At 39.8% G+C, this 72,089-nt stretch overlaps 3 protein-coding genes across 4 annotated transcripts in view; 1 reads left to right on the top strand and 2 right to left on the bottom strand.

The window, feature by feature from the left end:
* The window catches only part of LOC146484664 (endothelin-converting enzyme 1-like), a 37,298-nt gene extending 35,610 nt beyond the window's left edge, over positions 1-1,688 (top strand). Inside the window, exons 20-21 of the mRNA XM_085104752.1 lie at positions 382-559; positions 866-1,688. Of these exons, the coding sequence (XP_084960878.1) occupies positions 382-481 (100 nt within the window). The 3' untranslated portion in view covers positions 482-559; positions 866-1,688. The remainder of the gene's footprint in view (positions 1-381; positions 560-865) is intronic.
* Positions 1,689-3,419: 1,731 nt separating this feature from the next.
* On the bottom strand, positions 3,420-10,469 carry LOC146484663 (methyltransferase-like protein 27). Its single transcript, XM_085104763.1, has 4 exons — positions 10,212-10,469; positions 8,453-8,688; positions 4,684-4,826; positions 3,420-3,922 (listed from the first exon to the last, which is right to left on the bottom strand). Exons 1-4 carry the CDS (start codon positions 10,335-10,337, stop codon positions 3,720-3,722), a joined length of 708 nt encoding a protein of 235 aa, XP_084960889.1. The 5' UTR covers positions 10,338-10,469; the 3' UTR covers positions 3,420-3,719.
* A 3,442-nt stretch (positions 10,470-13,911) lies between these two features.
* Positions 13,912-63,707, bottom strand: LOC146484662 (endothelin-converting enzyme 1-like). 2 transcript variants are annotated; one of them, XM_085104758.1, is made up of 20 exons: positions 63,388-63,707; positions 55,154-55,198; positions 47,194-47,381; positions 45,241-45,492; positions 44,005-44,070; positions 42,998-43,111; positions 37,699-37,824; positions 35,718-35,860; positions 32,587-32,815; positions 31,474-31,572; positions 29,883-29,960; positions 28,442-28,542; positions 25,881-25,939; positions 24,428-24,479; positions 23,899-23,966; positions 22,177-22,301; positions 19,057-19,122; positions 16,932-17,027; positions 16,073-16,149; positions 13,912-14,821 (listed from the first exon to the last, which is right to left on the bottom strand). In XM_085104758.1, exons 1-20 carry the CDS (start codon positions 63,575-63,577, stop codon positions 14,722-14,724), a joined length of 2,274 nt encoding a protein of 757 aa, XP_084960884.1. In that variant the 5' UTR covers positions 63,578-63,707; the 3' UTR covers positions 13,912-14,721. The 2 variants fall into 2 exon arrangements, with proteins under 2 accessions (XP_084960884.1, XP_084960883.1); XM_085104757.1 differs by lacking the exon at positions 63,388-63,707 and adding an exon at positions 59,118-59,444.
* Between the last annotated feature and the right edge of the window lie 8,382 nt (positions 63,708-72,089).

Raw genomic sequence — 72,089 nt, 5'->3', positions numbered from 1 at the left:
CTACTTCCAATTTTGTTTTTGGATTTCGATAGCCGTTGCTAAGATCTACCTTCCCCACATAGCCGTAAAGCGCGCCATAAAATACTGCATTAGTAAGTTAGAAACTGCGAGTCTCCCGGACCGTCCCGAGATGCGCAAACCGTATGCGCAGTAGCAAAAAGAGGCACTGACCTTGAATAACTTTAACGGCCCACTACAGCACAAGAAACTAGAAATGTCGCTACGTCGTCGTTTGTGTGAGGATTTTGTTCTGTAATGACACTGTTTTAATCAACACTGAACTTAATTATTGAAACCGATGAGAAGTGAAGTCTTTAAGGTTACTATTTATCTTTTCCAATTCTTATTTAACCAACCAACCTTTTTTGACTTTATTCACAGGGTTATTGGTCCGCTGTCCAACTTTGACAAGTTTTCACAGGCCTTCAAGTGCCCGTCTGGCAGTAAAATGAACCCCTACTGGAAGTGCAGTGTGTGGTGATCACGTGATAGTTTAGTCCTGATTTTAAAATATGTCGCATTTCCTACGCGCCGAGTGCAACTCATCTAATCATAGTTAGTATAAATCTACTAGCGTTCTATCACGAATGCCGTTCTCTGATTGGCTACGCTACTCGCTATCTATTCTGTGATAGATAGTGAGTAGCGGTTTTCAACAAAATGGCGGCCGCTTCGTCGCGTTTTCGAAGTGTCTGCGATGAGGAAATAGATAATTTTCTTGTTTAGTTTTGAACGACTAGTAGATTTATACTAAAACAATTAGATTATTCGCTCTCGATTTCTATGCGTGATAGTTGATTCGGGCTTCGCCCTCATCAACTATCACGCGATAGAAATCTCGAGCTCATAATCTAATTGTTAATTATCATGGCTAATAACTTTGATTTAATCGGCCATTTTCGAGTTGATTTGAGCCTCATTATGAAAGTGAAGTTTCGTGCAAGGCTTTTCATGTGAAAATTAGTTTTATCATGTTGCATATGAATGAATACTGAGTTTCAAAATAACGACTATGCACGAAGCCTCCCTTTCATAACGAGGTTCTAATCATAAGCAACTCGGAAATGGCCTATTGAATCTACATGTTGTTCAAATGTCAGACGTTTTACCCTACAAAGTAAAGCTTATTACTTGTTTTTTTGTGAGGTAAAAACGACTCATACAGATTTTTCAAGTATGTTTAGGGCTTGAGTAAGTTTCGACGCGTTGAAAATACTGCATAATCACCAGGCTAGCTCGTTCCAAGTTTTGTCTCATGTTAGGTAAAGCACGCTCCAGTTGATTTTCTTAAAGTCGTTAGCTTTAGGTTCGCAAATGTAACCAAAGTAATTTTGTTGTAAATTAAAAAGAATAGGTAGCAATCGTTGAGTAGGTAAAAACTTTCCGTTGTCAGGAAAATGCTTCGATATTAAGGGTCAGTTATTAAAAGACAGTTTAGACGGTGTTTGACAAAACCACGTTCTAAGCCATTTTCAATTCTGCCAACAGTCATATCTAAGCATTGTCTACTGCTTGTGGTAATAAGAAGGCTTGCATCCCAGACTAGAAAACTATTTTATCTACTTAAAATAGACCACTTATAGATAGATTTAGAGGCCCGCTGATTGCCTTAAGCCGCGGCCTAAGTTAGACTCTGTTTAAATAACTGGCCCTTAAAGTCTAACGTTTAGCATAACAAGTCAAGTATTTAAAGGCCCATGTTCACCCAAGAGACATTGCGCGCCGAGCTGAATTTCGCACAGTCGAAAATTCAGAAAATTACCAGCGAGCACTAAAGAGCGAAAGTAATCCACATTCATCGAGTTCATTTCCTGGAATACCACTATTTTTCGTGTCAGTAAGCTTTGTATAATATCCTCTCGCTTTATTTATGTGGATATTTTCAAGAACAGTCTTCGTGTGGAAAGGAAAATCGGAAAATCGTCGGTCGCTTCTAAGTAACATCTCGCCGTTGACAATGTAGTTGTACAGTTGTTATGCCGAAGGAATATATTCGTCTCAGAGACTCTTCGCATAGCTTTTATTCTGCAACAAAGGAGCGGAAGGATTTTTGTCTCCATGCATGCATCTGTTGTAGCGATGTTCCTGATTTCTACGGATGTCTGACCTTAACACGTAAGTTTTTTTTAACTCCATTCGATTTATTCTCCCGATTCATGTAAACAGCGTTGCGACGAGATGTAATAAACTGTATGGTTTTCTTGGTGGCGTTCCTTCGTTTTTTCCTATTGGCACAGGCAAATAAATTAAAATACTCATTTGCTTAGTAAGCTGCAGATTCATTCGTAGCAATATCATTGCTTTATCATCAAAGGTAGAAATAATTTCATGATAGTGCGATAGACCGGTCGGCGCATCGCGCTTTTATTTTGAAAGCGATATTAACTGAGCTAACATTGAATCCAGCGCTGTTAATTTCTTTTTATGTCAGCTTCAATAATAATCGAAAGGACTCTTTAAGATTACTGTCTAACTTTACAACAATAGAATGAAAATCTTCAATCAAAATTATTTTTAAAATGTTTAGGGCTGCCGGTTGTAACTGTCCGACTGTTTCGCCGCGTCGCTCAAAGGAACGAATGCAGAAAAACGAACCAAACCCTCGACTTTCGTTCGCCAAGAATTTTACACAAAGGAGTACAGAGAACTCGAGCGCTTTGGATCGTAAATATTTCTTATAGGTGCAGAGATTAAAATAAATCGGAGCGACCGGAACGAAATCAAACAGTCCGATTTGCCTGGTCTGAATTATTTTGAATGCGCCAGGACTTTCATCCCAGCGGGAATATTCTGGTAGACCAATCAGATCGCAAGACTAAACAATAGAAGCGCTTGTCAACAATAATAAAAGGCCGCAAAGCCGAATGGGTGAAACTGGGCCTTTAATAGAGGTTTTATTTGTGTTGTTGTTCTTGTTTTCATTTTATTTTATTTATAATTATTTACTTACTTTTTTCATAAAAGTATATTTGGCTAGGCAAATTGGTAGCAGAATTTGTCTTTATTTCTTTTTGGTATGGTAACTTCCTACTATTTGTCACATGTTATTTTAACAAGTCAAGTTTAATTCAACAAGTTGCATTGTTCTTTTTAAAATAAAAGATAATTTGACTGGGAAAATTGTTAACAGTATTTGTCTTGTTTCTTTTTCGTATCGCGACTGGCTTTCGAAATCCTCTCATCTTCACGCGTTTTCCGCCCGATTCGTTTAGGTTTGGGTAGGGATCAAATCCTGTGAATAAGAGTGTTTTTAATCGAAGTAATTTGTTCGAATTTTGTTAATCCAAAATGGGTTTCATTTGGCTCCAACTGATAATTGTTCAAACATGCCCCCCTTCCCTTCCACCCCGAAAAGAAGAGAAAACCTACCTGTAGTTAAAGGCAAAGAAAAGTCAACGTAAAAAACTGAGGGACAAAAATCTTTTTGAAAAATCATTATTCAGTGTAATTAAACTCGAACCAAATTGTTGTTAATCCAGGATAAGCTTGATAGGGCTTTGAACAACTGGGCCCTGAAGTTTTGGACCTCAAGTAAACCTTTCGTATCACACACGACATGTCATCTATCAGTTCTATTCTCATACCATTGATGCTTGCAGAGTTATGGAGAGGGGGAGGGGGTGGGGCTGGGAACTGAACGATCGCTCTAAACAGGTTTAAAAATGAAAAAGGAAAGCCATGAAATTTTATGCAGGAGAGATTACTCGAAAGAAACTGGACTAAAAGGGCAAAACCCTGTACACCAACATGCGCGTTTTCGAATGTGAAAACTCATCAGCTTTTGGATGACGGTAATAATCGGTTTCTGTGTTGGAAACCAGAACCCATCTGTTGTCTTCCTCCAATTCCTTGAATTTTGCTTGATAGCCATATTCAACGGATACGAACGCATCATGCCGGCAAGTAAAGCAAACAATGCCACCTGTGAGAGAGAGAATGAGAAAAAAAGCCATAATCAGGTGTTAATCATTGCAAACAGCATCCAAAAAAAAGTATTTTCGATACCTTTGCTGCTTAAACGTATAAGTTTTAGTTCGATGAACAACTGACCACTAGACCTGGGCAATTTCGGTACAGAGAATCTCGTACACATGGCGAAAGGTCACGCAAGGCCTTCAGACATGGTTTGTTACACCTCCCGTCAACTCAAACGCCCGTACCAACCGCTTTTGACCGCTGATTCAACAAGCTCGAATGTTCGCAATTAAATACTCTGATTTGAAGACATGTTTGGGTTAACTTTTAACCGACCGTGGAAAATTTTCACAATTCTGTTTACTACTCAACGAAGAAAACCCAAATAAACCTACACGACCACACATTCAAATAACAGGTTAGCTAGGTATCCAAGAAAATCTTGGAAAGAACGACAGTTCAAAGATAACACACTATAAAGGACTGGAATTTTCACGGCCGGGTCCAAGCCAAGGTCAGCAAGAATTGTCAAGTATGCGAGAGAGCTATCGTTAAAAGACCAAACTAATCAATCAACTAGACGACAACACTTACAAACAATTAAGCATTTGTGTAGGATAACCTAGACATCAACATGACGGTCACAACCAAAATAACTCAACTCTCCAAATCACTAAATAATGAAATTCCACTTCATAACCATACTATCGAAAAGAGAAGAAAAAAATCGCTCAATTTGCACGGTAAATCGGGCCGCAGATGCCTTACCTGGCTTCATCCATCGCAAAATTTCATCAAAGGCCTCTGGTCTAATTTGCCCAGGAGTTACTGCTGCTGCGCACACCAAAGCGTCAAATTCACCATCCTGTATCTCATTCACTTTTTTATTCGTCACGTATGAACAGATAAACCTGGTTCAAATGATTGTTGTGAAGATATAAGGGAACTGGTCATAACAAGTGCGTTATCGAAGACCCGGGGTGGGGGGGGGGGGGGGTACTCCATATAATGGCCTATACGGGGAGGCTCCGCCCGAAAGGGATACCTTTTTCACGCTTCAAGTATATGAAAGTGTAGGGATTTCACGAGTCTAAGTATATGAAAGGGTAGGGAAAACTGTCATTTAGGTATTTAAAAGGGACCTTCATTATTTTTCAATAGAAGGTATACGAAAGGGGTACCTTTTCCGTCAAAAATGGTATATTTAAGCAATAGACCGCACTTTCCAGAAGTTTACCAGCGTAATAAAACCACGCGGGATGTTGGGAGAACACGAGAAAGCTTGTAAATCACGAGCCGCAGGCGAGTGATTTACAAGCTTTTCGAGTGTACTCCCAACATCCCAAGTGGTTTTATTACGCTGGTAAACTTCTGGAAAGTGCGGTCTATTGCTTTTATGAAATAACTACTTAGACAAAAACACTTAGAAATCGGCCCTTTATATTTTGTAACTTGATCAAGTTGTTTATTCTCTTCAAATTCATCAGTAAGGCGGGAGAACCAATCACAAATCGGGATCTATTTTGAGCATAAACCTGTTGAATCGCCGACGGACGCATCGCAGTTTGAGCGAATGAATGAAAATGTTTTTTAAGTTAAATTACTGTCTAACTCTCACAAAAATGTGGCTAAAAAAGGTTAATGCCTTGGCGAAAGAATGCTTTTTATCAGCAGATAGCAGTTACTGATGAAAAGCGGACAGCGGCTTGGTGAGTGAAAAAACTTCACTTGTTTTGAGCTTGGCCAGGTCTTCTTTTTCTATTGCTGGTTTGTCCATGGTGTTTTGCATGCCTTCTTGCTTAAGCTATTTAATTTTGGCGTCAAGCATTTGCTTTGAGAGGACAAAACGTGGGTCGTGAGTGAACCTTATTCCTAAACTGTGTGGTGGTGTGTTTAGATATCTCTCAATGCCATTTCTTATTGACAGAAGAGTCGCACGGCTGTAATTTTCGCCTTCTTTATTTCTTGCTTCGGCGTAGAATTGCCTCAGATTCCTGTCCAGCTCTTCGACCGCCATTTCCGCCAGACTTACGCCAATAACCTTTTGTTTACTCCACTCTAGGTGAACAGAGAAAGAGGAATTGTGATTTGAGCAGTTAATATCAAATACCTTGTACTCGGGTTGAAGTCGGTTTTATATTGTTTTTAAACGCTTCAAGTTATTTGTAAACAACTTGACTTTGGCATAACCTTCAATGAATTACAAATTTTGTACTGTTTATCAATACTGTTTGAGCCGTTTATTTTATAAAATAACAGTTTCAGTGAAAAGGCAGGCTAAAAGATTATTCATGTAATTAAAACCAACCTGTGAATACGGAAACTGCCCACTGTGTTGCCTGCTTGGTTTTTTTGGCTTGTGCATTTTCGACGATCGAGTCAAGTTCTTCGTTTTCCACATCGGCAAATCTTCTCTTTTTGCTCGACCTTTCTTCTTCTGCCTCAGTATTTAAGCTCTCCTTTTTAGAATTTGGCTCCGAATTTTTATTGTGCGGCAAAAGCACATCAAAGCCTGACAATATGTCGAAGTTCGGAAAGTTTTCGTCGCGCTCGTCGCATTATCGAGAAATCTCCAGCGGGAGAGCAGCGGGAGTTTACCGGTACAATAGTACATAGGTTTGGCAACTCTATTGACCAATCAGAACGCGCGTAGTATGTTAGTTATTTTATAAAAAAGGTTAAGGGGTCGGACCTCGGGGCGGAGCCTCCTCGTATTAATTTTTTTAGTAACCCTCCCCCCCCCCCCCCCCTCCCCCCCGCCCCAACCAGGATCAAAGACACCACTTATCTCATGAACATTGGCCGTTTTTATACTAGAGGATGCATTATCCGTCTGGACGAGCTATCCTCCGTTGTGCGTCGTTGAAGACGGACAACGGAAGATGATTCGTTTTAGACGGTTAATGCGTCTTGCGCCCGAATAACCATGCCCAAGTTCGTCCAGACGGATAATGCGTCCTCTAGTATAAAAACGGCCAATGCCAACAAAATTTTATTGGGCAGGCTTTAAAATTAAATTTGAGTTGAAACAATAAGTATTGCTAGATAAACAAGAAAAGTGAGGTTTGAATCTCATTGTCGATTTTTACTGCTGTATGGAGGGGTGGCTATGCAATAAAGAGACCATCTTTTGAGGTCGAGGAAGGGGGGCGCAGGTGGAGACAACCATACAGACAACTCTCTCCTTGAGGACACCTCGCTATTACTTGATTGCTGTGCAGGAATAATACCAGAGTAACTATGAACTATAACTATAGTAGTTCTATAGAGCCTTATCCATGAAATGTTCTAATGCACTTTACTGTGTAAAATCAGTCGAAGGCTTTCCTAAATAAAACAAATTCTCAACTTTAACTTTAAAGGAAGAGAGACTTGTAGATTATCAGTTTTCCTCCTGTTCCCATTAATCTACATCCTAGGAGACCCAGGGGCAGTTAGTCCGGTAGAAGGGATTTTCGTGGGCGAAAGTTTATTGTAAGAACAGGAGAGCCCCTGGGCAATTACTCTTACCGAACCAGTTCCAGAAGCATTTGAATGCATTTGAATTCCTCGCTTTTGATTGACCATAAAAAAGTTCACGAAATCCCTTCTACCCGACTAACTACCAGAATGATTAATCTGAAACTCCTTAACCTTCCCAAGGGAACCCAAATTCTCTTAATGTGAATAGACTGTATTCCGTTCTGTAAATTCTTCTCATGAACGGTTTACTATTCTGTTCATTCCGAAAACCGAATAGGTCCCAAAAGAACATGACTAACCGTCCATTCCTCGTATTCCTTTTCCGGAATACAGTTAGCCCCTTTATTGCGGACCGCGAATTAGTATCCTTAATAGCGAGAGTCCGTAATAGTAGGAATTTATATCAGTCAAATGTCTGTAATTTATTTTTGCCGGGATTGCGTTGCTCATGTTGGGCTTCTAACTTCTCGGCTTTTGGCCTTGTGGGCCTCTTGAAATTTTACTTAGGCAACAGTCTTGATCTGGATTAACTAATGGATCGGATATTTATTAAAAGTGGATTGGCTAAAAGAAAACTTTCTCCCATTCAAAATGTTATCCCTATCATGACTGTATTTTATATACAAAGAAATCGAGTCTATGGGGTTTGCCGGCGTGTGTGGGTGTACCGAAATTCCTTCCTTGCAACCTACCATATTCCTTAGTACCAACTGTAGGTCTATAACTGTAAAATTGAAGAGAAGACTGGTAAGAATCTTGAAGATGAATGATTGTTCCCAGTGCCACCAAAGCACTCATTATTGCGTTTCTCCCCTCTTCTGCTTATGGTCAATAGAACGTTGAATTTCGAGGCTTGTTGCTTTCGGCCGCAGCTCTAACACATTCAACATCCTAGGGACCGCAAAATAGTGTCCTTAATAGCGAGAGTCCGTAATAGCGGGAATTTATATCAGTCTGTAATTTATTTTTACCGGGGATTTAGTTGCTGTCCACATAATCCGGGGTGTCCGTAATAGCGAGGTGTCCGCAAGGCGTGAGTTTACAGAAATCAAGTAATACATATTTAATTATGAACCTGTTAAAGATGCCCTTCTCCTTGGCTTGCTTCAGCATATGTTCTGATACGTCTAATGTCACCAGATTGTTATATCCAAATTTCTCGTGAAGGATCTGTGCCACGAGTCCCGTGCCACAACCCAAATCCAATATTTTAAGGTTTTTCTTGGGCTCCTCGGCGTGGAATTCAGATGCAAATTTGTCGAAGACTTCGGCGCAAAAGGTGTGGGCAACGTAACCAGAGGGGCTTACATGCTGCAAACAAACACATGCAGAATGAAACCAAAACCAAAGTAATTACTCTGGACAATAACAGGAGACAAAACAGTGTGCTGAACCAAATAGAATTCGAAGTAAATACATGTAACCGACCAGCGCCAAGCGCGGGAAAACGAGTACGAACAAGTTACGTTTTGCTTCTCATTGGCTGAGAAAGTGGCGCCAATTTTGCTAACCAATCACAGCAGGTAGAAAGACAGTACCAAAGCAAACGCGAAATTACTTCTGATAGTCAACTGAAAAATTGCTGAAATGGTTAGGTTTAAATATATGTGGTGTGCTGAGTTGGCGCTCTTTTGGTGTCAGTTACAAAACAATCTAAATACGGTCTCCGTGTATGTCACTTGTTTCAGCGAGTTCCAAATACAAGCTAGGTTATACTAGGAGACCGAGCATTTCAGTCTTCCTCCCCAAAGCTGTGGAATGGGCTCCCTGTTAGAAAAAGCACTAGTATTGACACAATTGAAACAGTTACGAGAGAGCTCAAAACACACTTCTTTATTCTAGCTTTTCGTTAAGCTATAGAATTTTGAAAATTAGCTTTATGTTAACTGTAGATGAGGTATTATGTATCAATCTAGAAAAGGGTACGGTCTCAAACCGTACCCCTTTCTATAACACGTACTCCAGCCTAAAAGAGGTACTCTTCTCGAAAGCCGGAGTTTTACTGCTTTCTGTGAATCGTATTTTTGTGAATCATATTTTGTAGACTGTTACAGCTCCACGCGCACGGTGCAAAACTTCCCCTTTCATTCACAACGTCGACAAAATTTCGCGACCCAAGCGATCTATTTTTAAAGAGCCGCTCTGCAGAATCCAAGGGTACTTTCGTTACTCCCACAACTTGATTTGCGTGACAGTTACGTCGCATATTTTTGTCACGGGCGAAATATTTTATTCGCACTAAAAATGCCTTCTGGCGTGAACACTATTCGCAAGATTTGAAAATGACAGTTTTAAGTCTTCTCTTTCTTCACTTTTGGATTATTTCTTTTAAATCCCGAAGGTTGCACTTGTAATACATTTTCGGCACACGACAAAGGGGTGCTCGCTAGATTAGAAATGTCGCGGTTTATGTAAATCAGTGGCATGCCGTTACGGATCACCAATCTCTGAAATTTAATTATTTCCTTGGCTAACAATAATCGATATGCGGCAAAAATATATGAAACATACAGTCTAATTAATAGATTAACTTGAAAGTCCTTAGACAAGCCCAGATAAGAGAAATTAATGGGCAGAGAATCGAAGATTCCAAACCCGCCTGATTGTCCCGGAATGTTAATTGAGGTATAATAAATTCAAAATAAATCTATTGAGCAATAGTTGCTCGCCCAATTATTATGGTGCTGTTCCAGTTCGGTTTCTCAAAATCGCGCAAATTTCTATGGCCACTGATCTTAAGTGACACCACAAAATAGATCCAGTAACGAACTGCAAACAAACGTGGGTAAAGTTTTGCGATTTTCAAGTTTACGATTTTCGACAACTCTACCTACCGAGTCATAGTCAGCTGCCCACCCAATATAAGCTTCCTTGATTTTCTCTTCTGAAGTGTTTGACCAGCCCAGCTCTATAACTTCCTTGGGTTGCGGCAAAGGTTCAGATGCCGATTGGCTTGACATGGCTCAATCAATCTGTAAATGTTGTGATTGCCAAGAGACTGCAGACTCTTTGGTCAGCGGATGATCTCAAAGTGCTGGGTAGCTACTCAAAGTAGGGTCATTAAAGTGTATCATCAAAATTCCCGCTTCATTCTGTTGACTGAGGATCTCAGTCAGGAACCCGAAGATTCCAGGGTAAGCTCGTATTATTATTATTATTATTATTATTATTATTAGTAGTAGTAGTAGTAGTAGTAGTAGTAGTAGTAGTAGTAGTAGTAGTAGTAGTAGTAGTAGTAGTAGTAGTAGTAGTAGTTGTAGTAGTAGTAGTAGTAGTAGTAGTAGTAGTAGTAGTAGTAGTAGTAGTAGTAGTAGCAGCAGTAGTAGTACTAGCAGTAGCAGTAGCAGTAGTAGCAGTAGTAGCAGTAGCAGTAGCAGTAGCAGTAGCAGTAGTAGTAGTAGTAGTAGTAGTAGTAGTAGTAGTAGTAGTAGTAGTAGTAGTAGTAGTAGTAGTAGTAGTAGTAGTAGTAGTAGTAGTAGAAATTTTTTTAATTTTTTTAAACTAAACTTCGTATGTTTTAGTCCTTGACGCAGTAAATCAACTACCAAGGCTAGGATAGAACAAACTGCAAAGCGTCTTCTCTACTTTTAATCTGCTTGGATAACAGTGTGACGCGTCGCGAATTCGGTCAACAATGAAATCTAATAACATAACGACAACCTGCTCTCTAATTTCTAATTTTTAATTGGCTTAAATATAAATCGAGTTTTAATTAAAATTTCAACTTTTCCAATTTGGCTCTGTAACTCGTAATCCCGTGAGGATTTTACATGTAAACAAGGATCAGTTGTGTCGATTGACGTCCAAACCGGCTCGACTTGAAGGAAATAAAATAATCAGTACTAGGCGGATTATGTTGTGACTGTTTTAAAAAATCTGCTAACGATCGCCAACAACGGCTACTGGAACGATAACTGAGTGATCATATGGCAAACGGGCTATACAAAGTGAAGCGTGTACATGAATTGGATCGCTAAAAAAAAGCTCGAGAGCGTTCTCCGTTGTCATATATAGTCGGTGTGTTTCTTATCACTATTCTTTTGTCACGTAGGCAAACTCTGTACAACTTTCGACTCTGTCGTAGAGGAATTCTTTAAGGCCAATTGTGACGTCATACCAGATCCCATAGCAACATCTCAGCTTAAGAAAAAGAAGCTCTAACTTTCATTTTTTGTAAAGTAAATTATCTGAAAATCTGTAGCCTGGGCAGTGTCCCGAAAAGCTGGCTAACACCGGTTTTTAGCACTTTCCAACACTTATACTTTGATGAATCAACACTACCACCCTTTATCCGTTGATACGACACTGATGGTCTCAAACTAATGCCTAAAACTGAATTGGTCAACAAGGTATGGCTGTTTTCTAAAAATAATAGGTTACCATGGCAATGGCAACAGTTTAACCTGTTAAAAACACCCATAATTTTAGCTTAAGGTGGTTATAACTAAAAGACGATCTTGTAAAGGATAAATATTAATGGAAGTGCCACCTTATTTTTTCAAAAATTTAAGGTGGCTTAGAGGAAATGGGTGTTTTTAACATGTTATAATGTTGCTCTGGCAACCTACAATGTCAAGAAAACGACCGTAACTTATTCACCAATGATAAGGCATTTGCTTGATACCATTACAATTAAATCAATTGATAAAGAGTGGTAGTATTGATCCGTCAAGGTATAAGTACTAAGTAATTTTTGACAAAAAATAAATAAAACACGACATCGCCAGCGAGGGAATAGCGCAAAAATCCAGCGATAATAAAATTCCAGATCTCCAGAGTCTCTCCTGGCCGGACCAACCGCTGGCCAAAGAGCCTGAGGACCCTGGGTACGAGATTGGATGGCGACCAAAATCGTACTGAAGGAGCGGTTTGACTATAAGCTTACTTGAAAACAGAAAAAAAACTGAGGTATTTAAGTCTACTTAGCCTGTAGAATCTTATCTAAACTTTTGCGTCATCAAGGGCCCATTTACTTGGCTTTTCTAGGCTAGCTAGAAACCGGTGCCAGCCACCGTAAATTCTCTGGCAATATAAAAAAAGTTACCCAGTAAATCTAATGCTATCCAAAAAGATGCTTTTTCATTTACAGAAAGTCCTACTCGGGACAACTTTCTCCCAAACGTCTGTATTTTAAGTTGCATACTGGACATCGCTTGCATGTAAAAACAAAAAACAAACAAACAAACAAGATAGAATCCCGCGCACAAAGCAAGTGTTTGCTTAGGGTTTTTTCTTCTAGTTCGCGCGATTTTTCAATTCCAGGTCGTGTGTAGCGCGCGCGATTTTTAATAGAAATATGATTATTTCAGCTGACCCATACGTAGATTACGCCTGCCTCGCGATAAAAACTCTTTCAAGCATCGACGAGTCGACGCGCTTGTTAAGATTCTATATGATCCAATCATTTATAAGCTTTGTTAGTGATCATTGGCCATCGTATGGAAACCAACTTACGCCCTGTTTACATGGAGAAAGATTCCAGTACCGTACCAGGAAGATCCTAGTAGGCGACAAAACTTTTCGTTTGGACTACATGCAGAAATTTCGGTCGGGGTGGTTACAAAGTGAAGAAGGAAAGCAAGACGAAAAATTGTCGGGCTTCAGCAGCTGAACGCTTGGACGCCTCCATGTTTTTTTTAAAAGTTTTTTCATTATTATTATTATATTTTTGTCCCTAGTACAAAGACCTTCCGAGTGAAGGTAGATAACATGGTGCTAGGATCCCACAAAGGGTGCTGGGTAAAAGGTGGAATCGGTCCGGCATTTAGTTCTGGTTACGATCGAGTAAAATCTCCCGAACGTGATCTTGACTTACAGTCGCACTGAAATGGGCATTCAAACTTGCTTCTTTCCTAAAAACTATCACTGAAGACAGTAATTGAGCAACTTTTACCTGTCTAGTAGCAGTCGTAGATGCTTCTTGTTGGATGCACAGTGATGCACAAGGCAGTTTCGTTAAAACAACATGACGGCAGGCGCGAGATCGTCACCTTCAATTTGAAATGCCTACACTGACGCGAATAAACGCTTTAGCTTGAAAAGTAACCTAACCAGCACTAAGCCAATTTGTTCCTCTAACTACAAAACGAATTTCAACCGGGAAAAATATCACAGACTTCGTTAACGGCGAAATTTTCAACAGGCCAACCTCTCGATCCACACTGATGTTCGTGGGTGCGACAACTACTGATCAAATAATGCATTCTGATTGGTTGAATTTGGTCTCAGCTAGAAAGATCCTATTGCTAGAACGATCCTGGCGCTAGGGCCAAGTATAATTTTTGCATGTAAAATTAATAGAAAACATATAGCACTAGGATGACCCGCCTTGTAGAATCTTCCTCCCTACAAGTAAACAGCCCCTTAGAAGACGTCACCTCTTCAAAACCATGAAAAACAACTCTTGCACAGTTTGCTTACGAAGATAGAGAATTTGAGGAGGTGGAGAGCCTCATGTACAAACTAGGAAATTCAATAAGGTACAGCAGCCTCTTATTGATTGTCAAAATAAACAAAAAATAAAAAACGCAGTACAACCGTAAACAAAATATTTTTAGTAAGCTAAAGACGAAAGCATATAACCTTATAATAATAATGCCTACTTTTACAAATAGTGCTTACTTTTAGGAAATAATGCTTACTTTTACAAATAACATTACAACAGCAATAGCAGATAATTAACAAAATCCGCCTTATTTTCTTCAATAGAAATAGTAACTGGGACTTGCTGCTACTAGCTTAGAAAAAATAGTACTCTCGTTATTTGCAAACTACCTTACACCATGACTAAACATTATACCAATGCTATTAAAATACTTACAAAACTGTGACAAAAATTATCTCACTCATCAAATCGCACCAAATACTACGAAATTATTTTCCAAAAATTCCTATTCACTAATTATTTTAACAGTAACTATTATTTACTACATGCCATTCCAATTGGTTCTAAAATGTCATAACCCGAAATGTGACTTAAAAAATAACACCATAATCCCTACTGAATAAAATCAACGCGTTTCTAACTAAAACAACAACAATAGCGAGAATTAGAGTTGTGTTTACGGCAAACGGCGGAAATGACCACGTGACCTTGGTGATCCTACATGTTTTCAGTTTCGAGGTAAAATTGAGTAGTTCAAAGTTTGCGTCAGCATCAAAGGCCAGAATTAGTTTGCACTATTCTCATCTACGTACTCATTTTTTTCAAGAAAACATAAACGCGAATCTCGCGTTTGCCGTTTAACGTAAACACGATTCTAAATCTCTCTAATAACAATACTGATTGCGGTCATTGAATCGGATACAACGTAAAGGTTGGAACAGGATGAAATTATCACATGATCACCACACGGCGCACTTCTCGTCAGGGTTCATCGCTTTTCCGCTTGAGCAACTAAAGGCCTTTGAAAACCTCTTAAAGTTGGACAGCGAACCGATAACCCTGTAATAAATAAATAAATAAATAAATAAATAAATAAATAAATAAATAAATAAAACGAAAGATAGTGGCTTGGCTTCAGGTTATTTGCTGACTTTTACTTAAAAACAGAAGACCTTTATTTATAACCTCTTCCTAGAGTAATGTTGTCTAATCTATATTGTCTAATGCTTCCTGAAATGCGTGCTCTCCTGGCACCAGATTCACGAAGCCCTCCAAAGTTAAGATATATCCTAAGTATTGTTTCTGAACAATAGCCTTTTGTTATAAATGACAATAGCCTATTGTTTATCCAATTATATACTAGAATACAGGATACAGACTTATGATACATTTTGCCTCTGGAAACCTTCGTGAATCTGGCCCACCCCGCCATCTCGAGACAAAACATGCTTTACACGAGCATTCCACGGCAAAAAATTCTTCCACGAGAAAACTCGTTAAACAACACGAAAGCCCACCAGGAGCCTATGAGCGCACTTCATAACAAGTGAAACCGTTGACATTTACATACTATAAGTGTGAGAAACTTCTGACAAAAGTTATTGTGTATATGTTTTCTTTGATTGACATTTGTTTGGATTTTCACTAGATTTCACTAGTGCTAAAGCATTTTGTATTAGTAGTACAATATTTCTGCCAATGGTCACACTACAACAACCCCTGAAAAATAAGAACCTATTAAGAACCTAATCAGCCTGAATTGTGAAAAACTACCCTAAAATATAAGAACCTGTTCAGCCTGACCTCGAAAATTCTAGGTTCTTATATGCGGGTTTTTACTGTAGTGCGTAGTGCTGTGAATGTTGTATTGTCTTAAGCTAATAAAAATAAAAATAAAAAAAATACTATAAGTGTCGACATTGGATAATCTACAATCAAGGACAAAAGGGTGGGACAAATTCGATGTCAAATTTACGATGTCTTCGTAAGCACGCGACATAAACACGGTAAGCGAGAACCTAAAATATCTGGTAACCGAACCCCACCCATGTACAATGTTTAGTCTGTGTAAGAAAAATGCCTTGTGGGTCTTCAGCATTGTATGGGGGGAGGGAGTGGGGGAGTAAAATGCGTTGTAAAAAGATAACATGGCTTCTTTAGATACGTCACACTAAAATTTAGAGGTTTATAATAGTATACTTTGCAAGATTTGTCCTAAGACCTTCTGTCCTTGATTGTAGATCAGTTGGTCTCCATAGAAAACCTATGACTGAGAAATGCTTCATGTTTTGGGGTTGGGCGATATTTTACCTGTATTTATTATACGAGTGTACATCATTCTTCAGCTGAAAAAGTGCCGCTTCCTTTTTGTAGACACTGCACCATGGCTACAAAAAATAGAGAAAAAGCATAAAGGTTACAAAAACAAGCTTTTCAGAAACTCATTAATAATTCAAAAACCCATTAACCTCACAAATGGTCAATAAAACATCACGTGCAGTGGTTTTAAGACCCGATAAAACCTCCTCCTTATTAGTATGAGGTGTTCAATGTTTTTCTCGTATGCTAATTTCTAACGTTCATGAACTCTCTTGACACACACTTCCAGGAATGTTTTTGAAACCATTCAAAAATCTCGCAGCACGTGTTTTATCGGGTCTGAAACCACTCGGCTGGGCCTCGTGGTTTTAAATCCCAATAAAACACTGCTGGTCGTGTTTTAAACATTACATAAACGTCGACAACGACGAAGACATGTCGAAGTTTCAAGACCGTGTGTGCAAATACCCCTGATTAATTGTTCAACACATTGCAACACTGCCCAAATATGGTCATGGTCCACTCAATATTCGTCGTCTGTACACAAAAGATATCCTGTGATATGCGTAATTTCGTGTGTCGAGGAGGAAATGGCAAAATAAAGATCGTCTCCAGCTCTTCTACAATATAACTGTGCTTTGTTATCAATGTGTTGAATAATAAAACAATTATTCTGCTCAGACTCTTCTTTATTTATTTTATCTATTATTATTATTATTATTATTATTATTATTTATTTCTGTTTCTTATTTTGGCCTGAAACCCAATACACCTTTGGTATCCTGCCACGAATAAATCTAGTTTTGAATTTACGAGAGGTAACTAGTTTGAGAAATTGTGCACAACACACCATGGCAAATCCTATGAAGAAAAGTTGATCAACGCTCAAACCAAGATCAGGTAACTGGCCTTCCTTTCCATTGTCATCCACCCAAGACTTGTAGGCCTAAATGAGAAAGGAAGATCAAGACTGAGAATTCAAAGCTTCAGGAACAATTCAAAGGAGAAGCAACATTCATTTCAATTCCCCTTTTAAAGTGAAAGTGAAACACGCGGAGTCAATGTCTGCTGCGCATGTCCCGTTAGGTTATACTTACTGCGCATGGCCCTTTGGTAATAAGGCGGTCACAATCGGAAAATTAAGCCTGGTTTTCACTAGCGACGCAAGCACAGGCACAAGCACAAACACTAAGCATTAGAGCTTTGTGTCAAGTGAAAACGAACGCTACTCAAGCACAAGCACAATTAAAGGAAAAATTTTGATCCTTGTGCTTGCGTCGAGGCTGTTTCATAGTAAAATAAGCATTCCTATACTTGCACTTGTGCGTGCGTCGCTAGTGAAAACCAGGCTTTAGTGTCGCAAACAGCCGTAGCTGTGACCTCCAGTAAAAGTCCGCCGCGAGATCCTGCAGGACCCGAATAAACGACGGGGTCGAAAGAAAACGCCTAATCCTTGACTAGATGTACCCTTTTAGATGTTTTGGTGTACAGTATTCGCTGTATAATTGTACGAGTTGTGTTATATTTCACAAACAAGCAACGAGTAAAAATATACAGTGATACTACACAGCAAAAGATCTAAAAAAAATAATTATTATCCAGGGTAAGCTTTCTGATTAGTAGTGTGACGACGGGTTTTTCCTTGCTTGAGCGCACAGGAGAGACAAATTGAACTTCAACGGCGACTTGAAAATATCGGGGGGAATTAGCTTGAGAGCACTCGCTCGCTAGCAAGACAGAGCTCGTCACAACTCTTAGGTACAGGGATCTAGCCAACTGGAACTCGACGAACAGCAGAGAATAGACAATCTTCTTCAGTCCAGCATAGGTTTATTCAGCACTGCGTTTCTAACCTCGATGTAAACAGGACGTTATCTTGAATGTAACCACGATGTGACCGATTTACAATTGTAAGCCTTGCGCTTATATACTTACTGATTACAAAAGGTTAAAGTACTTTCTTTTGTTTACGTCGCCTTGGATGGTGCAATCTCAACGTGATATCACGAGCACAAAGTAGAAACTGTTACTTAAGAACATATAACTTTCACGTGCGCTTAATTGTTGAGAGTTCCTTATAAGGAGAGTACTTTTCCGGACTATATCCGTAACAAAGGAAACTGAACTTTGATTGCAGAAACTAAGCATACATCAAAAGAATTGCTGACTCGTAAGATTACAGCACAAAGGTTAAGGACTCGCGTGATCGAGCAAAGTACATGAGCCACGCACAATGAACTCTTACACGTGCACAAGCCAGCTGTTAACTAGAATAAATTAAAATAAGAACTCTTTGTTTGAAAACCCTATGCTGTTTTGCAATGAAAACGAATGATTATAAGCGAAAATTACATAAGATAAACAGCTAAATATGAAGCAGCAAAAGCGAAAACAAGTAAAATATCGAGCGGTGACACACAAATCACTACGGTCGTTAACACAACCGAGAATGTTCACTTCTTGTGTCCCGATACGAGTTGATTAAATATTCCTTTTAAAATCTCAAAGCTATTGTGACTACCTTATAATGTATTCTATTCCAAATGCAAAGCTATTGAAATGCGCTTGCTAAACGTATTAAAGTGAAACGCGAAATCTCTGGTAGCAGTGGCAAAAAAAAAACTACGAGCCAGGAAAATCTGAAGCAAGATGTGCGTACGCTAGAGGAAAACCGTTATTATTATTATTATCATTATTATTATTATTATTATTATTATTATTATTATTATTACTATTATTTTTATTATTAATTAATTAATTTATTTATTTATTTTCCTGTACGAATAACCAAAGCGGTTCTTTGCAGTACAAATAACTAACAAATAAGATCTATATTTTTTAGCCTGGTCATTTCTAAGCTGCTTTTGCCTGTTGCTTTTGCTTCATCTCTCTCTGGAGAAGCAGTTTCAGTCTAGGTGTGTCGCGTCAAGACACTGCAAACGATAAATGCAGGTATAGAAAAACAATTAGCTCACATCATATGCCAGCTTTATCCCTCCGTTGTCAGCAATGTTTTCGTTCAAGGTCTGTACGCCATTGATCTGCAATTAAGACGAACAACACAATATTGTCATCCACCCAATTATATCGTAGCAGTATGCAGGATGTTTGTCCCATGAACCTAGTTTAAAGGCCTTAGCTCCCACGCGTCTCCTGTAGCTCAGTGGTAGAGCATCCGAACTAGTAATCGGAAGGTCTTAGGTTTGACGCCTGATAGGAGCACTCGGATTTTTTTCCGAGTATGACTGTGTCATTTACTGATTAATACATCATTTTCAACACAATAATAGATATATTTAGCCAAGCCTAAAAGCGGAGCTCCACAATTCCTATTTTTAATAAACATTTATAGAAGTCTGCTTATTGTATGAACGTAATAACATTATCAGTTCCTCGTCCATTCTGCAGTTATATATATTTTTAATGCAAAATTAATGCAACAAACTGCTCATCAACAATAACAATGTAACACAGAGGGCTGAACATATAATGCTGATTTGTTGTAACCGGAGGGCAGTTTTTCGTAATTTTCCTTTCACCGAGGGCAAAATTACTTACTCCTGATTGGTCGAGCGGCGAAAAAACTCACTCCTGATTGGCTCAGCACGACAGTTTTACATTTTGTTGGTTTCTGCATTTTGTGTCCAAAAAAACAAACAAGTTCTTTGAGGTTCTTTGGAAGTTCGAATCCTTAAGCCGGGTTGTTTGTACCACAAATACATGGAAATCAAGTGCTGCAGCTAGGAAGGAAATTCCTAAAGGTTAATTTTCGTGTCTCTTACAAGAAACAGCAAAATATTATTTGTGTCAAAAGCTAAAGACTTGGATCGGATTGATTTTAATTTGTTTGGTTGAGAAACTGAAATCGGTCATGGCGTCCAAGTGCTTTCAACGAACGATAACCGAGCATGAAAGTGTCCTTTTGATGGGAGGAAGGAGCAGGAAGAGATTACTCCGCAGGTTCCTTCTTTGGATCCACCGTTTGCTATTTTTATCGATATATGTTCGTGTGATTCGCAAGCGGTAGGAAGCTTCACAGCGCAGGTGAATAATTAACTGATGCCTAACATTTGGTTTTATCGTTGTTAGTTTGCTCCTGAATTAAACTTGTATTCTCTCTTAATTACATGTGTATAATGGGATGGGAACTGTTCTCGTCGGTTTTGTTTGTTTTGTACGCTAAATACGGAAAAATTAAATAATTTGTTGGTTTGCTTGCGCCTTCAGTGAGTGTTTACTGACTGTTTTACGAAGTTCCTTGATAGTTTTAAGAACATTTTGCCCTCTGTGTTATAAAAGCGGAATTTAAATGGACTCCAAATGATATTTCTGTTTTTAATATTCTTTTTAGTCTTTTTAAGATGATCGAGGCGAACCGGTTTGTGAACAGTCAACGCGCGCTACCGACGCTGTCACCGTCTAGTAAATTTTGCTTATCAAGAAAGAAGGCCGTACGTGATAAACCTCAGAGAAAATGGACACACTAACCAAAAAACAGACCTCAAATAAATCCTTGAGTAACAAATAATTCATAGCAATTAGTACAGAAATAAACTAAACAACGATCTTTGAAAAATTCACAAAAACAAGCGAATGAATGTTATGCAACTTCCCGCCACACAAACGCGGCCGGCAGTGCAGTTGACCATGCATTTTCCCGCTGAAAAAAAAACCCCGGGTTGCAGCAAAGGGTTTGAGATTTCTTATTTCACGTTGTACGTACGTTCATCTTTGTAAGCCAATGTGAAATGAGATACTCAAACCCTGTGCTGCAACACAGGTTTTTTCCGGCACCCTTTCCTGTTCTTTCTCTCTTTGTTCGTCACTCATGTTTCGTCTGTTTGCTACCGCTCTCAATCGCTCTCTTTCACGTCTAACTTCGCTTCTTTGTCGCCTGTTTTCGCGATCTCTTTCTATCTCCCTTTCTTTGCTTTTCATGTTTGTAGACTTATTCATAAATTGACTTTGTGTTTTGTCGTACAAGTCGTCTTCAAAATCATTATTATTTTTCTCAAACGCAGCTAGCGATGCAATTTCCCGCCAAACAAACGCGCCGGCAGCGCAGTTGGCTATGCATTTTTCCGCCGAAAAAAACCTGGTTTGCAACACAGGATTTGAGTGTCTCATTTCACATTGGCTTACATAGAGCAGCGTAAGTACGTACGGTCGGTCGGTCGTCGGACGGAAGTGACGTCATAACCAAACCAAAATTTCTCGCTCTGATGGGTTTACCAAAATCTCTTAGTTATGGGGCTCCAACCACGCCAAACAAATCGAAGTGATTGCTCGTTTAGTTTCTCAATTTTTTCTGTAGCTCGCTTACTGCAAAAATGCCAAGATTCTGAGCAATAATTGAAGTGTGGCGTAATAAACGCTTCATAGAGTCTTTTACGGGTGTCAAATCGAAACATCTTCTTCTATTAACTCTTAAGCCATTAACGTTTTCTTTTCGTTTCATTTCCAGATACTGGGTAATAAGATATCTTTTAAGCCAATAATTTGGTAAAGCAAAATCAAAGCAAGTAAATAATTGTACGATGCACAACTCTGTTTACAAGGATAAGTATACAACGTTCTGCCGGATATCCTACGATATCAAGACACTGACCTGATATCGCACGATATCATGGTGACTCTCAAGTAAAGTCATGTTACCGTACGATAAACTGAAAAGAGGTTTTACCAAGAAAACAGAAACCTCGTAATTTAAGATTTAGCTGGTGTTTTTCGGTCGTTAAAAGAGTAAACATTTTTTCCCGCCAAAACTAAACTGGAGGGCGCTCGCCAACTGCGCGATCTTTTGCCGACAAGTACTGAAACATTCAGACTGAAACCATGCCGATAATAGGTTTGAAGAGAAGGGTTTTTATCCATATTTTGCTACCACGATTTGTCAACTTTGCTCACTCGTTTGGTCTCGACTGCGTCTCGCCAAAATAGGAACCATGGCTCGATCAAACTCGCCTAAATGCCGCCGAGGCGTACCAAAAAGGTATAACTAAAAACCTTCAACAACAGTACAATATGAAGGGGAACAAGGGGGGGGGGGGGGGGGGGGGGGGGAGGTTACCAATCTATTGCATGGTGTTACTTACATATTCTCCAAACACTTCGTAGTTGCCGTATTGAGTGACAAGACAATTGGATCTGCTTTGAAAGTTCAGGGTCGAGTCAATTGACCACCAATCCCTCGCATTTCCATTTTTATCAAACAGACGGCCTAAAACAAAACAAAAAAATGCCATACATCATTTAAGAAGCTCATTAATATTTTCAAACAACAACAACAACAACAGTCCTGTTGTTGTTGGTGGGTTTTTGTAATTAATCTTGATTGATTGATTGATTGATTGATTGATTGATTGATTGATTGATTGATTGATTTATAAACAATATTTATTTCAACATTTACTCTAAGAGCACAAAGGGCTCATCTAGAGAATTTATGCTGTTTAAAATATAATGTATATTAGAAAAAGAATACGTTTCCACGTCACGATGGAACAAAACAAAAGAAAAACAAAGAAAAAACACACATACAAAGTATCGGAAGTTAGCAGAAACGGTTCGACAAAGAAATAAAAGATTGGACATCCTGAAACAACCTGACGTTAGTTTATTTATTTTAAACCGCGTATTCGCTTTCGATTTTATTGTTTTATGCCACATATTTGTCAATATTATTAAACGTCCTCTTATGCCATGCTTGGTGAAGAACATTTAGCAAATGAAATAAAGACATTATTATGATTAAATGAGTCCAACAGATCTGAAGGCTCTTAGGTCCGCCATTGACGCACAACAGGAGTGAGGAATAAAAAATTGGCGTGAAATTCTGCCATCTTCGGTAGCATTTCGAGAAATAGCTAGGACCGTCATATGTGCGGAAGACGTGAAAAAAGGAAATATACTTTAGGTTGGAGTGACCAACAAGTTCGAGTCTAGGGACCTCTGCATATAATCCCGGAAACCGGGGACCCGTTTCTCGAAAGTCCCGGTAACTTACCGGGCCCGATGAGAATATTTTTAAATGTTTTTTCGCCGATTACACAGTGATTACAGACATGGTACTGTGCCAATGTTTTCATAGAATTATAAGATTTTAAAATTTAGTATTTAAAGCTAACCAAAATTGACTTCTGTTAAGAAACATTTATCACCAAAGACACTTGTTGGGCCCGGTAAGCTACCGGGACCCTCGAGAAACGGGTCCCTGGCCTGGTGAGCGAAACGAAGTTTGTCTTCTGTTCATGTGGGAAATTTAATCCCGGTTATCGAGATGAAAAATGTCCAAAAGGCCCCCAAAATACCCGTGGAACCGTGCTCCGACTCGTTAGCGACCTTATAAGCCATGTGCAGTTGAAAATGTTTCGTCACGGACAGAATTAGAGAAATTTGTATGGAATTTGGGCGACCTTTGACAGATCTAGGCCTGGTTACTACGCGCTCAAACATAACCAAACTTGGTAAACTTACTAATTTTTATATGATCTTTCTGGTGATGGGGTTCATCTCTCAGTTAGTACCGCGCGATTTGATTGGTCAGTTTTGCGGGCCGTATTTCACTGTACGGCCTGCTAAATTTGAACTTGACTTCAACTAGTTCCCTTTCCCGCGCGCCCGTTTACCTCAGAGATATAAATATCTTACTACCCTCGTTTTCTCGATCCGTACTGTAAGTTACGGACCGAATTTTTTCCCGTCGATTTATGCCGGCCCAAGCGCGAAAATCAACGGGAAAATACTTGGTCCGTAACTTACAGTCCGAAATCGAGGTTAGTAAGAGGTATATAGTTGGAAGGCAACTAAAACATCACCTGTGCTGTCAAATCCATGGGTAATTTCATGCCCAATAATCATTGCCAACGAGCCATAGTTGAAGTATCTGGAAAAAAAAGAACATTGCACTGTGAGTCTTCGAAACATCAAAAAGAAGGTTCAGTTCAAATTGCAGTGGGCCAGTCCGTTTCGGATCTGTCACAAAACCTTTAGATCACATTTTGGAGTACCTGGTTTCTGGACCGTCTATCTACGTGGAAACCTACGGCAATGCGTACACATGAAATCCTCGCATTTCTGTTGCTATTGTTGTTGTTGTTGTTGTTGTTTTTGCTTGTTTGTTTTTTACAACTGAATTACCGTTTTCTCTACTGTAAAACAAGAGGACGGCGTGCACATACAGTCGATAAAGCGGTGCTGGAAAACACCAAGAGTCATTTTTTTTTTAATTTACGATTCGCGCTTACACCCAGCATCCTGAGCTCAAAAATATGCATGGTTATTTGTCCCTGTACATTGTCTTTTCTCCGAAGCTGGCTTATTAGGTCGCGGATTCACGTCACTTACTTCGGGTATTTTTTCTTGTAAAAAGGAGAATGCAGAATCCCAGCTAAAATGACTGCAAAGAAAAAATGTAATGATAAAAATGTAATTTATACAAAGACGTAAAAGGATCGTCAACAATAATTTCTGTACAGTTGTAGTCGTGCAATCACTTCACATATATGTTGTTCCCCCGGGGCGTAAGTACTGAAACAAGTATCAATAAAGGCATGCGTTATATGCTGAGAATGTTATGTACGAGTCAAATCCAAGAGCGATCATCCCTTCCCCGGAGAAAACCGTAAACAGCTTTCATGGCCAAATGCCCAACCGGTCGGGGCTTCACGTAAGGTCGAATTCCCCAAGCTGGCAGGACAGAAAATAGAAAAAATAACAAACAAGCTGAATACAATCGTTCGACACTTACGTACCGCTGTTGCATCCACAAGTATTTGCAAAGTTTAAAGTTCAATATTCCAACATTACTCGCCTTTAGAAACAAAGACCTTAAAAAGTGACGGCCGAAACCGCTTTCTTAATTTTCTTACTAACGTTCCACACTTTAAACAACGCAGTTTTCGCACGATCTGTCGAAGGCCACGTGCAATGTCGGACTCGTGAATTTCCCGTGAACTACGAAATCCCTTAGCTTGTGACTGCTGACCCAAAAATTCGTTTATAGTCAAATGCCCGTCCATGCAATCTCGTACCCAGAGTCCTCACACTCTTTGGCCAGCGGTTGATCGTCAGGAAAAGACTCTGGAGAACTGGTATTTTATTGAGAATGAGAATGATGTACTATTTATTCAATGAGTGACACAGATATACTCGGAGAAAGGGAATCCGAGTGCTCCTATCAGAAGTCGAACCTAAGACCTTCCGATTACTAGTTTGGATGCTCTACCACTGAGCTACAGGAGACTCGTGGGAGCTAAGGCCATTAAATTAGGTTCATGGGACAAACATTCTACATACTGCTAGGATTTGGATGTCAATGTGTGGCACATGGGCAATGAAATAAATGAAATGGTTTATTTTAAGCCCGGCGAATGAACCGCAGGATTTCTGCGGTAAAACAATGCAAGTCGTTACGTGAAAGGCAATATATATATATTTTTTTCAATTCCTCTAATCTCGTACCCAGAGTCCTTAGGCTCTGGAGAATTCGAAAAAAATTAAATTTTTTGATTGACTGCTCTGTAACAGCCTGCATTGTTTTACCGCAGAAATCCAAATTCCAGTACCACGGAGTCTCTCCTGGCGACCACCCGCTGACCAAAAAGCCAGAGGACTCTGGGTACGAGATTGGAATTCCTTCGTCTCTCCTGGAGATCACCGCTGGCCAAAGAGCCCAGGTAAGCACGATTAAAATAAAACTTGGTGGAAGCTACATAGATAGGAATTCACCATCTTCTGGAACGTCACCGTAAAAAAACGTGCACGTCAAACAAGTTTTTCTTGTCATGTTCAACCCTACCAATTCTGTTTTGCTGGGGGCTGTAGTATGCATTGATTGTTGTAGGACCCATCATCCACCTGAAGAGAGCATACAGCAAATGGTTATGTCCAGATAATATACGAATGTATGAACTAATCATAAACAACTAAGATCCAGCATACAGTGAATAGTAGTGTTTATTATATAGATGCTGAGATTTACTCACGAAAAAGGCGCGAAATAATTTTCATTCGCAAGCTAGTCTTAAGGTGCTTTTCTTTAGGAGAATCCTAACGCGGATTTGTGATCTCAGATCATTCAGATCTTGGTGCATCGAATCCACTCTGGACAACGATTCGTCGGTTCCTTTGATGTAACATAATCCGAATGATCTGAGATCACAAATCCGTTTTAGGATTATCCCAAAGAAACGCATCCTTAGTAACCAATCAAATGTCGCGTATCGCATTTTTCACGTGAGGAGAAAACGATACGTCCAATCAGGAGCCACGTATCATGTTTTTCAATGCGTGAGCCATATATACAGAATACTTCATGGAAAGTGTGTCCGTATGGTATTTACGCACGAGTTGGCGAAGTATCAGAAATCGAACGAGTGAGTTTTCAGATTCAAACTAACTCGTGCGTAAATACCATACGGACACAATTTCCATGAAGTATTCTATATGTATATAATAAAATGAAAATTACTCGATGGCTTGAAGATGTGAATGTTATTTTCTCCTGTTAAAACATTCTACTCACTCGCTGCGCTCGTTCGTAAAATATTGTTTTTACCGCTCGACAATAAAATTCATATCTTCTCGCCGCCGTGTAATACCCTCTGTAGATCCAATAAAAGCTCCACTTCTTGATCCATAAAGTTCTGCCCTTAGTTTTTATTCTCAGCTAACAAAGTAGACAAGAAGCTAAGGGCGTTTGAAGTTAATCACCAAATTATAAATGTTTTTGGTGAACAGTGTTCTTAATGACTAGCCATGAACAAAATTTAATGGCATGAGCAGTGCGTATGATCGCAATGGACGATGTAAGGGAAAACACGGGGAGCTACGGGATGAAACTGCCCTACACGAAACATTCAAGATATCTGTACATTCGAAAAACAAAGGTCAATTTTCAAGTGGTTTATCAAACAAAATTCTGATGCTAGCTTTTTGATAGAGTACGTTTAGAATTAAGGATATTATATTCAAAAAGAAACTGCAAGAGAGTTGACAGTAACGTGTAACTCGCGTTCACAGCGTTTGTAGCAAGCATCATCCTTAGTAAGTACCATATTTGGAAAAAAAACCTTCAAACTGCGACCACTCAGGCGGAAACTGCGTTACAATAACGAAGCGTTTTGATTGGTTGATTAGTTTTTTATTCATTTTTCTTTAACATTCGCACGCTTTTAGCAAAAAATCAAAGGCTCCTGTGAGCCAACTCGTGAATGCAGATGACACATAGTAATTGAAATTTAGACGGCTACGGAAACTACCTTGGGAGCTAACAGAAATTACATCTTTGCCCGATTATGTAACGAAAAATAACCATTCTTGTACTATAAAAATGATTGTTAAACTATTCTCTACAGATTGAATAAGCCGATTATTCTGATGCGCCGATTAAAAAAAAATCATGCAAATTCGTGTCCCCGATAGTCCGGGGCTACTGGATTTTGCGATCGGGCTGGTGGATTCTGACCATCACTTGCCCGATGGGCAAGTGAAGTTTTTTTGGGAATTAAAATTACAAAATTATCGTAGGGCAAGCCGATCTCACAAAGATCCATTCTTGCACTAAATAATCGTCAAATTATTCTCTACATATTGAATAAGAATTTCCTGATGCGCCGTGAACAATTAATTTTTGCGTGTTTTTTCCACTAATTGAATTTAAAACTCATTCACTGCGCACGCCCGAAAGTTAACGACAAAACCGACCGACCGACCGACCAACCAACCAACCAACCAAGTCAACAGTCAGCTATCGCTATAACTCGTTCATTGCGCTACGCGCATTCACGAGTTAAAAAAGCTATAGAGTGTTTCCACATGACGTCACGGCGGCCATGTTGGTGTCCCAAAACAAAGAAATGGCGGCCATGTTGGTGTCCCAAACTAAACCTCTGGGAATTAATTGAAGTCTATTTTATGCAAATACTTTCGTTTGTTTCCTTAAACCAATATAGCCAGTAGTCACGTGAATGAAAACACTCTATAGGAGTTACAGGTTTTAACGTTTACCTGGCTTTCTGATTCCGAGTTTTCGCACAATTTTGATGCTTTTGGAGGCAAATTCAACTGCGATTGTAAGTAGTCCGTATAAGCTACCCGCGATTTTTGATGCGATTTTACAGTGATTACTAGTCATTGAACTTCGGTTGTAAAATCACGTGCCTTGTCAGAAGAAGCGCACGTGAAATATGAAGAGAAAAAAAACTCGTTTGATGCCCTATCGACGCACCGAGTTGCCAAGATTTCATCGCATTAAAATCGCTGCGTTCCCGTCGCATGAAAATCGCAATCAACGCAAAATGGCTGCGACAATTGCTGGTACGTAGTTTACACGGGCCGCACGTCACAAATCTCACTTACTTGTCCTTGTTAACTGGTCGCTGATATGCTCCAAACTGTTTCTGGATCAACATCTTGCTCATTTCCACTACGTTCTCAAAATAATCGTCCACCACTGTCAGCTAGTTATTTCGGAAGCAAAATATAAATAAATTTATTAAAAACTGGATCACTATATAATGCAATTTCAGGGATTGACTGGCTTAGCGCCCATGGTATATGAGCCATTTTACCATGCCCAAAAATAGCGACCATTAAATTGTCCTCTGGTTGATCTTGCGACATATCTAGCGACATCCTGATTGTTTTTAATGAAACAATTATTCCACTCGCGCTGGTTAATATGAGATGATTATACCCAACTTGGCGCTACGAACCTCGTTGGCTATCTATCATGTCATATCCAACGCGCGCTCGTGGAATAATTGTATATCTTAGCTGACAGAAACGTAAACAAGTCAACAGCTGAAGCCCCTCATAATCCCTCATTCTCTATATATTGAGCACTCCTGTAATACGAGTTTATCTGTTCTTCATGATGGATGTCGTAATAAGCCCCCAACCCCCCCCCCCCTCCCATCTCCCTCGAGCTCAGAAATAATTCGGATTGAAATAGGAAGGAAACCTTAAGTTTTCTATAGCGCGCACAGGTCACCTCAAACTTTCGCAACCCCGAAAAACTAATTCTTTTTGCTGCGAGTGATTTTATCAGTCAAAATAATATTTTTTAAAAACGGTTTGAATTGTATTGTGGTAAAGATGACGTGAAGTGCGTATGTGGACTTTAAGAACCACGTTAATATGATATGGCGGAGAGATACAATTTGCCTTACTTTCGTCAACAAAGATAGGACCAGAGCCGGGTTGTTCAAAAATCGATTAACGCCAATCCCTGTTTAAAAATTAACCGAGGTTTTCATCTCTCTTATTAAAAATGATTTCAAAAGCTAATGGCACACAAAAGTTTAAGTCAAAACTAAAACTAAAAATTCTTTGGAAGAATATTTGTTGAATAATCATTTAACCTTGAATCAAAGTTAACGTTTAATCCAGGATTAGGTTAATCGGGCTTTGAACAGCTGGGTCTAGGGTTCCTTATTATTATTATTATTATTATTATTATTATTATTATTATTATTATTATTATTATTATTATTATTATTATTATTATTATTATTTCGTACCGAGTCTCCGTTTGTTTGTTTTTGTGTGTGATTCATACCTTTTTATATTTCTTAGAAAGACACTCAATTCTTTGAGGTTGCCATATATTGCAAAGTTTTCTCGTGCGTAATAGCAATGATTTGTTATACTCACAAAATTCCCTTTTTTTTTATCGAGAGATGACATTAATCGTTAAATCCCACAACACCAAAACAAACCAGAACAGCATATTTTGGTATCCTTTTTCGCTACAAAATATGGAGGAATTTTTGAAGATTGTCAGTTAACATTCACTCACCTCTGAATAATGCGCGTCAAGTTTACTGTCATCTTTGATGAAAGAAGGATAGCCCACATCTTCGGCTATGGCATTGGCCTGTCAAGTTATGGCGAAATATATAAAAATGGTGAGGAATTTGTCTAGTGCGCTATAAGACATAGCAAAGGCTTGAGAAGCAAAGAGCATTTCATTTTGAAATTAATCTTTTAACGCGAATACTTCAGTTTCAATATAACACGCAAAAATAAAAAGCAAATAGAGCAAGAAATTTTCGTACAATAGAAAGCCTGAATAAACTCTTAGCGATATATGGGCACGCGAAACGTTAACGATAGACTGCAAGCAGTCCCTTTCTGGTTAATCGAGAGGGTGCGCTCACAGCGCAGTGAGAATGGAGCGAGGAGAAATAAACGAAAAGAGAAAAGCCCCTCTCCGCTCGTTGGCTCCAGTTCGTTTTGTTTTGTTTTTCTACTGACATAACCATTTCAAAAATTAAAGACACTGGTCACTTTCAGCGCATTCCCGTGATCTCCTTCTTATTCTGAGCAACGAATCGCTCGCCAACTTCACATGGTCACATTTCATTTTAAAATAGTGGAATTTATCGTCAATAGACAACTCGTAGACAGGAAAAATTTCTGACCTGATAGGAAAATATCAACCCAGACTAAAAACTTCATTGCGTTACTGCCTTGAAGGAGCACTGTCGCGGCGATTTTGCTGTATTTTAGTCAAACTGCTCAAATATTTGAGGAAAGATCTTTTTGCTAACACGAAATTACTCCTAGAACACTGGGAAGAAAACATTAAGGGATTTCTCCAAGGAAGAACTGAACTATATAATCAGTTTTTAGCCACTTCTTTAAAACACACAATAAGAACTTGAAAAAATAGGCCAATTTTTTCAAGTTGCAATCCATTTCCATCCCAGCCATCTGCAGCCACGCATAACTAATACTAGTTTCTGTGCTCTAGTAGGATTATTGTTAACAAACCTGAACCATTATTTTAACGATTCCACCGATTCAAATATGTTTTTTGGCCATTCAAAGCAACAGTACAAATAGGTGACACTGTCCCTTTAAGGCCCGTACACACCATGTTTTTCGTGTTCCAGGCTCTCAGATAGTGCTAGAGAACGGCTAAAATAAGAAAGCGAACGCGAAAATTCAACGCGCAAAAACTAATGGTTTGGCCTTATCTCGCACCCAGATCTCACTGCAGGTTTGGAAATGTGACCGTGGGAGATCTGGGTGCGAGGTTAGGTTTGGCCTTCTGCTCACACTAAAACGGGCTTTGGACTACTGAGAATGGATGCTTTTTTTTATTTATTTATTTTATTTATTTACTTATCTTTTTGAAAACGATCTGTGAATGGAAAAGGCGCCATACACACTAATCCGGATACGTTTTCAAATTTATTCTTATTCAGTGTGGACGGGGTCGAAATGTCATGCAACAATAAGCAATCTCGTTTGTTGTTTTATTGTTCTTTTCTTTCTTTTATTTATTTATTTTTACTTTTTTTTTTTTTTTTGGTTTGTTATTTCAGTTGTTTTTATTTTCACTTGGTCTATTTTGAACTTTATAAAATATACCGCATGCATACCTTTTCCTTCGCTTCCGATTTCGTGGAAGAATCCATCCAATCCTCTGACTTCAGGTTATCAGTGAAAGATGTACGAATGCGTTTCGTCATGTCCTTTACCTAAAAAACCCAAAATTCAACAAATGTAGCATGCATCAATCTTCAGAGGAGTGTACGACAACACAAGGAAATTTCTCAATTGTTTGCAGAGTGCCATATTTTTAAAAAGACCTATTATTAAAGCTGGCCTTGACAGTTTTATGCAGGACATTACAATGAGTGTAAGCAACTTGTATAACTGTAAGAAGTTGTATAATAGTTAAAATGGTCATAAAAAAATACATTTAGACTAAAAAAGTTCAAGTAAACTACTTGTATAAATAGTAAAAAATTCAAACATGCCAAAACTGAGGTTCATCGTTTAGATACAAATTTTTTACACCCAAATGACGATGGTGGCACCCTTTACATCAAGTCCATTGATTGCGATGTTTGAACTATGAAAAATTGTTGCCGTTCTTTCACGTTGTTGATGACGGAACGTGAAACCATGTGTAAGCCAGACCACCCAATAATCATTCAACACATTGTAACAATACGTAACTCAATATTCGTCGTCCGTACAAAGCAGATATCCTGCGATATACGTAATTTCGTGCGTCGGAGAGAAAATGGCAGAGCGCTTTAAACAAGCAACGATGTCGGAAGATCGTCTCCAGCTTTTCTGCAATAAAGCTGTGCATTCAATTTTCCCCTATATACACTCAAACTTACTTTATTATAAAGACAGGAGTGTTTTACTGGAAAATATACAACACTAGTAAAATTCATATGAAACTACATCCGGGACCCGTGTAGAGTATTTTCCATATCCTCACTAGTGAGGATATTGATGACGTCATTTCCCGCTTTTGCACGATTGTTGGTACGGAGAGCCGATGAAAAATGACGAGCGACAGATTTGTCTAGATAATGAAAAGAAAATTACACGGTGGCTTGAAGATATGAATTTTAATTATCTGGTGTTAAAACTAATATCTTACCACTCCAAAATAAAATTCATCTCTTTGCGCCGCCTTGTAATATCCTTTAAATATATACTATATATACGGAATCTTTAAGAAAACAGTTTACCGTGTCCACAGTGCTTTCATCAAAATCCGCATCAACATACAACCTTCCCAGACTCATGTCCATTGGAGTCATCATTGTCTGCAGGCAGAGGGACCACCTTTCATACTCCTGTGCTCCAGCCACAGCCGTCGCGTATTTAAGTTTTGCGTCAACAAACTGCTGAGGCATTGCCATAACATAACGGGAAACAACCTGCCACATCATGTAATTCTTGACAGTTTCTTGGGACCTAGGAAAGGTTGATTATTACTTAATTAATGAACTTAATTAATGAATTGTATTATGGACTTAAAATAAACGTTATTCAGCATGTTACGGCTAATTAGGCTTAATTTACGCACCTATTTAACTGCTCGACTACCCGGCGTAATCAATCGATGACAATCGATCATCGGAAATCCAATCGATTAATTGATAACAATCGATGACAATTAGTTAATTGCTATTGTTTGCTATTGGACAATCTAAGACCAACCAATAATCACAAGCTTAAAAAAAATTAAATTTATTAAAGTTTATTATTATAATGGCAGTAAAAACTTCTGGATACCCAGATATCCTAAACAATGATTGGGCGGCCAGCCGTAGCCAATCAATGCAACGAGCAAAGTCCTTACAATTAAAATCCCAACTCCTAATCATAAAGATCCTAGTAATTAAATTCTAAAACAATTTACTATCCATGCCTAATGTCAATTATTTCAAAAGCTTAAAGCGCCTCGCAATATTGAGTGAGCTTGTGATGACTGACTTCTGTATCTGCAGAGCTATTGTGTTGCTTTTATCCCCCACTAGCTCTCTAAGTGCCTTCCTGGCATCTCTTGAGTAACCTCCGAGTACATCCACAATAATAATAATAATAATAATAAAAATAATAATAATAATAATAATAATAATAATAATAATAATAATATTATTATTATTATTATTATTATTATTATTATTATTATATCATCATCATCATCATTATCATCACCACAAGCTTCAATCCTCTAATTGCCATCGATTATTGCTGCTTTTCGTTTGCTGTCAAGCTGAGCTGAGTTGCTCGAAGCATGGTTAGCGCTCACCATTGGTTAAGAGGTATTAAAACCTATAGGTTGTCATGGTATTTAACCCGGGTTAGCGCTAACCATGCTTCGAGCAACTGGGCCCTGGTGTTCTTCAATCAATTTTTGATCAATTTTTTTTTTTGTTCCGCTCGCGGTCGCGTACGTCTGTGGTTACTTTTACCCCGGCTTTTGCACAAATTTGCTCATTATGTTAATTTTGGTGAACTATTTCTGACATTGACTTTATTTATTTCTAATTACTTCGAACTTGATAATGAATTCATGACGACCCCGAAACGGTGTTCGGTTTTATCGTTTATTTTCACTTGCCTATGAATATATAAACCTTTACTTATAAGAATTTTGCACAAATAACCTGGGACATATGTGTCAAGTTGTTTTGACTATTTGCCAGGTTGTAGTTAAAAGGTACCATGAATGCCTATTTGCTGTTGAAGTTGGATTCGTTGCTCAGAATAAGAAAGGAGAACACGGGAATGGGCTGAAAGTGATCGATTAATTGTTATCGATTATTACGATTGTTATCGCTTATCAGTTTCATCGATTGACCATGCCGGGCTCGATTAGAAGACCCAATTTACACGTTACGATTTGTCCGCGATTTTTTTTTTTCTGTTGATGTGACGCTGGGTGCAAATTGGCCATATTCGAAAAATCTGTGAATGTAAATATATAACACATATACTTTGGACTGCGGATGAAAGATCAATTTTACAATAACTGTCCAAATTCCCGCGTGCTGATTGGCTCGTAGCTATTGTCTATAAGAGTACAGACAATAAAAATGACGTCAGATGTAACGCGCGCGCTTTCTCAACGAAAAAAATAGCCAATTCCGCTCGTACTTTTTCCATGTTATGGTAAAAAACAAATCGACGGCAGTTTTCTATGGTCTATACTCTTATAGACCATAAAATGACGCCATAAAATGTCCAAAACTTGGCAGTGAAACCACTCGCCTGCGGCTCGTGGTTCCACTTGAGTTTTGAACATTTTTGACGTCATTTTATGGTCTATAAGAGTATAGACCATAGAAAACTGCCGTCGATTTGTTAAATAGAAGAAAGATTCTCGCAGTTAGTACGTAACTTAAGCAGTTTCGAAAAGAAAGCCTGAAAAGGCAGCTCTAGCTGGCTCCCAGTTGGCTTGATAGCGCAGTTGGTAGAGCACTGCACCGGCCTGGGTTCGAATCCCTTTCAATAATTTTTCTTTTTTTTTCAGTTTCCCTTTTCGCAACTGCGGCTTAAGTTGCGTACTAACTGCGAGGACCTTTCTTCTATTTGAACAAACACATCTGTAGCACTGCCACAGATCTTAATAATCGGGCCGACATTTGTCCGCTAATTCATTTTCTTTCAAACTAGGCTTCCAGGCGAAATTTGTACGCATGCGCACGCTGGTAAAAATGTTATGCACCAATAGTTATTCATTTGCGGTACGTTCCGCAATGGCCTGGCTCTAGAACAAAGTCAGGTCTTCCCTTCAAAGACCAAATTCTCCTTTCTTTTCCCGATACTTTTCTTATAAAATTGGGGAGAAATTTTTAAGATATCAAGAAAATTTACCATTGGTGTTCATATCCTTAATTCTCATGACCTCAGGGGTTAAACAACCATTGTTTTTACAAGGACAAATTTGATGCTGATCACTCAATCCTCCAGCGAGGAGTCTGCTCTTTTCTTAAGGTTACAACTGAAGCCATGGTCAGGGAAGAGGGGAACTTGGCTGGCCGCTATATGTTTTAATTTAAACACGAACATTCGTGAATCATTTTCCAAGCTATCAATCGACAGCTGGGTTGATTAATTAGAAAGCTATTTTTCCATTCTCAACTTTTAACAACATTTTCTTTGGGAAGAGGGAAGGCATGGTATGAATGCTCCCTCGTAGAATAAAAGTCAATTTATAGTTTTCACTCGGCAAGATTATGTAGAAAGCCTTTACTATACTGGACAAGGGCAAGAGCCTAACTGGTGCAGTGTCCATCAATTTTCCATCTCCCTGTTATAAAAAGTAGGATTCTAATACATTTATGAGACTAAGGAAAATAATACTCACGTTCCAGAATACGCGTTATAAATCCCTTGATAGATGGGTGCGTTGCCTACTCTATCTTGAACGTAAAACACTTTGTCATAAGAAGAGAAAGATACCCTCTGGTTATAAAACGCAGTCTCCAGGAATTTCAGGATGAAGCTTTCCTGCAAACAAAGAAACGGGAGCCATTTCAAGATAAGAGATTAGGTTATCACTGCGTTTAAATACGGTGCGCGTGTACGTTCTGCGCATCTCGAGATGGTCCGAGAAACTCTCATTTCTGAAGGACGGCGCCTACTAATCCAAAACGTATTTTTTGCGCGGTTTATGACTACGCAGGGAAAGATGATCTTAGTAGGAGCTATTGAAATCCAAAAATAAAATTTGAGGTATGCGTAAGTACGAATATTTCAGTAATAATTGAGCTACAACGTGGTAAAAAATGTCATACATTGTTACCTATTTTAAGTATTTGGTTTAATTGTTGCTTGATTGTTCTGAAAAATGCATGCTTACGTATACCCCAATTCTCTTTTTGCATCCCAATAGCCGTTGCTAAAATCTGCTTTTCCTGCATAGCCATAAACTGGGCAAAAATACCTTTGCATTAAGAGGCACTGTTCTTCGGGTCATCTGAAACAAGCGAGGGACAGGGAGCTAAAACTAGCCGAGGTTTATAAGTGTAGAAAGTGGAATCTGGTTAACAAGAACCCCGATTACTTGAAGCTTGTCGCTAACTCAGACTGGAACTAGGTTCTCCGCCTGTTCATGTGATCTCAGTTTTTTTAACACTCGACAGCTCAGAGGTCGATCGTTAACTTTGAGTTTGAGTTTTGATGTTGAGCTGTTTTCATGCGCTATTTAGACACGACAATATCTTGATGGTTTACATTATTCTCGAACTTGGCTGAAAAGAGGCACATATTAAATATACATTGGCTTCTCTTGAATAAGCGTTTACAATAGTGATTCCTTAAAAGCGAGGTACTCTGATGCTTTTCAACGTCTGCCCATGGAGTATAACACACTCCCTCGCAAACCAATAGAAAATGCGTAGATGACTGCGAGGATCTTTCTTCTATTCAATCTTTCACCCGCAGTTCAACTATTTGTTTCATATATTCATGTTAATTTATTCATCCTTCACCGGTAAATTACGAACTCACAATATGACCAGCCCCCAGTTGGCTTGATAGCTCAGTTGGCTGAGCAGTGCACCGAGTTTGAATCCCGTTCAAGCCTGAATTTTGTTCAGGCTTTCTTTCCGCAACTGCTTAAGCTTTCGTTGCGTAGATAACTACGAGGATCTTTCTCCTATTTAAGAAAATGCAGGGTAAGGATATTGCTTAGCCAAATGCGTAAGGAAAGATTGTACCCCTTCCCCCCCCCCCCCCCCCCCAACACACAAACAAAGTATTTTTTTCCCATTCGCTATACTGTACAGGTCAAAAGCATACAAGAGAAGTACAGTAAAAACCCGCGTGTAAGAACCTGCATTTTTTGGAGTCTGGCAAATTAGGTTCTTGTATTTTGGGATAGTTATTAGCAATTTAGGGTAATTAGGTTCTTAATTTCTATGAAGGAGATATAGTTGTTGATTACCAGAAAAAATAAATAAACTTGGGTTTGGCTCTTAAATATACAGTATTTATTCACAACTGTACATTATATAAACCCGTTTTTAGTTGTAGAAATTAACACTTTTATTTGTAATTACACTTTGGTATTTTCTTGCAAAATAAATTTGAAATCTCAAAATCAAAATCCTTGGTTAAAATGTTTATCATGATTTAACTGTTACCCGCATATAAGAACCTGCATGATCTTGCTTGGCTTAACAGGTTCTTATAGTTTTGGGTATTAAAATGGCAAATTTTTGCCAGCAGGTTCTTAAACCACTAGGTTCTTACACACGGGTTTTTACTGTAGTGTCCCTAGGCTAAAAAGAGTTGTCAAAATATGCGCCTCAGTTCATGAAGTACTGTCTACATGTTGTACGTACGCCGAAACGTGATTTGTCGCAAAATTCGGATATTGTCTTGTCCAAGGCGTCCAGTGATCGTCCTGATCGATGATACTGCCGAAGTGTTTCCACCAAATCCTCCGAATAAGGATTTCCCGTCATTTCCTGGAGAGAAAAACATAGTATTTATTAACGGTATTAATTAGTTATTAATAGTATGTAGCTTGAAATGCGTTGTTAACTGAGGCAAGACTACCTCAATTTTCCGTAGGAGTAACGATTCCCCACCCTAACTGCGGGACAACTATGATTTGACTATAGCAGGCAAATCCAGAAAAAAGCGACCCATCAATAGCAACGACCTTAAAAGACAATAGGAGGGAGTGGGTATTACTGCAGTCTGTAAGAAAACTACTTAGACTAAGACCAATGGAACCCAACAGTTCATTTCGAAAAAAAAAAACCTTTTCGAAAACATAAATGGCCGCAGTAATTTGGATCAAGTTGTGAAAAAAAATAGCGTTTTCGCTACTGTAATTGCGTTTGACGTAGAAATAACGCACTCCTAATGCAGATTGGAGTCGAGATTGCATGGAACAACCAACGTTGATTGCCGTATTAAAACGAATGGATTTTGCGATGTGTATCTGCCATCCCGCAGGTTTGAAGGGGTAGATGACATCATCACCAGCTTGGCAAAGGACAGAGAGCATGGAATTGATATCATCGAACGCACTCTTGATAATATCTAGATACCTTTTTAGTAGTGCAATATAAGTGGCTTTTGTACTGTAATGTAAATAATGTCAGTTATAATATTGTATAAAAAAAAAGTTGGTAGTGAAGATACAGTGTTATTATTGTAAATAGTGGGTTTTTTTTGTTAGTACTGTAGTATAGTATAGTATGCTTATATTGTAAGTACAGTCAGAACTCTAATTATCGCTATTAGTGTAAATCAGAGTTAGCAGTGTTTAGTATTGTATTAATAGTGTCACATTATGCTACTAAAAACTTTAAAAAAAATGTCTGTAAAAAAAATTTTATTTTCCTTTTTTTTAAATTTTTTTTATTTTTTTATTTTTATTTTTAATTTTTTTTTATTATATATAAAAAAAAAATCGAACGCACTCTTTAATCTTTGATTATTACTAGTTTTAGACAAGATTGATTATCTTGTTGTTAAGAGATCGTAATAAGGGAGCTAGGATTTTCGAAAAATATACAACAGCTAGTAAATTCGGGGATAGAGACCTATTCCCTAAAAATGTTCTGTAGCTTTCAAATTTAGCAAAAGAATCATAACGTATCCGATTTTTAAACAAACGGTTTCGATCGTTATTGTGTAAGAGTCTTACAAATATCGTGTTTCAAATGGTTCCCACTTCTAAACTCTTCGAAAGTAATTCTTTCGGTTGTTCCTTAATGGATATGTACAACAGTTAATTCCCGACATTACTTATTTTTTAACAGCATCTCTTCCGTTTTGTTTGTTTTTGTTTTTCTACACTGCTTTCTAGGGTAATATTCTAACATCTTCCCTGTATGGGCAAGCTGCCCGAGATCGTAAAAAAAAAGAGAAAAAAAGATAAAATAGCGACCCGAAGGGCGAGGACAAGATGGCGGATCTGTGTTTGCTCGCCCAAAGTACACCTTTACCATAGGGAAGAAGACCGATTCATGTTTTTTCCATTTTTTTACTTTCAGTGAATAGCATTTCGCCAAGTGAGCCACATTTTGGCTATTTGGGTGCACTGGCTAGGGTTGGTGAAGATCTTTTATTGCTACCGGCGCAACACTTGAACTGTCTGTTACCACTTTCAGCGGCATATTGTCTACGCGCACATGCACAGTAGATACTAGAAATACGTGACTCGCAAAACCTCGCGAAGCTGGGGCTGGGTGGAAAGCCCTCTTTACTGGTATTGTAGCATCAAACGAGGAGATTAAAAGGCGCATAAGATTTTTTTTGATGAGCATGGTGTTTTCGTAGTTCCATGGGCTAGTTTGCGGTTGAAAATCTATTTCTGACGCGACGTAATGTACAACGGGCGTGCAGCGCTGTCGTGTTCGATGAATTTATTTCCCACGGAAAATTATTTACCGCGGCCACAAAACGTGTAATTTCTTTAATGCAATCTTTCACAAAAAAGATTTCTAAAAGAAAGGGAAAGATTCTGGAGAGATAGTTCTGTATCCAGTGAATATTGATGAACATTGCAGTTGAAATTTGATCATGCACGCATATTTTTTTCGATGTACGCAAATTTTGCTCCAGACGACGCCAGACAGTCTGACAACATTGTGCGGACACCTTCAAAGATATAAACATATATTTATATAAATATATTTTTCGCCCGAATTCGCGCGGCTTAGCTGCGCTCGGGCCGGCTCGGCCCGACAAATTTATTAACCTCGCTTAGCGAGGAATAAATATCATCAATGGATAAGAGTTTTAAAATTATTCTTATCATGTCCATTATTATCAAAATCATATCGTTTTCATTACTAGAAATACGTGACTCGCAAAACCACGCGAAGCTGGGGCTGGGAGGAAAGCCATCTTTACTCGTATTGTAGCATCAAATGAGGAGATTAAAAGGGGCATAGGATTTTTTTTTTGATGAGCATGGTCTTTTCGTAGTTCCACGGGCTAGTTTGCGGTTGAAAATCTATTTCTGACGCGACGTAATGTACAACGGGCGTGCAGCGCTGTCGTGTTCGATGAATTTATCTCCCACGGAAAATTATGTTACCGCGGCCACAAAACGTGTAATTTCTTCAATGCAATTAATCTTGCACAAAAAAGATTTCTAAAAGAAAGGGAAAAGATTCTGGAGAGATAGTTCTGTATCCAGTGAATATTGATGAACATTGCAGTTGAAATTTGATCATGCACGCATATTTTTTCCGATGTATGCAAATTTTGCTCCAGACGACGCCAGACAGTCTGGCGTCATTCATACTTTGTTTTTCACTGTTGCCAGGCAACAGTGCGGACACCTTCAAAGATATAAACATATACATATATATATAAATATATTTTTCGCTCGAATTCGCGCGGTTTAGCTCCGCTCGGGCCGGCTCGGCCCGACAAATTTATTAACCTCGCTACGCTCGGTTTCGCGAGGAATTATTATTATTATTTATTCTTTTTTATTTTTTTTCATAGTGTGGCAAAATTGTAATTGTTAGATCAACAGTTTTTTCCTATCGACAGGTTTTAGTGCGAGAAAATTATGACAAAATTATTGTTATGACATTGGTTTTCTTAATAATGGGCTTTATGACGTTTCACATTTTGTAAGCAAGGATATATTTTTAACAATTGCATACTAGTCCCAGCGTCTTGTTTGTAAATTTTTGATATTATTATTATTATTATTATTATTATTATTATTATTATTATTATTATTATTATTATTATAATTATTATAAAGGCAGTATGTCACCATCTGAATGCCAGATATAAAATGAAAAACACACAGGGAGCTAGGCGGAAACCCGTGGCTAGCCCTACGTCTAAATTTACAATAAAATCATGTGATAAACAAAGAAAATCAATTAAAAATTTAAAAATATTAGTAAAAACAATAAAATTTTTTAAAAAATCTTTAAATGGTCTATGCTTAATCTAGATGTAAGGTGGATGCAACGGGAGTTTGAGCATCTTAATCTAGCACAAGACCTTGAAAGTTCTGGCACTGTTCAGGCTACTACTTAGGACAGACTTCTGCATCCATCCTAGAACATCTCTACTACGCTTTGCTCCTAGTATCTCCCTCAAACTACTACTCAGTCCCTTAGAAAATCCGCCGAGTACATCCCTTTATTATTGTTATTATAATAATAATAATTATTATTATTATTATTATTATTATTATTATTATCATTATTATCAATATCATCACATCATCATCATTATTATTGTCATTGTCATTGTTATTATCTTCATCATCATCGTCGTCATCGTCATCGTCATTCTCATCATCATCATCATTGTCACTGTCATTGTCATCATCATCATCATCATTGTCGTTGTCGTTGTCGTTGTCATTGTCATTGTCATTGTCATTGTCATTGTGATTGTGATTGTCATTGTTTCATTGTCGTTGTCGTTGTCGTTGTCGTTGTCGTTGTCATTGTCATTGTTATTATCTTCGTCATCGTCATTGTCATCATCATCATCATTGTCACTGTCACTGTCGTTGTCGTCGTCGTTGTCGTTGTCGTTGTCGTTGTCGTTGTCGTTGTCGTTGTCGTTGTGGTTGTGGTTGTGGTTGTGGTTGTGGTTGTGGTTGTGGTTGTGGTTGTGGTTGTGGTTGTGGTTGTGGTTCTGGTTGTCGTTGTCACTGTCGTTGTGATTGTCATTGTCATTGTTTCATTGTTGTTGTGATTGTCGTTGTCGTTGTCGTTGTCATTGTCGTTGTCGTTGTCGTTGTCGTTGTCGTTGTCGTTGTCGTTGTCGTTGTCGTTGTCAATTGTCATTGTTTCATTGTCCTTGTCATTGTTGTTGTCGTTGTTGTTTTTGTTGTCGTTGTCGTTGTCGTTGTCGTTGTCATTGTCGTTGTGATTGTCATTGTCATTGTTTATTGTCGTTGTGATTGTCGTTGTCGTTGTCATTGTCGTTGTCGTTGTTGTTGTCATTGTCGTGGTGATTGTCATTGTCTTTGTTTCATTGTTGTTGTGATTGTCGTTGTCGTTGTCGTTGTCGTTGTCGTTGTCGTTGTCGTTGTCGTTGTCGTTGTCGTTGTCATTGTCGTTGTCGTTGTCGTTGTCGTTGTCGTTGTCGTTGTCGTCGTCGTTGTCATTGTCATTGTTTCATTGTCGTTGTCGTTGTCGTTGTCATTGTTTCATTGTCGTTGTCATTGTTGTTGTCGTTGTTGTTGTCGTTGTCGTTGTAGTTGTCGTTGTGATTGTCATTGTCATTTTTTTATTGTCGTTGTCATTGTCGTTGTCGTTGTCGTTGTGATTGTCATTATCATTGTCATTGTCATTGTCATTGTTTCATTGTCGTTGTCGTTGTCGTTGTCGTTGTCGTTGTCGTTGTCGTTGTCGTTGTCGTTGTGATTGTGATTGTGATCGTGATTGTCATTGTCATTGTTTCACTCAATTCACTGTCGTGGTTGTGGTTGTGGTTGCAGTTGTCGTTGTCGTTGTCGTTGTCGTTGTGATTGTGATTGTCATTGTCATTGTTTCATTGTGGTTGTGGTTGTGGTTGTCATTGTCGTTGTCATTGTCAATGTCATTGTCATTGTCAACATCAACATCATCATCATCATCATCATCATCATCATCATCATATCAACATAATTGTCTTATCTTAATTGTCACCTACATTAACAAGTTTCTTTTCAAAGTTATATATATCCATCATCTTTTGGTCGGCCATCCATCCTCCTCCAAGCAGGCGAGCAATCGTTTTCATGTACGTTTGGTACGCCAGTCGAATCTAAAACAAAACATAAGAGAATAATAAATAATTAATAATCAATCATATTATTCCACTATTAATTATGTCATTTTACCAAATCAGGTCAAGAGAACGCGCAAAATACAAGACCGTAATACACTTTAGTGTCCCGGTTTGACCGATAACCGAGCGAAAACGGGCAACCATATCTCACTGGCTTTCTGTGTTGTTTACGTCATTTCAGATTTGCACGCGCCAGATAATGATGGACAGATAATGCTGGGTGTATTTCCACACTCTTACCAGAAAAGAGAAGCCAAAATAACAAAATATTTTTGCAGTGGAATAATAAATCCCTTATTTGATGGTTTTACATATAATACGCGCGGACATTTTGCTCATTACTCGTATTTTCCCTCGCACCGAAAAAATACTACGCAACTAGCAAAATATCGGCCCATATTAAATGTAAAACCATCCAATAAGACACATGTATCCGCGATACAAAAATGATTGTTCTCTCCGTTAGGTTTCAGTTCACGTGATTCTAACATCTTTGTTATATCAAACATACTTTGAAGTTTTGAAAAACAGACCTGTTATTCTTTGTTCTGAAATAACACTATCGCGATCTTGCAACCTCAATTGGCAGGCTATTCTGTTTTCAAATAACGTCCTTAAAACGTTCAAGGACTACCTCAGGGTTTTGTCGAAAGATTTTACAAAGGTACATTGTGTTTTCCACAACAAATTAATCTACCCTACTGGCAAACTTGAAAGGTAACAATCGTACACGATTTTTCCCCCGGGTAAACAGCCCTTTTAAATTTCAGTATTATGAGTAATTTTAAAAGTGTTTAACTTCTGGCCAACTATGGAAAATCCAACTAACCGCAAAACTAGAAATGTGAGTCAACACTTGCCGCACTTACCTTTAAGCTTTCTGGTGTGTCCTTGGTATAGTAACTCGGGCTCATTCCTAAGACGGACGGACTGAACTAAAAGAAAACGGGGAATAAATAAATATATAAGTTATAGCTGTTTGATTTTTGCTGAATTAGCACTTGCATGCGAAACATTCATTTCCATGAGAATTCTGTGTGTCTAGAGCGTCTGCCTTTTTTCTTAATGGTGGCGCGAAAGCTGAAGAAAACGAAAATAAAAAAAACACGTTAATAATGTGCGGTAAAACTCATGGAAATATTTTTTTTCGCATCGGTGCTGTGTTTGGTATTGCTTTCGTTGTTTAATCGATGACCGATCGTATGGAGGCTAACTAGAAAATCGGATGATTACTTTGGCCTCCATCCTCAATCGCTACCTCAAAATTATTCAAAATAAATTACACAAAATTTTACTACACAAGAATGTAATTATAACAATCTTTCAAATTCATCATTGGGAAAAAAAGGTTGTTGTTGTTGTTGTTGTGCCACTGGTATGCGGCTGAAGTTAAACAAAATAAACCTAATGCACGGTGTATTGTCTGCTGTATAGTTAAAATATTAATATTCTGAGCATGGAACCTTTATAACGTGTTTGATAGCAAATAATTTACTGATTTGTAGCGTATAGTATTCAGGTATGTCGCACAGAAAGATGTCAATATAACCATGTTTGCAAAGGTTATTCAATTGCCAAATTTCTTTGTGGTAGGCATGCAGCTTTTCTTGGTGCAATTTTGGTGCGCATGTTTGATGTACTAGTGGTACAAATTGTCACAGGACAATATATTTTAATTTGTAGTAGCTGCGCAATGCAAGTCAAAACATTCACGTCTAATCTACGTCCAAAAAATAAAATAAAATAAAAAATAAAAATAAAGCAGTTCACAGCTTGCAATGTAAGGTGACGTGACGTGGATAAAAGATCTCCTCAGATCTCAAGATGTAGATGTTGTGCAAATCTGATAAATCCCGGAAATAGATTGTTTTTCTGTTGAGGTGGGAAACAGTGAGGCCTTCCGCAGTGCACTCTTTTAAAAGGCCGTTTCGGAGTTGTTGTGAACCTCATCATGAAAGCGAGGCTAAGTGCAAAACTTTTCATAGTTCTGTTTGCATATGAATGATTACTAATTTTCATGATAGAAACTTTGCACTTAGCCTCGCTTTCATAACGAGGTTCAAAGCAACTCGGAAATGGCGCCCTGTTTAAATATTTTAGCTTACTTTTAGAATATGTTTGCTTGAATCCAAAAGATCCGTAATAACAGATACCGGCAGTAAGCTCTGTACATTCAGGTCTCTTAGAATTCTTCCCATTTTTTCTGTCACCGTCCAAAAGTTGAGTCCATTTCCAGTCACTGACCAGCCGCCATATTGTTCAATCAATTTCTTTAAGGGTAAGGCTCCTCGCATATCAATGGAAGAAGTATTAACGCATGAATTGTAGATCTTGGCAGTTTTCGTGATGGATGAGCTCTGTCGGTATTTAAACAAACAAATTCAACGGTTGTCAATTTGAAAATAAAAAACTTGTTCTCTGCAGGTTTTATGCAAGTTGAAGAGACGAGCTGCATAAAACACGAGTTTACCAAAGGTTGTCTAAAGTACCAGAGTCACTCGTCACATTCCCTATCTTGTGCGAGTTGTCTCACCTATACAGCTGGCCGGCTAGCAGGCAGGACAAGTTTTCTTTTCCACAACCTTTTTACAACAACGGGGGACAAATTTTTTTTCACAAAGTTTAAACACTGGTTCAACCTGAGCGGGCAAGCTTTTAAACAGGTCACGTGCCACCACAGAGTTCACAGGAATATATTAGTATCGTATAAGACACTGTTTTCCTAGAATATCCCTTGTTGGTGACTGCAAAACATTTTTTGCTTTGTTCAATCAAAGTTGCCATGACCGCTTGTGAATCCTAACCGTTTTCTGCTTGCATATCCTTCGATTTCGTGTCGATCGTACGGTTCCTGCTTTCCCCCATGTTTAAATTAAACGGTCACTGTAAGTGAATATCCGTTGCACAAAGGTCAACGAATTTTCTTCTGAAAGCTTCGTGCCGAGAAAAATAAAATAACGTCATATGACCCGCGGTAAAAACAAGTGAAAACGTCCAAAATGGCGGCATTCGAAAAGAACAGTTTTTTAAAACAATCAAACTGAAATCCTCCGGTCCATATGCTGTTGCGTTAAAAAATTTTGAGTGGTAGGCTAAGGACGGTCATGAATTAGTACATAAGGTCAACTTCTAATCGGTCATCAGAGACGGCGCTTCTTCTTTTCAAGCTTGCTTGTCGCAAAGTTGAGATATGGGTGCGGAACAACTTCTGTCCAAATAAATCTTATCTGTAAATGGCAGCTGATTTATTATTCTTTTTCGATATGTGTTCATACGTGAGTAAAGATTCTATTCAATAGAATAACCGTGAAAAAATTCACTGACCAACAATGAATTTTGCCGCGGCTAACGAGGCTAGTAAGGCTATTTTTATGAAAATGAAAGAAAAATTTATCCTAGGCCAATTGTGAATAAGGTCTATAGAAGGGGCCTAATTTTTGTGACAGACCAGGAGCCCATTACCCGAAGCGTACAACTCCTACATATTCGTGTAACGGCGTTTTTACAGACCTATTATTTTATTTATTATTTTTTTTTTTTGTATTGAAGTTCTCAAAAATTCAGATAAGCACAATCATAAGAACGAGAAAAACCGTGTGGGAACGGTATGAAATAAGAGTGAGTTAAGCATAAGCATAAGCGCAAGAAAAAGAAACTTTTTCCATTCCTTGTGCTTACCTCACGCTTGTGCTTATTTTACAAGTGGGAACCGGCGTGAGGTAAGCACAAGCACAAGTAAGATGGTTCCGCCATCTTGAATCAGTTTCCAGATCTCCTCCAACGTTACTGCGCTTGCGTATGCCTTATTTTTTTTGTACTTGTTTAACATGTGGGAACGTCGCAAGCTTATGCTTATGGAAACCAGGCTTGACTAACCAGTCTCATACTCTGCACAATTCTCATGGGAACCGAAATTTAAATTTTCGCGGGAAATAGTATTCCCATGCGGATCTAAAAATAGGCTGATCTGTGAAAACGCCGAAGCAAAAGGTTAGTATAGGAGCTTCAAGCTCCGAATAATGGGCTCTTGGGCAGATTTATTGAACTAAAGCGCAAACCTGAGTGTAGCTCGTAACATTCTCCAGTGCACGTCGTAAAACGTTCATGTTATCCTTGTTGAGGAGCGAGAAAGAGTCCACCTTACTCTGGTTGGCTAGGAGTTGATGTTTTTTGAAGAAGCCCCCGCATGCGTAAGAGTAAAAATCGTCGCAGGGATCCACACTTTTGTCCAGCTGATTTGAAATATCTTAAATCAAGTTGTAAATAAAGATAATATTAATGGCTTACATCCGTTAATAATCCATGCACTCATAGGAGAGCCCGATATTAAAACATTCCGTTTACGAACTGAGAGGTCTGCCGGCTGCCAATTCTGACAAACGGAAAGCGCCTTGAGAAACAAACATTAGAACTGCTATACGGCAGAAGAGCTCTCATTTGAAAGGCAACACGATGATTTAAACAAAGACTTTGAACTTACATCAAATTCGCGTTACGCTTCCCCTTTAATCCTGGTTCACACTTGAGCAAACAGCACAAGGGCAACAAAAATTGTGTGTGAACCGGTAAACAAGTTAACCACAAGCAAACGAAAACAAACGGTCCTTTTTTCTTTTGCTTGTGCTTGTGCTCGTGTAACAAGTGTGAACCGGTGTGAGAGCATTAAGCCCCGGCCCGACTAAGCTATCAAACATTTCCGTCCAACTTCGCGTTAGAAGAACATGCTTCACTGATTAGCCGAAACATTGCATTTTAATTATTTTCCATGTTTTATCTGCATCAAATGTTTTGTTCAATACTGAGTGTCACAAGCAAATGTTTGATCGTTTGCCCACCTCTGTCCGACAAAACTTGCGCGTGCGTGAAAATGCAACCAATCAGAAACGGAATTTGTGTACAACTAATCAGTCATAATTTCAGCGGTAATACGAAAAAACGTAATGTGGACTCACTTTGTCCGATGTTGGTCCAACACAAACTCGTGTCCAGAGTCCTCAGGCCTTTTGGGTAGCAGTTAGTCGGCACAAAGCACCTGAAGACTCTAGGCACGAGATTGGGTCAAACATTGTTTGCCCGCTTAGCCACAGAACGACCACTGAACTTCTTGAGCGGCAAACAAGAGGTTGGATGAAAATATCTGATTGTTTAGACAGGGCTTTAGAGTACAACAGCGCTTCACGTGCGTAAGTCGCCTTGTGCTTAGTCGGAACCCACAGTGAAAAAAGCACTATACTTTTCACGCTAGTTTACACCCAGTTTTTCCTATGCTAATCTGACCAGTGTGTACCAGGCATAACTATTACTTGACGTCACGAGTGACTCGTATTTCAAATACTCCAAGTAAATCTTGAGGATTATGCGAGTTTGGAAAAGAAAATGAACTGAGAAACTTCCAGGCTGAAATTAAGCCATTTCTTCGAAATGTGATCAAATACTAAAATTTCCATAGAAGAATGCCACCCCTGTATGGTTTTAATTCGCTTTGTGAGATACAATGACCAGGATTTCATCCACAGACTCGAAAGTTAGAACCACATATGCAAAGTAGACTGAGCAGCATGTTTTAAACACTACAAACAGAAAAATGCAATTTATACTAAACGGTAACACGTTAGGATTTTTTTCCACCACGTAACGTGACTTACAATCACAGCAAATGCAATACCTAGCCTCCTAAAAAGGAGGACCGAGAGGAATCACTTGCACTCCTTCGTTTCGCGCGCGAGCCTTGTTAGAAATTAAACTATGAGCATAAATTAGCATAATTACGAGGAAGTGGCGGGAAGAGGCCATGTGAGAAGAACATGCCTTTGAGTTGTGATTTATCGTCGGATCGATGAAGTTTTGAGTGTAGAGTGTAGAATCCGTTGTTAGATCAACTTAACAGAACTGAAACAGCCTGAGTAAAGCGTAATTACGAGGAAAATTGTGAAGAAGTCATTATTTATCGCGAGTGGAATTAAATACTTGAAAATAAAACCTTTATTACATGGTCCTCCGATCCCGGATAAGCCGCCAGAACAACGAGTGAATATTAACATCAAAACAACTACAAATCGTCGAAGGACTGCACTGAAAAGCCAAGGTTCCCTTAGCGGAGAGTTTGGAAAACATCATGAACGTCGAAAAGACCAAGAATATTCAAGAGGCTCACAAGGCGTTTGTGTACAAAACGCTGGAGAATGCGGAGAAGATCTTAACAGATGGCGGGGAAGATTTGTCGTCCAAGGAAAAGTGAAGGAACATGGAATCTTGATGCCTTTTTGAATGCATTGAAGACTGAGTTGGAAGCTAGAGAAAGATGTACTGCAATGAAAACAAGTGGACCAAATATTAATACTTCAAAGTTCGAACAGTATAAGACAAGAGGCAAACAGCCCTATTCTGCCTCTACGCTTTACACAGCGAAGAAAGTATTCCTCGCTGTGCCTTTTGTAAGAAGAATCATAGGTCCATTAACTGCATGACTGTCACTGAACCGAAGACTAGAAGAACAATGCTGAGACGAAATGGCAGGTGCTTTGTGTGCTTGAAGAGTGGTCATATCTCTGCAAATTGCCCATCAAGGGCAAAATGCTTTAACTGTGAGGGTAGACACCATGTGACCATTTGTGAAAGAACAAATATCACTGTAACATCCAGGAACTTGGGTTCTGAAGGTACGAGAAGATGCGAGCGGAGATACAGGAGCTTCAACAATGCACATTAGCAATAATGTCAACCCTGTGCTGTTGCAGACAGCCCAAGCATTTGTTTGTAGACCAGATAGCCAGGAAATTGGGTGAATGCCCATATGATATTTGACTCCTGTAGCCAGAGATCTTACATAACCAGCATGACAAGACAGCAGTTGAACCTGCCAACTGTGGGTAAGGAAACCCTTTTTATCAAAACATTTGGATGTGACTCAGCTTCCATCAAGGAATGTGATGTTGTGCAGTTGTGTGTCAGAGCATTAGATGGATTGAATGTCTATGTTACATCATATGTTGTACCAGTGATTTGCAGCCCAGGGTCCAATCAACAAACTCAAGACACATTGGAAGGCTACCCTTACCTGCAAGGTCTACAATTTGCATGTGGAACAAGTGATTCTGTTAGTGTTGACGTGCTGATAGGAGCAGATTACTACTGGTCCTTCTTTACTGGAAACATTATTAAGAGAGATTAGCCCTTGAAACCAAGTTGGGTTGGGTGTTATCAGGCCCAGCTGTGTGCCCAACGTCGACAAAGTCATGCACAGTGAATTTGAGTTCAACACATGTGTTAAAGATAGAGTCCACAGAGATAAGTGACATGAAAGATGATCTTCAGAAATTCTGGAACTTAGAAACTTTGGGGATGAAGGAAAGAGAAGCTTCTGTCTATGACAAGTTCTCAAGTGACATCAGGTTCACTGGGGAGAGATACCAGGTCAAGTTACCTTTCAAGGATAACCATCCGATGCTACCAGACAATTACTCAGCTGCATCACGTAGACTGACAACAACAACCAAAGCTGCAGTCTACATGAGAGTGGAATATGAGTCGAAAGTGGAATGCCAGATAATATCTTCGAAGACCAGAGTTGCTCCATTGGCTAAGCAAACTATCCCTCGTCTAGAGTTGTTGTCAAACCTAGCTGCGTCCAGATTGTTAAAGAGTGTGAGTCAGGCTTTAGAAGCTGTGAGAATTGACAATGTGTTTAACTGGACAGATTCTATGATTTCGTTGTGGTGGATCACAAATACCAACAAGGAGTATAAGCAGTTTGTTGAAAATCGAGTGGCTGAGAATAGGAGAAATTCACCACCTCAGCAGTGGAGGTACTGTCTCACAGCAGAGAATCCAGCTGATATAGCGTCTCGAGAAATCAAGGCTACTGACCTGAAGGGAAACAGCCTTTGGCTACACGGAACCGAATTCCTGTTGAACAGTAGTGAACACTGGCCAAAGCAGCCAGAAAATGTACAAGTCAGAGAAGAATTATGCGAACTGAAATCATCTAAGTCGACTGCCTCCATCCTAGTGACAACGTGTGTGGAAGACAAGGAAGAAGAAGCGAGTCTAGCCAACGTTATCAAGTCTGAGAACTTTAGTTCCGTTACCAAGCTGTTAAGGGTTACTGCACAGGTATTGTTGTTTGTTGAGAAACTAAAGAAAGCAAAGTCCAGAGAAGGAATGGAAGAGGATCCTTTAAGATTGTACAGACAAGCCGAGAAACGGTGGATTGAACACGTCTAGAAAGTGATTTTAAATAGGGACAAGTATCCACAGATGAAGTCATCACTAGGCCTTTATCAAGACGACGAAGGGATGCTACGATGTCGAGGAAGAATAGGCCTGTCATCCCTACCACACGATACACGATTTCCGATAGTCTTGCCGAGAGGTCATCATTTCACTAAACTGGTGATCCTCAAGCGTCATGATCAAGTGATGCACAATGGAGTGGCGGAAGCATTGGCTCAAGTTCGTTCAAAGTATTGGGTTGTGAAGGGCAGACAAACGGTGAAGAACATAATCAGCAAGTGTGTAGTATGCAAGAAACTTGAAGGTCGCCCAAATGGAATGCCTCCTACCTCACAACTACCTGGTTTTAGATTATCGGAGGAGTTCGCATTTACAAGTATCGGAGTAGACTTTACTGGCCCCGTGTACGTCAAGGACATTTATCACACCAGTGATAACATGAACAAGGCATACATCGTGCTATACACGTGTGCGTCCAGTCGTGCTTTTCATCTCGACCTCGTTCCAAGGTTGACAACCGAAGCGTTCGTGAGACGTTTTAAGAGGTTCATCGCCAGAAGAGGTATTCCGAATCTCGTAGTGTCAGGCATTGGATCAACTTTCACGAGTGAAGAACTAAAGAAACTGCTAGCAGAAAACAACATCGACTGGAAATTTAATGTCGCATTAGCTCCTTGGTGGGGAGGATTTTTTGAACGGCTCGTTAGATCAACAAAACGCTGCTTGAAGAAAACCTTGGGAACCGCACGAATCAGCTAAGAAGAACTACTCTCTGTTGTTGTTGAAATAGAGGGAATACTAAATTCACGACCCTTGACGTACGTGGACGATGAATTGCGAAATCCTCTGACGCCGTCGCAATTGATTATTTGTCGTCGACTGTTGAGTTCAGAACGGAAAAGTGCCGGGCCTCCGTTGGAAACGCCACTGACAGGAAGCGAATTGTCAAAACGCGCGAAATATCTGACAACTGTTCTTTTGCAGTTTTGGAGACGTTTGCAAAAGGAGTACCTAACTGAGCTACGTGTTCATCACAATTGCCAATCGAAGAAAAGACAGACAGACGTCCAATTTGGAGACGTCGTTTGCATTCACACTGAGGACAAGACGCCCAGACAATTTTAAAACATGGGAGTTGTTAGATCCCTCATTACAGGACGAGATGGATTTCATGGAGGAGCTGTGGTGAGAACGCGTGGTGGTGATCGAGTCATCGAGGTGACAATACCGGCCCTTGAAGAAGTTCCCGACGTAACTAATCGAACAGTTCGGTAATCGAACTTGATCGAACCCAATCGAACTTAATCGAACGATTGGGTTCGATTAGTTCGGAAATCGAACACAATCGAACCAAAAAATTTGTGAGAGTTCGATTGAGTTCGATTCCCGAACCCAATCGAACCTAATCGAACCTAATCGAACGGTATAAAAATCACTTAAAATATGCCAGTTCAGCGGCGGGTCTGTCTTCTCAAGCAGTTTAAGGCCTGGGTTAAGGGCTTTTAAGAGGAAAAATGGTTTATTCTAGATAACTTTAACAAATTCAATGGCACTGAACTGAAATTTGGAAGATAAAAAGATCTTATCTTTCTGAAAATTTCTAAGCACAATAAGTAGTGTTATAGATCACGTGACATGTCACGTGATCGTTTTTGTGAAAAAAGCAAAGATTTGACAGGTAGGCGACGGTTTTAAGAGCAAAACATCAAACAAAAACGCGTTTCTAATAAAGATTAAATATCTACATCGCTTCACGTTTGGAATGATCGTCCATTGTTCTCCAGAAAAAAATTATCAGGACAAAGGTCATTTTTTAGTCCACAATTCAACCTTTGATTGTTAATTTCTCCAATTTAAAAACTTAAGGACAGTCATTCCAAACGTAGAAAGTTAAATATTTATAATCTGCTTCGGAAACACTAATTCAGTTATCTATATAAAGAAAATTCGCCACCATATCGCCGATTTACAAAAGTTTCATTTTTTGGTCACGTGATGTGTCACGTGATCAAAATTATACGTTAAGGCAAAAGGAAACATCAAGTTTAATATTCAGGGAAAATTTCATCCTGTTCTAGGCAGACAAACCGAAGATATAGGGGATCATTAATAATTTGTGAACACCCTTCAAACCCAGGCCTTAAACTGCTTGAGTTAGCATACGTAGATAAGTAAAAATTAATAACAACTAAAAATCACTTTATTGGAATAACCTATGGGAATAAAAAATACAGTGACTTTACTGTAAAATTGAAATTGATATAAGTTCAACGGACTATAAGATAATGCAAATTAGTTGCGAAGAACCATGAAGAACGCGGTCTCCAACACAACATCCACAAGATAACGTGGGACTAGTAGTAATCAAAGGTTAGGTAGGTGCGTTCAATTCGTTTTTTTTTTTTTTTTTTTTTCGTCGATGGTTTTGTATTGACAAGAGGAACTACGAGGAAAAGACCGAACAGCGATGAGGAACTGCGAACAGCGAAAAGCACATGGAGTGAGATCTGGGAATTCCGTGCCTTCATTACCATGCTAACAGTGACGGCTGCACAATGTCGAGGCTTGTTGTGTGAGATCGAGGCCAAATGTGCCAGCCACAACAAAACGGCGCCCAAACCCTGAAATCGGATGGCATCACGATCGATACCCGCGGGGAATGTGAAACGACTGGAATAGTATGCTGTCGAACGCAATAAATGAAACTGCCATATTTGCAAGTAAGGCAATTAAAAGCAGCAATAGAGTTGTTAACCGTGTAAGGTCACATAGATTCGTCAAAACGGAAAATAAATCAATGTTTGTTGCTGGAGTCATCTCCAAAACAGTGTGTGTTCTCATACTCCGGACACCATTTTCAACTAACAATCGGACCCAGGGAATCCAACCAGAAAAATATATATTCACTGATGCAAAATCAAACCTAATCCGCAAACTCAATGGAACCCATCGAACTCAATCGAACCTAATCGAACTAATCGAACCCATTCGAACGTTCGATTTGGTTCGATTAGCCCAATTTTTTTGTGAGGGTTCGATTGTGTTCGATTATCGAACTCAATCGAATCCAATCGCGTTATTGGGTTCGATTGGGTTCGATTAAGTTCGATTAATCGAACGTTTAATTTGGTTCGATTAGTTACGTCGGGAGAAGTTGTATCCTGTAGAGGCCGGATTACGCGAGCCTGAACGTCAGAGCGGGAACATTCATTTTCCTAAAACTTTGTAGGAAACGCTGAACAAGAAAATGGGCTGAACATTAATTAAGGATAACGAGAAAGAAACGATGAACTCTCCCCTTCTGTTAATTTTGTACCGATCTTGAGCAGTTATATTGTTGATTGACTCGTGTCAGTCAAGATGGGGAGTGTGTTAGAAATTAAACTATGGGCATAAATTAGCATAATTACGAGGAAGTGGCGGGAAGAAGAACACGCCTTCGAGTTGTGATTTTATCGACGGGTCGATGAAGTTTTGAGTGTAGAGTGTAGAATCCGTTGTTAGATCAACTTTACAGAACTGAAACAGCCTGAGTGAAGCGTAATTACGAGGAAAATTGTGAAGTCATTATTTATCGCGAGTGGAACTAAATACTTGAAAAAACCTTCATTACAAGCCTTCCACGCAGGCTAAACCATAGCCTACACTGAGCAGTCGTGTCCTTTCCGATCCGAGTGCCCAGGAGGCTCTTTGCTCCTTCTGCCCGAAAGCTTTCGGTCCCTTATCGCGCTCCCCAGGAAATAAGGCGACTGCTGCGCCGGCTGTCACAACAAACATTTCACCTACCTCGCGATATGCTGTAGCACAACGGAGTCACGCAAATCTTTGGCCCTAGGATGAAAGGAAAGACGAGGAAGTTATTCAACAATAATGGTCACAAAGGCAGAGGGATTTAACTTACAATTTATTACTGTTTAACACTTTTGAACGAAGTTTGATTTCTCGCTAGACTGCGGGCAGGCTCTCTTTGGCTCGAGAATCCGCGGGGAAGAACGCGAAAAAACTGAGCGAGCACGATATTCGGGGGAAGGGGGGGAGGTCACGCGCGTGAGCGGCAAAGCCGTAAAAACCTACGCATACGACTTTTCGTGAAGGTGCGATTACCAGCCGCTGTTCGGGAAGATGAGTGGAGTCCGCACTCACCCCGCCCTCCCCACCCCCCGCCCCCCCCCCCCTCCCCCAACGCCGAAAAGTGGGAGGAAAGCCGGACCCGAGGGAGCGGCGGAAATCGAGCCTACTTTTCGTGCTTATCTGACGGATAATAAAAATAAACAACCCTAACGTTACTTTTAAAAATAAGCACGGATTGTTTTCCTCGGACATTACGTACAGAGGCGGATCCAGACCTTCAGTTAAGTGCGCGGCCAGCGGACCTTTCGGGACCCTCCTCTAGATCCGTCACTGTATTAACTATTCCCATCGTTCGAAGCTCGCGGTCTTAAATCCTCGAGCTGACCTCTAGGATAACTGTTCCATTTTCGAAAAAGATCAGGCCCCGGTTGTTCAAACAGCGGATAACTTTATCCACCGGATAAGTCACTATCCGACCGTTTTAATAAGCCTTATCACGGTTTTCGACGCCATTTTGACGAGTAGGCAAACAGGCTTGAAATAACAGTGTTTGTATGGAAATCCTATGTCAAATAATTTTCACAAAACATCGCTTCTGAAAAATTCATGAATTGGAAACTTTTGGCACTAGGAAAAGGATTTTAAGAAAAAATTGGAGGGATGTGGCTATGCCAGAAAGCGTCCAGTCGTTTTTTTTTTAACTTTCCAGACATTTCCCTCTATTTTTTCCCGCGAACTATTTTTAGTAGCAGTTCACGGCTGGTTCGTGATACAGACAAATGTACAGATGGAAAGTTCAAAACACGACTGGACGCTTTCTGGCACAGCTACATCCCTCCAAATCTGTGCAAAGATTTCATTATTTCCTCTTGTACAAGCGAATATGCACACTCCAACCACAGTTAAGTTTGGGAGTGTACAAAACCCTTGGACAACGTTTAACGTAAAGTATATTTTAGGCCATGAACATTGCCTTATCCAGCGGATAAAGTTATCCGGCTTTTGAACAACTGGGGTCAGTTGTGTACGGACCAATATTCGTGCATATTTCTCGCCAGATAAAGAATACTGTACTGTTGATATATCCGTTAATTAAGGAAGCGATAATTTCTCGTCTATGTACGCACGATGACCGTAATAAAATGAATTCCTAAATCCAGCCTTTACTGATAAAAAGACGAATGCAACAAATCATTTTTTTTTTTTTTTTGGAGGGGGGGAAGGGGTGGATTTGTTTTATGTATATTAGTATCCCTGTTTCCAAATATACTCTATTTATGGTGTTTTCCACTTAATTTGCGTCGGAACTTAACTGACATCACAACTAACTTCCGTCTGGAAGTACAATATTGATGATTTACTACATTTATAACGTAAGTTTGACCATAAAGCAACCTCCAGGACACAATGGTTAATATAAAAAGTACACAAAAGTCAATATTAACTTAAAGTCGTTGAAGAAATATCCTTGATAACCGTCAACCGTCAGAGCTATATATCCTCTAATTGCGGTGCTTTGCCTCAGTGAAATGCTCACAAAATGCCAGTGTGCAACGCTCAGCTCATTAGCTACAGTTAGCTACACGTTACACGTAATAGATGTGTAACGTTGCACAAGTGTAACTCAACGTTACACGCCTGCATATTAAAGTATTTTAATACGTAATTAAAATTAAGTTAAGCATTTTAATATCGTAACAAGTGTCTCTCTTTCAGTGTAAGCTTTCAGCATCTACGGTACTGAAAGATATAATATCAGTTAGCAATATCGACGTTTGCTACTCCTTCAGTTAACTCAGTTATTTCCGGAATTCGAAAGAGGCCGGCGAAATGTCATCGTCGAGTTGATCCCTTGAACAAAAACGAAACAGCGCCTATATCTGACGTGAACGACTTTCATCTTCAGCATTCACGTTTGCTAAAAAATGAAAAGGGCAAGACTCAAACATGGCCGTGAAATTCCGATTAATCTTGTCTGATATCGCATAGCGAGTTAACTTGGTCAGACTTCAGTGGCCATCGGATTTGAATCCGCTGCCATTTGAAGTTTTGGGAACGGAAAGAAGAACTGTAGGAGCTGTTTGTCCGAAGTTTCAAAAATATAAAATTAAATAGTGGGATCCCGTTTTTTGAGGGGAGGGGGCGGATGTTCACAGGCTATCCGAAGGCAAGCTGAAGTGATAACAATCTTGAATGTGCTTTAGAAGGGAATATTAATTTTATACTGATTAATTTGACCTCAATGACACTGAATGAAGCAGTGAGAAAGTCTCTTCCAGACAGCTCAATCGCAAACACAAACTCTGAAAATGCCGAACGAACTATTTTAATGATCGCCTTTAAATACAGTGAAAAAAGAGCCTGGGTTATAGACCTGAGTTTCATAAGCCGTTGGTAAAGATAGGTAGAGATCTACAGGAAATATACGAGAAATTGGAAAATCTTCGAAAATTATTAGTCTGTTTTTGGTTACAACTTGGTGTAACCCTGTTTTTGACTGACCCGGAATTGCGTGACATGTCACAAAAATCCCATAGAGGCAAACGTTAAGTGTAAGTTTCATATGGAAACGGAACCTGACACAAACTTGATTCGTGCAACGAGTATTAAAACTCTTGGAGTGAGCCGGAACTATAGTTCACTTCAAGGTCATTCAGTGATCACAGAGGAATGAAAGGCATTTCTTGTATATATTAAATATCCATAAAGTTTGGTTTGTTCATATCATCTTTTATTTAGCCCATGCTGCATTTTATGTAGTTTACGCCTAAGATCTTCGGCGTGGGCTTTTCAAATCCCTCCACTGGCGCAGGATCCTCGTTTTTGGCGTATAAAAACGGCGCTTGGCAGAGGTATGTAGATTACGTCATAAGGGCTTGGTATTTAGACTAGTTACGCACGAGTGCGAGCACGAGGCGAGAGAAAGCAGGAAAAATAAAAGACAGCTCCTGTCGCACGGGAATATCACTAAGAAAATCATACACTGTAGCTCTGGCATCCAGGTAACAAAAGTCGGCTAGATTCTATAAATATTCGGCCACTAAAATCTAGAACTTAAAAACCTGCTACCGCAGTCCCGTAGTTATCTAATTTGCATACACATTCCTCGTTCTTTAATCCATACATCCACTACAGGACTGCGGACCGCGATAGCACTCCAGTTTAAGACTTCGATCAATTACTTATACATCCACTACGGGACTGCGAACCGCGGTAGCACTTTAATACTCAGATCAATTACTTATTCATCTGCTGAGCCCGATAGCACGGACCACGGGTTTCAGGGTAATGCACCTTACGAGTAGACGGGTATTCTGAAATTGCTCCCAAAAGTCAATATCGCTTCAATATAATCTAACCATTTATCAAACTGTAAGTGGCTCACTCCCGAATTCGCTTCCGCGTACATGTACAGTTTGCACGCCTATTTATAACCTACTCAGGGCGTTGTTTAACGAAGGACAGAGTCGCTATGCAAAGCCCAAAAATATGAACCGTAAACGGGGGAAGACGACAACGTGACGACAGGCGAATTGAACTGGCCGCTAGAAGGACCTCTCGCCTTAGGAAATGAAGCCAACGGGCGTTTCAAAAGGTATGCGCCGGCTACATATCCGTGAAATCTTACAAGTATTCGGCGCATGAATAAACATTTCACTACGATGTGCTTCGAACTTACTTGTGAGAAAATATGTCAAAGTGGCCACAGCGCCCACGACCAAAAGCGCCACGATCAGGAGGATTATAAGCCGTCGCTTTTTGCTTCCACAACAACACTGACGCAGCCGGTACGTCACGCCTAAACCGCCATCCTCGTCGACCAAGTCGACAGTATCATCTCCCGCAGCTGGACTTCTTAGCTTGTTCATTCTCCAAACCTTCAATACTATGCTTCAAGTTTGCCACGAGCAAATTTAAGTCAGTCCGCTTCCGCACAGTTTACCCGACCGCGTGCTAACCAAGGACTGAACCGGGCTGCTGTGTTCAGCTAAATGATGAAAATTTCTATTGTTTACATGCCCTATTGCGAAACCTGATCTAAGAACCGGATATAACTGTCAATCAAGGCACGAATGACTGCGTGACTGTCTCTTGTGAGATCATGTAGTAACAGCGTCTTATGTCCAAAATATTTCTTTAGAATACGAAAACATTTCCCAGAATCGAAAACAATCCAGTTTCCCAGAATCGAAAGCATTTCCCAGAACGGTGAGGGTAAAAGGGGGCGTGAGTTTGCGGAATGGTTTGTGGCATGGCCTGAGGCATGGCATAATTATGCGAAATACGATACTTGCGGAATGACTTAAACAAATAAATTAACTGCAGAGCGCTTCCAGTTTTCGCGCTAATTTTTATAATTGCCCCCGCCGGGGTTTTGGCCTCAAACCCGAGGAGGCACTCTAGAATTCCCCGCGTGTATATATACAAGGAGTTTTTTAATAAAAAAAAAAGTAAGAAATGTATTTGTAGTATTGGGAGGTAGTCCCGATTTGATGAAACTAGGCGCACGGTGGTCTCGGGTAATTTTTTAGCAAGCGCGCAAGGCTAGTGTTGGAAAGTTGAAATACAATATTACATGATTGAAATAGATTTACATTATCTGGTTTACATGTATATAAATAGATTGTAATTCATGATATTTTCTAGCGATACACTGTTGCAAGTTTTTTTCATGTTTTGCCCAAATATTACACAAACGATGTTGAAATACAATATTGTATGATTGTCCAGGATTTCATTGTCAGATTTACAAAGCAATATGTTGAATTTCTATGAATATTACTTCAATCATGTAATAGTGGTTAATAGTTGAAACGTCAAATTTACAACAGTCGTATACACACTATTTATATTCAATAAAAATCGTCAAAAACAAGTATTCAAAACCGGGGGCAGCTCTAGTGAACACTATTTCTAGTTTTATATGTTGTGGACTCCAAGCTGAATATTTAAAAACAACTGGTCAACAGAAAGAGGATTAGAAAATACAAGGCTGGGATAAAACATGTCTGATCGCTGGTTAGGAAGAAGGGAGGGTAAAGAAATCAATGAATTTTCGCAGTCAAGGGACTATGAGTAAATTTAAGTTTCATGCCCGGGGGGGTACTTGGGTTCAGTTTTGCTGGGTATGTGCCGCTGGCCTCTCAGAGCCCCTGCCCCATTATAGTCTATTTTGTGGCCAGTTATAGACCCCATCTTGGTCACTTTTGGGAAAACGTAATTTTCGCAATCCCAACTAAGTCACTTTCTATTTATGCATCTACTTTATCAATCCTTTAAATAGGTCATCCTAAAATGAATTGAAAGAACGGAATGTAATGCGAAGTGATTGTTACATTTAATAAACAACAACTTCTGAACTTTTTAACCGAGACCATTTTGAATCCCTACTTAATAGAATTTCCTTACCCCAAAAATCCGAAAATGTGCGACCCCATTCTAGTAACTCTATTGAAAATGCAACCTGTGACTTCCCTGTAATTGACAAGTTCAACTTGCGTACGTAGCTCGCCGAAAACATTTAAGGTGAGAAAAAAACAGAACCTATTTTTCCCATGAGCTATTACAAATTTTTTATTCGTTAGAAAATGTAACCGTTAAATGTTTAGGGAGTCTGATAAAACTATTCTCGGACAAAGCGAGGGCCGTAAAAGAATATAAACGAAGAAACTTCCCAGCTTCTCCTAATAAAACAGATAAAAGCTCACCTGGTTTGACAGCCAGCCGGAATAACTTACAAATGCAATTTCCAAAAGCGGCAAAATTTGTTAAACATCGCATCGAAAAATATTTACCCCCTTAAATTCAAAAATTGGCTATAAACATTTTGTGATTTGAAACTCCTCCGGAAATGCAAACGGCGGCGAAGAAAGCGCTTTCGCCGGGTAGGTCACAGGTCAAGTTTCACTGACCCTACCGAAGGGGGAGGGTAGCGGGGTATTTTTTCTCACGACCCACATGTTTTATTGGACGTTGACACAACTATAGCTCGTTATATCTATTAAATAAAATTCTGCGATAATAATCTGGAATTAGATAACAAATACGATACGTGGTAAAAAAAAAAAATTACTCGGCATAGGTGCCCTGGGACCGGTGACTATAGACCACCATATAATGTTTCAGCGCTTTGATACTCGAGGAAGGTCTCAACCAAACTGACTTTAAAATGTTTTTTTTTTTTTTTTTTTCGGGAAAAGGTAACATATACTTTAAATATTACATTGTTTTTTTCTTTAATGAGACGTATATTAACATGATGAAGGGGATATTTTTTTTTCCAGGAAAGGCGATTCACCATCTGCGAACGATCGTACGCGTCCGAGAATATATCGGGACAACCTGTCCGAGAATAGGCCGTTAAACGTCCACAATGCTTTTCAAAATTACGGAGAAACCTCGGGCGTTCAATCGGCCAATTTTTACGACGTGTTTAGGTATTAAAGGAAGGAACTATATGCTAGGAAATTCTCAGCTTGCTCCCGCCCTTGTGAAGTAAGTTATTGTGATAAATGCAAAAAGTGTTCGAAAATAGGCACGTGTACTCATGTTTCCTTGAATGCGAGGACAATAAACAGTATTCATCGATTTCTTCACCCTCACTTCTTCCTAACCATCGATCAGACATGTTCTATCCCAGCTGCAGGCTTGTATTTTCTAATCAGTCCATCTCTTGCATTTTGCGGAACATCGAAAAAGCTAATGTTCTTATATTAAAATTGGCACTGAAAAAAGACGCATTCTTCAGTTAATTTTTTGCGTATTTCGCATAATTATGCCATGCCGCAGGTCATGTCACATGCCATTCCGAAAATTCATGCCGCCTTTTACCCTCACCGCTCGCGACCCGCGGAAATTCCAACAAGTAAAATTAAATAAGATGCGGAACATTAGAAATCACGGGAGGTGGGGGGGGGGGGGGGGCGGGGGCGGGGGGTGACAATTCACAAAAAAAATTCCTGCAAAGGAAAATTGCCAAAAAAGAAATTCCTGCAAGCAGTTCACCATCCAAAAAAAACCCTTCAACAATCTTTCGTTTGAAACAATAACAATGTCAAACAAGTTTAGAACCAAAGTCACTCAAAAACCATTTATATGTTGTCTGGATGTCGCAAAAATTTACTATATCTGATTTCTCCCTTTATGTGTATCCAGACAACCATTTCAAATATGTCCTAAAGGCCCAAAATACCCGTGGACCCGCGTTCCGACTTAACATCACATTGATTCAGGAGGCTTCAACACAAATACAAAAACATCCTGAATAGGGAAATCGGGAGGTTAACCCTGTATAAAAACAATTTCGCTGAATTGTCAGCGACCTTACAAGCCATTCTCAGTTAAAATTGCTTCGTCCCTGTCAGTCCCGGTATCCGGGCTGGAGTGTTCATGTCAGTGGGAAAAATTTCCAGCTCGGTTACCGAGATCTCGGTAACCGGGCCAGCCCGCCTTCTCATATGAACACATCGAAATTTTTGTAAAGAAAAGAGTGGCGAGACGAGATCTTGGAAACCGAGCCAGCCCGGTCGACCGGGCTCATGTGAAGAGGCCCTAAGAAAATCATACACTCAAGCTTTGGCATCCAGGTAACAAAAGTCAATATCGCTTCAATTATAATCTAACCATTTATCAAACTGTAAGTGGTTCCCTCCCGAATTCGCTTCCGCGTACAGTTTGCACGCCTATTTATAACCTAGTCGGGGCGTCGTTTAACGAAGGAAAGAGTCGCTATGCAAAGCCCAAAAATATGAACCGTGAACGCGTAAGCATTCCACTACTTGGGGAAGACGACAACGTGACGAAAGGCGAATTGAACTGACCGCTAGAAGGAAGTCGCCTTTGGGAATGAAGCCACGTTTCAAAAGGTATGCGCCGGTTACATATCCATGAAATCTTCCAAGTATTCGGTGCATGAATAAACATTTCACTACGATATGCTTCGAACTTACTTGTGAGAAAATATGTCAAAGTGGCCACAGCGCCGACGAGCAAAGGCGCCACAATCAGGAGGATTATAACCAGTCGCTTTTTGCTTCCACAACAACACTGACGCAGCCGGTACGTCACGCCTAAACCGCCATCTTCGTCGACCAAGTCGACAGTATCATCTCCCACAGCTGGACTTCTTAGCACTTTCATTCTCCAAATCTTCAATACTATGCTTCAAGTCTGCCACGAGCAAATTTAAGTCAGCTCTGCCTCCGCACAGTTTACCCGACCGCGTGCTAACCAAGGACTGAAACCAGTCTACTGCGTTCAGATCAGCTAAATGCTATCATGCAGAGTTAGATACGAAACCTAATCTAGGGACCGGATCTAACTGTCAATCAAAGCACGCAAGACTGCGTGACTGTCTCTTCTGTGGCTTGTGAGATCATGTAACAGCGTCTTAAGTCCAAAATATTTCTCAGAATCGTCACGCAAGTAAAAAAAATGAAATCATTCAATACATAAAGTCAAGAAATTGATATGTTGTAGAAGAGTGATACATAAACAACGTCTGAAAGCCACGGTGTGATATCTCATAATCAAGTTATTCGAGAAAATGTGCCACGGAAAATTACAGATGTTTAGTATGGGACGCCACGTTGGTGGACACCAGCATAGCCACCAACCGGCCGGAAACCAGCAAAAACATCTGGAGTTTACCTTGGCTATTTCAAAACCTTTCTTCTCTCTGCTGAACTTCCACACATTGACATAGACGCTTCTATTACATGTTAGCTGATCAGACCTAAAAAATACACGAGGTAAATCCATGCTTTCATGTACGGGACATGTTAAGAGCATCAATCCTTCTGTCACGCACTACGCAAAAATTGGAAATTTCATCAGTGCGCAAAGCGCACGCATTGAAATTATAATTTCACGAGCAAACCGAAATAAGATATAATAGCGAATTCTCCCCGTTTTCCCGCCAATTCAAGCTATTTCAAAGTCAAATCGAGGCTATAGAGCCTCGCTTCCGTGAAAATACAAAACTGAATGCAAGGCTGGCACTACGGCAAAGGGCAGATTTATTAGTGGCCTATTTCGACTAATAGAATTAGTCTTCCTCAGGGCCAGAGCTATACTGAAGGAAAATATAATAACGGCTCCTTAAATTAAAGTTTGAAAAATACATGGAAAAACATGATTGGCTAACACATGATATGATGATAGCGTACTTGTAAATATGAGATAACAAAAATATACTAACGGCTCCTAAAATTAAAATTTGAAAAAATACATGCAAAAAACTGATTGGCTAATACATGACATGAAGACAGCGTACTTGTAAATATGAAATAACATAAATATAGAAGTGTATAATCAAGGTTCAGCGTTCGTTTTTCCTGTTAATGCCCTTTGCCTTTGCCCTTTGCCGTAGTGCCAGCCTTGCATTCAGTTTTGTATTTTCACGTTCAGGTGACGCCTGACACGAGGTCTTTCACAAGAGAGATCCGGCAAAATTACCAGCAAGTTTAATTCCTGCGTTGTGTGGACCTCTGCATTCAAAAGTTTTCTACTCGCTTCCGTGTTCTCCCCTTTCATTCTCCAAAATCGGTGAGCGCAAGGGAGCGGAAGAAGACGAGTTGAGACGTAGGATAGGAAACAAAATAACTTTATTGTTATGTAGTAACCGCTTTGCATGTGAAAAACGAATGCACTACATTGATAATAAACAATGAAGTGATAAACGCAACAATAATGGAGTATACAAACGTGTGCTCAAACGTTCCCAAAGAGTGGAATATCGTAACTATCAAAAAATGCATGACATGCAGCTTGAATAAGAAAAACTACAACATTGATCAAGTCACTGTAAGTCTCCATTAGGCCTCTTTCAAGGGTCTTGACTGTCACTACACATCCTAGTTGTGCTTAGCACCTGGAAAGAGGAAGCAAACCGAAATAAGATTTTGTCTCTTAAATCCCTAATAGGGAACATAAATGGGTGGGACAGGGTGGGACGCTATTATATCTTATTTCGGTTTGCTCGTGAAATTATAATTTCAATGCGTGCGCTTCGCGCACTGATGAAATTTCCAATTTCACTTCACAAACCTCAATAAGATATAATAGCGTATGTTCAAAGCACCTCAGTAACCTTCCTGGAGCACCGTGGCCTGGGAGGCATCCTGTCCTGTCCCCTCAGAGACAATATCCCTTAAATAGTGTCTTCTGAAAGTGGACACTTTCTTCCACTTTGCCATGTTCATTATCTCCTGACATGAGAGCCCTTTAGCTTTGGCCTTAGAGGTTGAAGCACCTCTGGTTAAATGAGCTCGAAACTCAGAGGTGTCAACCCCTGATTCTTTCATCATTTGTACTAACCACCCAGCAATTGTACAAGGAACTACCTCCTTATGTGGTTTGATATAGCTCAACAGTAGCTGATTTTTATTGCAATCAGAGCGCCATCCTTTAGTGCGTTCTAAATAACAATCTATGGTTGAGACAGCACATAAGTCAGGGTTAGTGTCAAAGGCAGTGAATGTCAACTTAAGGGGACACTGACCTTTCTTCCTAGCTTTTGTTAACCGACCAAGCTCAAAGACTATGCAGCTCTCTTTTACTGTCATGTATCTTAAATCAAGAGCCCGAAGGTCAGAAGATCTGCCTGCTGAAGCAAGAGCAAGCAGCATACTCAGCTTAAGGGTCAACTGTTTGTTCGAAAGGTTGGCATCACATCCTAGAGTGCAAATATGATCTAGCACCCTATCAACATCCCACATCACCACATACCTTGGTTGTGGTGGCCTGGCATTGAAACATGCGTTCAATACTTTGCAAACCAACTCATGTTTCCCAGCCTTACAGCCTTCAATGGGCTTGTGAAATGCTGAGATTGCTGAGCGGTGGTTATTAATTGTACGATAGCATCTGCCTTTGTTAAACATTTCTGTGAGGTAATCAGCTATAGAGGCCACAGTGGATCAAAATGGATCAATTTCTCTCTGATGACACCAGCCACACCACTGTGACCAGGCGCTATTGTAAGCGCTCGTAGTTCCCTTGCGCCAGGAGTGGGAGCTGAGTAACTCAGCAGTTTGCTCTGAAACTCCTTTTGCAAGGATGTTTTGCCTGAAACCATCCAAGCCGCTAGTTGTAAGCTTCCTTGTAGAACAAGGGGGTGTGGCTGTTGACTGGGATACATAAGGATGTTCTCGAGAGGGGGGAGCAGAACTGGCTGTCTGCAAGACATTTCTAGTAGAGCTGGGTACCATGCTTGTGTATGCCAAGTTGGTGTTATCATAACTATTGTTGCCTGGTCTTTCCTGATCTTTGCCAGACAACGGCAAATCATTGAGAAAGGTGGAAAGCTGTAACCTTTCAGTTTCGACCAAGGAATCTGAAAGGCATCTGTTGCCTGGGCAAATGGGTCTGGAAACCAACTGACATAGTTCATCAGTTGAGCATTGAGACGGTCGGCAAACAGGTCTATCTCTAGGAGCCCCCAGAGTTGGTCTAGTGCCTGGAATATGCTGGGATTCAGTTTCCAATTGCTCGAGTCCCGGGAGTGCCTGGATTCCCAGTCTGCCTCGTGATTGTATTTTCCAGGAAGATATTCTGCTGTCAGTGTAATTTGTTTGGTCAGAGCATAACCCCATAATTCCTGGGCTATCCCTACCAATACCGAGGATCGTGTCCCCCCCCCCCCCCCCCCCCCATTTTCAATACATAAGCCACTGCTGTCCTGTTGTCCATTCTCAGGTGGACATGCAACTGCCTTTCTTTGGCAGTGAAAGCTCTCACAGCAAACAATGCTGCTTTCAGCTCCAATGCATTGGTATGAAGGGTGTTTTATTCCTGCTGAGACCAAAGTTCCCTCGTGCGAACCCCTTGGCAGACTGCTCCCCAGCCCTGCAGTGATGCATCTGTTGTTATTATAAGGTCGGGGGCTGGAGTAATTATTGACCGATCATTCCAGGTGGAAATCTGATCCACCCACCATTGAAGGTCGTTCTGACAATTCTGGTTTAGTGTTACCATTGTCTCGTAACTCTTTCCTGCTAGCAGACCTTTCACTTGCAACATTTGCAAGTGTCGGTAATGCAAGGGTGCAGGGAGAACAGCCTGCATTGACGAAGTCGGTTTCCCAATTATTTTGGCTAGGGTTCTGACAGAGGCAGTTTTTTCCCGAATCAGGTCTCTGCAAGACTGGATGAGTTGATTCATTTTTTCCTTTGGCAATGATAAGTTCATTTCCATTGAATTTATCACAAAGCCTAGGTACTCCATGCAATGTGAAGGATCTAACACTGATTTCTTCCAGTTGATTACAAAACCCAAATTCTGAAGTAACCAGAGGGTTGAGTCCCTGTCCTGCAATATTCCCTCCCGAGTCTGATTGAACACAATGATATCGTCTAGATAGACAATCATCCTCAGGCCAAGTCTGCGTAACAGGGCCACCACTGGTTTCAACAGCTTTGTGAAGTAAAGAGGGGCAGGAGCTAGACCAAAAGGGAGGCAAGTGAACTGATACCGTGTGCCCCCCCCCCCCCCCCCCAAATAAACCTCAGGAAAGGCTGATGCTGCTGGCTCATGGGTACACAAAAGTAAGCATCTTTGAGATCTATCTTGATCATGAAATCCTTTTCCTGAATTATATGTTTGAGGAGGTGCAATCCCTCCATTTTGAAGTGTTGATACACTATGTGGGAATTCAACCTCTTGAGGTTGATCACTGGTCTGCTCCCTCCGTCTTTCTTCGGAACCAGAAATATTGGACTGATAAACTTCCCTTTCATTGGAGAGACCACCTGAATCGCCCCTTTTTGCAACATTGCTGCAATTTCCTGCTCTATGCTTTCTTTCTCTGACTGATTGTGAGATATATGAGGGGGCATATTTGTCTGGAGTGGAGTTTGTTGAAAGGGAATCACCACACCAGTGACTATTTGTAAAATGTACTGATCTTGTGTCAGTAATCTCCAATTGGTTTGAAAAAAAATGGAGTCTCCCTGCCAATGGCAGAGACCTGCTTAAAACTGATGTGTCCAACCCTAGTTTTCTTAGAGCTGGTTGGATGTCTGTTGGGACTATCTGTAATGACGTCTCCAGAATTTCTTTTGCAATCTGGAGCTTGTCTTTTTGATTCAGGTACTCTCTTTTTGACCCTGAATTTAACTGACTTGCCTTTGGATATTTTTTGTAGTTAGAGCTCTTTCCTCGGAAGGAGACAGACTTGCCCCCACCTCTGCTCTGAAATGAGGGCCCACGACGAAAGGGCTGAGAGCTTCTGGAATCTTGCCTAGAATACCTTTTGCCTCGGGAGACCTGAGGGGACGGCCGGGAAGTGGAACCAGTAATATGGTGTGAAATCTCCTTTGTAGATTTCCTAATCTTTGTTGCTGTACGGAGAGCCTTGTAGAACGTTTTCCCAAACAAAGTCTTATGAGACTTGGTTAATGAAGTCCCGTGTTTAGTAAGAAGTTTTTTTGGCTTTCTTCATCTCCCCTGTGAGGCGAAAGAGGACTGCCAGCCTACCTGTATAAGAAAGGCTTACTTTTGCCTGTCCCAGAAGAGAGCCAGACTGTTCCACCAGCCTAAGGCAGTCAAATAAATCGAGATCTTCACTGGATTCCCCAGTGCGAACTTTTTCTAAAGTAAGCCATAATTTCCTAAGTGGTCCCATGACATAAGTGAGTCGGGACTGAACCTTGGATAGATTGTTGTCACTTTCACGACTATATGACTTTCCAGGAGACTCAAATTTCTCGTCCAAATAATCATCGACTGCTGGGGTTTTGAGACAATCGATACTGGGTACTGGGTTGGAATCCAGGACTGTCTCATGAATGGATTTGTCTTTCACATAAGTAGTGAATTTGTCATTCACGTATTTGACCATGCCCTTTGTCAAGTCAAGCTTGTGACAGGCTTTGTTTTCCGTGTCAAAACGCACGTATTCATCAGTCACCCTCGTGCTTCGGCGGGGTGTTGTTACTAGTATCTTGCTCAGCTAGTTTTTGACGTTTCTTGTGAGCCGTGTGTCTACTATCCGACTTGCTGGAGTCACTGTCTTCACTCGATGAAGAGCCAGACTCACTGGAACTACTTGAACTGCTTGAGGACTCCTGACTTTGCCTCCGTGAAGCAGGTAACTGAGAGCAGCTTTCGACCGTTCCGTTGAAGGCGTAGAATTAACCCTCTTATCTGGGGTGTTTGCCTCATCTGAAACCGCAGTAGATATCTCCTTGTATCTGCCATCTGTATATTAGCTTTTCCAAGCAGGATGGCTAAATTTGCGAAGGATTCGAGCGAATTCTTGAAGCCGACGAGCAGCGGGAAGCGAACTAGCGCGAAGCCATTTTGGAGAATGAAAGGGGAGAACACGGAAGCGAGGCTCTATAGCCTCGATTTGACTTTGAAATGGCTTGAATTGGCGGGAAAACGGGGAGAATACGCTATTATATCTTATTGAGGTTTGTGAAATGAAATCTAAAATTCAAACTGCTCTATTTTCAAAACAAAGAAAGCTGATCCTGCTGAAAACAAGCAAGCCGATTGAAATTTATATTTTCTTTTATGTGATGGAAATAAAAACCCACAATTGTGTTTAGTTATGAATTTGAGGTTTTTATGACGTCTCTGAAAACCGAGAATACGAAAACATTTCCCAGAATCGAAAACAATTCAGTTTCCCAGAATAGAAAGCACTTTCCAGAATCCATAAAACATTTCCGGAACACGCTGGACGCGCTCGTGACCCGGTGAGAGAAAAGGCGGCATGAGTTTGCCGAATGGCTTGTGGCATGACCTGCGGCATGGCACAATTATGCGAATGACTTTAACAATTTAATCAACTGCAGAGCGCTTACTGTTTCCGCGCCAATTTTATAATTTTATAATGTTGTGGACTCCAAGCTGAATATTTAAAAACAACTAGACAACAGAAAGAGTATTAGAAAATACAATGCTGGGATAACACATGTCTGATCGCTGGTTAGGAAGAAGTGAGGGTAAAGAAATCTATGAATTTTCGCAGTGAAGGGACTATGTTCGCTTTTCACCTGGTAACTTCCATGTAATTGACAAGTTCAACTTGCGTACGTAGCTCGCCGAAAACACGTAAGGTGAGAAAAAAAACAGAACCTATTTTTCCCATGAGTTTTATTACAAATGTTTTATTCGTTACAATATGTAACCGTTAAATGTTTAGGGAGTCTGATAAAACTATTCTCGGACAAAGCGAAGGCCAAACGCATTTTAAGTTCAACAACAGCATCATAAAAGAATAACGAAGAAACTTCTCCAGCTTCTCCTATAGCCTGCGTAGCAGTCGTTTCCGTTTCCTTCAAGCCAAGCGGGGTAAGTGCGCGAGGGCACTGGGCAAAAAGGAGCAAAAAAGCAGTATTTTTTTGCTCCTTTTTGTCCAATGCCCTCGCGCGCTTACCCCGCTTGACTTGAAGGAAACGGAAACGACTACTACGCAGGCTACTTCTCCTAGCAAGAAGCTGTTTCCAGCTTATACTCGGGCCATATTTGACTGTGTGGTGCGTAAACCCTACAATCTTTTAACAGTGATAACCTCCAGCATCCCAATTCCCACAAATAAATAGCCTACGAGCAAGCACTCTTGGGGGTGGAACCTCTTTCCCCCTCCCGCCCCCCACCCCCAGGCGGTGTGCGTCACGAAATTCGACCAATCAGAGAATGCCTTATTTGATCAGTAGTCTTCCCAAGAACATCAGTCTGGAGAGGTCAGCCTGTCGAAAATTTTGTCATTAACGAAGTCTGTGACATTTTTTCCCGGTTGAAATTCGTGTCAAAGTTAGAGGAACAAATTGGCTTAATGCTGGTGAGGTTACTTTTTAAGCTAAAGCATTTGCTCGCGTTTATAGCCATTTCAAAGGTGACGACCTTGCGCCTGCCGCCATGTTGTTTTGGTCGTTGATTTACTGCATTTCTTAAGGCTAAAGCTACTTACTCTTGCTTGGTTTGGCCAATACTTTTGCACGTTAAGCCAGGCTATCCTTTCTACTTTAGAATTTTCGGGGTCTAACCGGGTCTACCCCTTATGGTTTTTCCGTTGGAAGCCGTTGAACTAATAAAGAATCTATGAAGAGATCGTGTTAACCACGTAGCTCAACTCCCGGGAAACCGACCTGAAAAGCCAACGGGCAAGTGCTATTTCTCTCGAAGAAATCCAAGAAGGAAATGTAGATCTCTTTCACCCTGAGATAAAAAAAAGCAAATTAAAAATGAGCGAAAGCAATGAAAAATAGACTGTGAGCAGTCGTACTTTTTCCGTTGATCACGCGCGTGAAGTGACAGTAAAATTATGCAAATTACAAAAATGAACTCGCGGCTCGCGGCCTCACCGCACGCTAGATCCATCGCGCGCTACAGAACTTACGAGACAAAGACCGCTCGACCGCTCGCGGTCTGAACATATAATATAAAAAAGCGTCTATACTGAAGCAGACGTGACAGCACATTATTATACTAATAATTAAAAAATTATCGACTTTGATTGTCTCCGAACCGGGAATAACTCAACGAAATCGCCTTGTGTATCCAACAAGAAGCATCTACGGCTGCCACTAGACCGTTAAAATTTGCTGTCTTTAGTGATAGTTTTTGGAAAAGGAAGGAAAGTTTGAATGCCCAGTTTCAGTGCGACTGTAAGTCGACCTAAGTCTTACGTTTGGGAGATGTT

The sequence above is a fragment of the Pavona decussata genome, unplaced genomic scaffold (assembly GCF_977016875.1).
Source record: "Pavona decussata unplaced genomic scaffold, jaPavDecu1.1 SCAFFOLD_32, whole genome shotgun sequence".
NCBI lineage: Eukaryota > Metazoa > Cnidaria > Anthozoa > Scleractinia > Agariciidae > Pavona > Pavona decussata.
This window is presented reverse-complemented; position numbering and strand designations above follow the sequence as displayed.

Excerpts from the sequence above, each read along its gene's own strand:
- LOC146484663 (XM_085104763.1), bottom strand. The coding sequence starts at position 10,337 with ATGTCAAGCCAATCGGCATCTGAACCTTTGCCGCAACCCAAGGAAGTT. Across the intron at positions 8,689-10,211 it reads GGGCAGCTGACTATGACTCG|CATGTAAGCCCCTCTGGTTA; the intron begins GTAGGTAGAGTT and ends GTTTGTTTGCAG. Across the intron at positions 3,923-4,683 it reads TTTGCGATGGATGAAGCCAG|GTGGCATTGTTTGCTTTACT; the intron begins GTAAGGCATCTG and ends TCTCTCTCACAG.
- LOC146484662 (XM_085104758.1), bottom strand. The coding sequence starts at position 63,577 with ATGAAAGTGCTAAGAAGTCCAGCTGTGGGAGATGATACTGTCGACTTG. Across the intron at positions 31,573-32,586 it reads ATGAAAGCACTGTGGACACG|GTAAAGGACATGACGAAACG; the intron begins GTAAACTGTTTT and ends TGGGTTTTTTAG. Across the intron at positions 22,302-23,898 it reads CCATGGATTTGACAGCACAG|GCCGTCTGTTTGATAAAAAT; the intron begins GTGATGTTTTAG and ends GTTTTGTTTTAG.